We start from the raw sequence: 72,089 nt of genomic DNA, 5'->3' as shown, positions 1-72,089 counted from the left end.
ACACACAAGAACAGCTGGTTCTGGAAACCACAATCCTGATAATCTACTCTTCAGAAAATTCTGGTCAGCTTTTTGGTTGATAGTAGGCCATATTCAAATGATGAAGCTGCCAACTAGGTAAGCCAAAGTCATGAAACAAGTAAGGAAAATATCTTTAAATCTTTTTTTGGCTGCAGTAAGTTATCATTAATTTTGTTCTCAGTTTTAAGAAGACATTTTTTTTTCCTTACTACAAATTGAAATGTATGTATTTAAAGTCAGACTCTTGCCTTAAGATTTTAGTGAATATCCCAGAAATGGAAAACTTTCACTTAAAATCGGAAAGAAGTCTTCTAACCATCATTCTACATAAAACTCATTTCCCCCCTGCTATGGTTCTTATGGCCAAGACTTCTTCTGTTTATCTCTCCCTTATTTGGATCTGAATATGAGAGAAATCACAGCAGAAATAGAATTATTGCAATTCTAAATTATGTTGAAATGAGCAATGCCATTTGTTTCACTACAGACAACTTAATGGACCTACCAGAAAAATTATATAAAACTTGAAAAGAGATTATTCAGTGTTCTTTATTGTCATATTGGGCTTAATATGTTTGATTGTCTGGGACATATTATAATTTCATAGAAGCGAAGGTTAATTTACAGAGTTTTGTTCATCAGAGTTTATAAATAGTTTTTGTCTAGTGGAACAGATAACCACGAAAGTTAATAACTGTAAAATAATAACCAGTTTAGTATCTAATCTATTAATTTTATTCTAACATTTCAAATTTATTTGTTTAGTTAGTTATTAGTTCATTTATTTTGAGAGAGAGAGAGCGCACACAAGCAAGAGAGGAGCAGAGAGAGAGAAAGAGAGAGAGAGAGAGAGAGAGAGAGAGAGAGAATCCCCTGTGTTGTCAGTGTAGAGCCTGATGCAGGGCTCAAACTCCCAAACTGTGAGATCATGGCCTGAGCCAAAAGCAAGAGTAAGATGCTCCACCTACTGAGCCACTTAGGTGCTCTCTAAAATTTCTGTTTTAAATTTCAAAAAGATATTTCTAAAATGTCCTTTGCCCCAGTTATAACTCTGTATTGGTCCTTCATTTATTAATGAGTTAAATAATATATTTGAAATATGTTCATTTTATGTTTGCCTGATAGCATAATTGTAAACTGTTTGATAATTATATTTAACATGCCCTAAATTTTCAGTTTAAAATGATAATAATAACCAGAAATAACATAGCTATCAGTGTGTAAACTTAACATTACAAAAGTAAGACATCCGGAACTAAAGACCTCAAGGATCGCCTATTCCATTTTTCCTAATTTCAGTTGATACTCTTGAGGCAAGATAACTGAAAAAAAAAACAAAACAAAACATTTTTTATATCTCCTACCCCCATCCTCACATCAACTAAATCCCTAAATTCTGGGTATCTTACCCTGTAAATACTTCTTTCCTTCCCTCTTCATATTTTTTAATTTTTTAAAGTTTGTTTATTTAAGTAATCTCTACATCCAATGTTGGGCTTGCCCTCATGACCCCGAGATCAAGAGTCCCATGCTGCTCCAACTGAGCTAGCCAGGAGCCCCTCCCTCCCTTTGAATATTGAAATATGGTCTACGTACAAGGTTACCATTAGTTTCAGGTGTACAATGCCAAGTGAATGGACAAGTCTATACATTATACAATGATCACCATGATAAGACTGGTTATGATTTGTCATCATGCAACATTATTACAATATTATTAACTGCATTCCCTGTGCTGTATATTTCATCTCATGACATTTATTTTATAACCGGAAGTTTGTACCTCTTAATCCCATTTACCTATTTCACCCATCTTCCCATCCTCCTCCTATCTGGCATCTGCCAATTTGTTCTCTGTATTTATGAGTTGCCTTAGTATTTCTTAGATTACATTTCACTACCCCAGCCCAAAGTACCATAGTCTCTTTGCATTACTATGATGGCCTCCTAGCTAGTCTCCTCATTTCCATTTCTATCTGTGTCTACCTATCCTGAACATAGAAGTCAGTGTGCCCTTTTGAAAATATTTACCTGGTTATGGCACTCTGTTTAAACCACTTCAGTGGCTTTCCATGGTCCATAACATAAAATCAAAATAGGTTAGTTCAAGCCTGCATGATTCAGGTTCTATTCACCAGCCATGTCTCTGGCTACTGCCTGCCCACTCTCTATGTCAACAGCCAGTACACCTTTTATTCAAAGGGCCAGATAATAAATATTTTAAACTTTTCAAGCCATATAGTCTCTTTTGCAATTGCTCACTCTGTAGTCATAGCACAAACTTTGTATTTTTGTTCTAGTGGTTTCTTGAGCTCCTGCATTTTCTAAATCACCTACAGTCTCTAGGTCCACTTCAAATTCTCAAATTGTGGTTGCCCAATACCTTCATCCACCACCTCCTCCCCTAGTTATTGTACTTATGTTATGTATAGTCTTTTATCAATTTTCACAATTTCTGTAGGACAGTTGGATCACAATGTTTGTCTCTTTCATGGCAATATTTTTTGAAGAATTTTCATTATATATGGGAAAAAATGAGCCTCTTCGTTTCAGTTTCCCTTATAGTATAATTCATAATATTCTGTGCTTCTATTTTTTTTAATATTTGAATTTATTTGATTTTCCTGGACCATTAGCAGGAAGTTCCAGTGGAGGAAGAGGTGAGCCAAGGTATCATTCTAAAACTCACAACTCAAGGGCTCCCTTTTCTGTTATTAGAGTAAAGTTTTTCAACCTTGGAACTATTTTTTTTTTTTAGGTTTATTTATTTATTTTGAAAGAGACAGAGACAGCATAAGCAGGGTAGGGGAAGAGAGAGGGAGGAGTGAGAGAGAATCCCAAGTAGATTCTGTGCTGCCAGCACAGAGCCTAGTGGGGGGCTCAAACCATGAAGCCGTGAGATCATGACCTGAGCTGAAACCAAAAGTCAGACCCTTAACCCATATAGCCACCCAGATACCCCCACTTTTTTAAAAAAGTTTATTAATTTTTTCTGAGAGAGACAGATACAGCATGAGTTGGGGAGGGGCAGAGAGAGAGAGAGACAGAAAGAGAGAGAGAGAGAGAGAGAGAGAGAGAGAATCCTAAGACAGGCTCGGGACTGTCAATGTGGAGCCCTGACGCGGTGCTCAAACTCACAAACCTTGAGTTTATGACCTGAGCCGAAACCAAGAGATGGATGCCTAACTGACTGAATCCTCCAAGCACCCCAACCTTGGAACTATTGACATTTGGGGCTGTCCTGTGCATCGCAGGATGTTCTCCAGTGTGACAACCAGAAAGGCTCCTGATATTGTCCAAGTTACCCTGGGTTGAAAATCACTGTGCTAGATTGAAAGACTTTCTTTTTCATCTGTGTAATCACACTTCCTCTGACAGCCAGCGTCCCATCTGGTTTAGGAGGGCTTTTGCCACCAGTCCATGGTTTTCTCAATCTTCCTTCTCCCCATCCAGAGTCCTCCTTTTGACTGTCATTAAGAGGTAGCACTGCCTTCTGAGAATGCGCACACTCTCAGATCTGTATTTTGCTAGATCTTTGAAAGGTCTGCCACCTATAGGCTCCCTTGGCTAGAGTCCTTACCTTTTTATTTTCTCTGCCTCTTGCCCCATTCTTAGGCTGAAGGTGAGCCTAATTCATCCTTGAGCCCTGTTTAATCTCTACACTGATCTGTGCAGCTCCCTCTCATGACAATGTTGTGGATATTTTCTAGAGATTTCTGGAATCTACCACCACTAGCTTCCTAGTGCTCCGTTCTTTAGCCTTGCAGTTTTCCTGTGTCTCCTGTGGCACACTTCTTACACATAATCTGTGGTTTGGGGGTTTTCCACATTTTGTAGTTTTATAGAAAATGCATTATGTGGGAATGTTTTGGTTTCTTTTCCCCTATTTTTCTCCGTTATTTCTCTGTATAGGTTTTGGGGAAAGTGGGAAGTCTCAGAACTAAATTGCCCGTGTTCTTAGTAGAACCAGAAGTCCTGAAAATGTATTTTAACTATTTTTTTTTTATAGAACATTTTTTTTTGTGGTGGATACAGTGGATTGGCACTTAGCCACCCATTTGACCTTCTAATGTTCAAGAGTAATTAGGAGTCTGGCTTGAGGTGCTGGCTATCAGAAATAGTAATGCAGGGCTTTGAAGGCCATACATACAGAGGCCATGTGCCTGCTGCTTTTCTGCTAAGCAAAGGTCCTTGAAACCTTGGGAGTTTTCTTCATCAGGGATCAGTATCCAGTCACATCCTTGGCTAGTGGCAAGATGCAGTTATGGCAGTAACAGTGTCAAACCTCATCCCTGGGTCTTAGCTAAGGCAATCTGCTTTCTAAAATATTTTTATTTTTAATTGTTATAATATATACGTAACAAAATTTACCATCTTAACCATTTCTAGGCATACACTTCAGTAGTAATAAACATATTGAAATTGTCTTATAACCAATCTCTAGAACTTTTTCGTCTTGCAAATCTGAAACTCTACACTCATTAAATGACAATGCTATACTTCTCCTGCCCCAGAGCCCCTACCGACCACCCATTCCATTTTCTGTTTCTGTGACTTGAATTATTCTGGATAGCTCTCACAGATTTATACAGTATTTGTCTTTTCCTGACGGGTTTATTTCACTTAGAGTGATGTCCTCAGGATTCATCTGTGTAGCATTGTCAGAATTCCCTTCCTTTTTAATGCTAATATTCCATTATATGTATATGCCACATTTTCTTTAGCCATTCATCTGTTGATGGGCATTTGGGTTGCTTCTATCTCTTGCCTGTTGTGAATAGTGCTGCCCTGAACCTGGGGCAGGCGGTGTGCTTTTGACAGTGTGCTTTTGATGTCAACAGTTCTGCTAACAGCCCCTGATTCCAGTCTAGCCGATGATGAGAGGAGAGGTGGAAGGCCAGATCAGCAGGATTGCTCTCAAGAGTGTTTATTTATCAGGCCCTTCCTAAGTTTCATTTTAGATTTTTAAACAACTAAAGCCCTTTCTCTTTGTGAGTGCTAGAGTAGTTTTAATTTCCTGCAGTTGGACCTCGTCTTTTTCAGTTGTTAGTTTCAAAATAGTTGCAGGCCACTCCACCTCAAATATGGGAAACTAAGTGTGGTTATCTGACATATTTGGGTTTGGTTACACACAATCCAGTTATCACTGGAAAATGGGAAGTGGCGATTGAAAAATAGTTATTTAAATTATCCCCTGGAATAAAGGCTCTTGAAGGTAAGGCTGGGATGAGCTGGGGGCTGCTATGATGGCCCATTACATAGAGAGTACAAGGACTTGAAGGCAATGTGGTTTCTTCTTATTTCTACAGAGATTTATGGAAAGAAGTGAAAAGCTCAGGGTTTTAAATGCTTGTTAATTGGAGGGCAGAAAACCAGGGAACTTCTATGAGTGATTTGAAAAATGTATTATCTCTTGGCATTTCAGAGCTGGCATACCTGTAAATCAGATACAAAGTCCAGTCTTACAAGGTAGTCAAATTCATAGGCTTTCTTGGTCTATTATATGAAATTTGAAATATTGATTGGCAGAGAGGGGAGCTGAAAATTGGGGGGATTTAGATTAATCATAGCACCGAGAGCCCAAGCTTTACTGCACCGTGCTTATCAAAAGAAGAGGTGACTCCCCTTTTTTCCCCTAAGGATGAAAATATTACTATTGAAATGGGCTTATGGCTGAATGGCAACTCTAGTCATTACAGCAAAGACAGATGTGGTCATCATAGTAGGCAGGAAGTTAGGAGTGGTAATCAGAAAGGTCTGATTTTTTTCCTCTAGAGACCCTCGGTGATAGCTCCTAGATAAATGGAAATCCTTAAACTGGAAAAGAAAGGCAACTGAGTAAATGTTCTAGAATACCCTACATTTAGCAAACACAACAGCCTGACCTGAGTTAATCACAGTAGAGAGATACAGCTTCTCATGCAATTTCCAGAGGTCCATTACTGAAGAGTGTATTTAAGGAAGGGCACTGTGATAAGGCCTAAAGCTTGGTTTGTAGTTTGGTCCCTAAAGGGATCAGTGACCATTTACTGAAGTTACTGTGTACCTAGACTTTTTCAGGGATTACTGGGCTCTGCTCTGATGCTAAGGTTTGTCACTTAAATAGCACTGTGTTCTACCAATGACAGTTGATTGCAAATCAGTGTATGAAGCTTGGGTGATAAAAGGAATTTTGGCTTGAGGCTGTCTCATAGGTGGGCATAATAGTTCCACAAACATACCTTGGTTATTTCCTTCATTTATTAATGTAGATTTTAAATAGGAATACTTGGCAATTAGCAGAATATACACATTGGCTCACCAACTTATGAAGTAAATAAAGGCTGTTCTGATGAACATGCCCAGAGGAAGCATTCGTAACCATCCTTCCTTATCAAATTGTTAGCCAAAAGCAGTATCGCTTTTCTGGAAGAATTACAGATGTTAGTGTCATCTTTAAACATTTGAAATAAGTAGAGGTGGTGTTTTCTAACAAATGCCCTTTTAACTTGGTTTTTGGTTTTGGAGAATAAAAAGGGATTTTCCTGAAATTAATAAGGTGGTGACTCAAATTATAATTGCTATTCCAGATGTGCTCTATTTACAACACCACTCCTAGCATATGGTATGCAGCCATTGATTTTGAGAATGCTTACACTGAACCAGCTGGAAAGACTTCTCATGCCCAGGGCCAATTAAAGCTGGCAGCTTTATGACTTATCTGGTAGAGAGAAACATGTATATTTTTATGTATATGTATACATATATATATTGAAAGGGCGGGCCTACGCCGGCCGACTCCATCTTGTTCTGTGTCCTTCACCTTGACCACGCCTCCTCCCCTTGAGTAACCTCCCGCTCACCTGCCTAACAGGACTCAGACCCTTCCCCAGCCAATCGGCTGCGGCCACAGCCATTACCTCACCAACTGCCCCTAGGCCCCAATAAAACCTTTGTCCTTTTGAAACTCGCTCTCTCTCCGGTATCTCACTGCTGCGTCGGTGCAGGCAGGGGATTGAGCTCCAGCTAGCTCGAATAAAGGCTGTTTTGCTTTTACATCGGACTCGGCTCCCTGGCGGTCTTTGGGGATCACGAATTCTGGGCATAACATATATGTATATATATACACACACACAGAGTCATCACAAATGTGATATATGCTCCTTTCAAAATCCATATTCTTTCTAAAGGCCCTTCAAGCCTTATGCCTCTTCCTATTGGTGGCAGTGGAGATACAGTAAGCTGCACCAATTTATATTTCATACCTTCATTTTGGAGATCAGGTTCTGATATGTCTCAGACTCCAAAAAAAAATCACTAAGGTAGAAAGACTTTGCACTTTCCCAGGTTATATATCTTTCTGTCACATAGCTATTTCACTAAGATGTTTCAAATGTTTGCAACATCATGCCTATCATAATAATATCATCCATCTAGTTGACCAGAAGGATGTCCTTGGAAGTTGGTGATTGTACAAAAACATGATTACTTTTTTAATGTGGGACACAGACTTTTATCTGTTTTATTTTGTTTGTTTTATTTTTAACTTTTTACAGAGATTAAAAAACATTACATAAAATTTACCATTTTGATCTTTTTGGGGTACATTCAGTAGTATTAAGTATATTCATATTGTTTTGCAACAGATCTCTAGAATGTCTTCATCTTGCAAAACAGAATCTTTATATCCACTAAGCATTAAGTTCCCCCAGCAGTTCTTGGCAACCATTTTTCTACTTTTTTGTTAATATGAACGATTGCTTTAAATGTTTCATATGAGTGGAATCATATAGTGTTTGCCCTTTTGTGACTAGCTTTTATTTCCTTAGCATAATTTCCTAAAAATTTGTCCATGAAGTAACATGTGATAGGATTTCCTTCTTTTTCAAGGTTGCATAATATTCCATAGTGTGTATATTACCACATTTTCTTCATCTATTTTTCTGTGGACCTTTGGGTTGCTTCCACACCTTGGCTATTGTGATTAATACTGCAATAAACATATGTGTATAAATATCTCTTCAAAACTCTGTTTTCAGTTCTTTTGGATATATACTCAGGAGTAAAATTGCTAGATCATAAGGTAATTCTATTTTTAAATATTAGGAAACAACCTCCATACCGTTTTCCACAATGGCTGCACCATTTTACATTCCCACCAACTGTTCACAAAAGTTCTGATTTCTCTTATCCTCACCAATACTTGTTATTCTCTGTTCTTCTGATAGTGATGATCCTGATGTATGTGAGGTGATATATGACTGTGGTCTTGATTGCATTTCCTTATGATTCCTGAACATCTTTTCATATGCTTATTGGTCATTTGTATATCTGCTCAGGAGGATTATCTATTCAAGTCCTTTGTTTATTTTTTTAAAGCTTATTAATCTATTTTGAGAGAGACAGAGGCAGCACACATGGGGGAGGGGCAAAGAGAGGGAGACAGAGAATCCCAAGTGGACTCTGTGCTACCAGTGCAGATCCCCATATGGGGCTCGAACCCATGAAACCATGAGATCATGACTTGAGCCAAAACCAAGAGTCAGTCGCTTGACTGTCTGAGCCACCCAGGCATCCCCTTTTGTTTATTTTTTAATTAGGTTTTTTTCGTTGTTGTTGTTGAATTGTAGAAGATTCTTATATATTCTGAATATTAACCCCTTATCAGAAATGATTTGCAAATATTTTCTCACATTCTGTACATTGTCTTTTCATTTTGATGATTGTTTCCTTTGATACACATAATTAATTAATTAATTATGTTTTTAAATTAATCCCTTTTTGCTTTAGTTAGTTGTACTTGTGATGTCACGGCCATGAAATTGTTGCCAAATCCAAGGTCCTGAAGCTCATCTCCCATGTTTTCTTCTAGGAGTTTTATACTTTTAGGTCTTACATTTAGGCCTTTATTCGATTTTGAGATAATTTTTGTATACACTGTAGGTAAAGAGTCCAAATTCATTCCTTTGCATAAGGATATCCAGTTTTCCCAGCACCATTTGTTAAAGAGACTAACCTTTCCTCATTATGTAATGTTGGCAGCCATGTCCATAATCATTTGGTCATATACACAAGTCCTTATATCTGAGTTCTGTTCTGTTCCATTGGTCTATATGTACCAGTACCATACCATTGTTTTTCTTTAATTTTTTTTAATGTTTATTTATTTTTGAGAGAGAGAGAGAGACAGAGAGTGATCAGGGGAGGAGCAGAGAGAAAGGGAGACACAGAATCTGAAGCAGGCTCCAGGCTTTGAGCTGTCAGCACAGCACACAGCTCAACACGGGGCTTGAACTCAAAACCATGAGATGGTGACCTGAGCCCAAATCAGATGCTTAACCACCTGAGCCACCCAGGTGCCCCCACACCATCTTAATTACTGTTCCTTTGTAGTATGTTTTGAAATCAGGAAGTGTGTGGCCTCCAACATTGTTCTTTTTTAAGATTGTTTTAGCTGTTTGGCCCTTGAGATTCTATATGAATTTTAGGATGTTTTTTCTATTTCTTTTTTTTTTTAATTGCTTAAATGTTTATTTATTTTTGAGAGAGAGACAGGGTGCAAGTGGAGGGGGGGGGAGGGAGAGAGGGAGACACAGAATCCAAAGCAAGTTCCAGGCTCTGAGCTGTCAGCACAGACCCCAAAACAGGGCTCAAACATACAAACTGTGAGATCATGACCTGGGCCGAAGTTGGATACTTAACTGACTGAGCCACCCAGGCGCCCCTGGTTTTTCTATTTCTACAAAAAATGCCATTGGAATTTTGGTGAGGATTGCACTGATGCTATCGATTGCTCTGGGTAGGATGAACATTTCAACAATAGTAAATTTTCCAATCCACAACATGTACTATCTTTCCACTTATTTGTATTTTTTAATTTTTTAAGCAATATTTTGTAGTTTTCAGTGCATAAGTCTTTTACCTCCATGGTTAAGTTTATTCCTAGGTATTTTATGCTTTTGGATGTTATAGTAAGTACAATTGTTTCCTTAAATTCCTTTTTGTATTAGTCATCATTAGTGTATAGAAATGCAACTGATTTTTGTGAGTTGATTGTGTGTGCTGCACTTTTGCTGAAATTATTTATTAATTATAACAGGGGTTTTAGGGTTTTCTATATATAAGATCATGTAATATACAGAGATCATTTTCTAATTTGGATGACTTTTATTTATTTTTCCTATCTGATTCCAGAATATGTTGAATACTAGTAGTGAAATTAGGCATTCTTGCCTTGTTCGTCATTTTGGAAAAGCTTTCAGTCTTTCAGCATTGAGTATGATGTTGGCTATGGACTCTTCATATATGGCTTTATGATTTTGAGGTAGTTTCTTCTGTTCCTAGTTTTTTAAATGTTCTTAGCATGAAATTAGTCTGTTTTATTTTTGATGAATATCCCAAGTGCTTAGAACTGTGCTGGCACATAACAGGCACTTGATAAATATGTGTGGGAACAAAATAGAAGAAGAAAATTAATTGTGAAAGGACCAAAGTCTCTATATACTAAATCATTACAAATATCCGGAGAGTAGACTTAGCCCTTGAGATAAGATAGTGGAGGTACACTGTCGTCACTTTTGGGAAAGCGAAGTTCTTCTAGTGTTCTTTACTTATTTGGACAGAGAAAAAGCACGCTCTACATCAATACTCTGAAGTAGACTATAGTAGCATTATCTTGCCTTAAGAGCTGGCTCAAGAAAAATGGTGGGAAAGAGAGATGCTCACAGTGATAAGAGAAAAAAAGGGATGGGAGAGTGATCTAGTCTCCAAAGTTGCGAATCATTACTTTTACTTTATTCTGTTAATGAGAAGTAAATCAACTACAATTACAGCCCAAACTCAAAAGGAGATGGTTAAGCTCCATCTCTTGAAGGAAGGAGTATTGAAGAATTTGGAAATATATTTTAAAGATACCATTAAGAATATGGATATGCAAGGTACATGCTGAGAGAAAATATTCAAAATACTTATATTTGTCCAATTATATATCTATATCTATGTCTTTATACTATTTATATAAAATATCTTTTTATAATAAAATATAAATAAAAATACGATCTTACAATTCTTTCTTAGGTCTTTATTGAGGAAGAATAAAGATATATGCCTACAAAACATCTTAAATGTGAATATTCATAGTGGCTTTATTCATAATAACCATAAACTGGAAACAATCCACATTTCTATCAACAGGTGAATGAAACTGTGATATATTCATACACTCGATTACTATTCAGCAATAACAAAGGGACAATGCACTGATTTATACCATAACATGGATGGATCTCAAAAATATGATCCTGAGCAAAAAGAGCAAAAGGCACAACAGAGTACATCATATATGGTTTCGTTTATATGTACCCCTAGGAATAAGAAATCTAATCTAAGGGCACCTGGGTGGCTCAGTCAGTTAAGCGTCCAACTCTTGATTTCGGCTCAGGTCGTGGTCTCATGGTTCCTGAGATTGAGCCCTGTTTCGGACTCTGCACTGACAGTATGGAGCCTGCTTAGGATTCTCTCTCCCTCCCTCTGTCTCTCTCTTTCTCACTCTCTCTCTGCTCCTTGCCCACGCACTCATGCACACTCTCTCTCCCTCAAAATAAATAAATAATCTTAAAAAAAAAAAAAGGAATCTAATCTATATTGAAAAAAGCAACCAGTGGTCGCCTGAGCCTGGGGAACAAGAAAAAGGGAAGTTCCTAGAATGATGGAAATATTCTACATTTTGATTAAGGTGATAGTTACACAGGGGTATATAGCTTTGCTGACACTTGCAGAACTGAATGTTTTAAATGGGTGCATTTTATAATATAGTAATGATTCCTTAATAAAGTTGATCCAAAAAGGGGAAAATAGTATTTTGCAGCTGGATAAAAGACCTAATATAAAAGGAAAAATTTTTAAAGATTTTCAAAGTAAGAGATTATCATTATGATCTCAGGGTAAAAAAAGGATTTCTCAAATCATATACCATAAAGAGAAAACAACACCACTTTATATACCATAAAGTTTGTCATTTATGTTCTCATCTGTGTTCTTTGCATCTGTTGAAGTTATTATTAATGTATCTTCATATATAAGGAAACTTTTCTGAGTTTTCTTGACAAACACACTGAAAGGTCCACATTTTCAAATATACTTTCTTTTCCCTCCTTTCATTATTATAGATAGGCTTTGCATTTTTAAATTCCCTGATATCAAAGAGGCTTACCTGTCTGGGGACCCTCTAAACCATTGTGGTGTAGTGGAAATCTCACAATATCAAACTAATTTTTCACTACTACTTCCTTTCATGTGACAAAAAGCCTCAATACATTCTAAGAAGAAGCAAATAATGACCAGAAGATACTTATTGCGCATTTGTGGGGGTGATGAGGGCTGGAGGTATACAAGGGAGCTGTAGGCATTGATTCCTGTCCATGTCCCATCTTTAGTCTTGCCAGGATTATGTTTTTGGTAAGTAAGACATATAATGGAAACATCCTTGGCAATATTCTTTTAAAAATGACATATTTTTATAACCCGAAACAGGTCATTTTGTATGACCCAACAACAGTTTTGTGAACACCACAATTATCCTTAAACAATGTGTATTCTGATTTTTGCCAATGTTTTTTTGCCTGAACCAGCAGCTTACTTTGGCAATGGATGACTTCTTTGAATATTTTTTGAATTTCTTTTTGAAGGGTATGGTTGCAATAATTTTCGTTATTTCTGAAGAGTTCTGGAAGCCTCTTTGATTCTGAAGCATTACCTACATCATGGCCCATCCTACAAGTTTACCTACTGTTGGTATAAATATTTGCTTTTTAACTTATATGACTTGTGTATCTCAGAGGAGGGTGATCAATTCAGCCATCTGGTGGACTTAACTTTTGGTGGAAACTCATACTCTAATGGTGAAGTTTGATCTGTGAGAATATAACTTGTGTAACATTTTCCATTTTTTATTTTTAGGTACAAACAAAATTAAATCAGGATTATCTAAGGGTGTTTCCAAAAAATTATCCTACAAAAGTCAAAGGGTTATGTGATTTTCCTTCTTAGGTAGAGAAAGGAGTGTTGCTATGTTTCAGGGACTATAGGAATGGCTAGAGATATTTAAAAGGGAAATAAACAATATTTCCCTGAATATTAGTAAGGTATCTAGCTGAGAAGGGCTGATGTCTGCACATAATGGGGAGTCATCATGTTTGAGGAGACACTAGAACTAGATCAGCGGAAGCTTTCCCAAGCTCTGCTACTAGACCTTCTATGGGAGATGCACACGCGTTGGCCAATGGACTGAAATAAGCAATGGGTTCCTGGTTGTTTTCCTTGCAGCTGAGTCAATACCCCAATTCCTGCCCAGGACATGCATGGTACAAAAGAGTACAGAGTTTGTAATAATTGCATATATACAGATATAAGATTGGGGATTGTTGGAGAGCCTCCTTTAGTTTAAAAAAGGTGTTTGTTTTCCCAAAGAAAATGTTGAGCGATCTCAGCAGAATTTAGCATTCTGTGCTTGCAATGTCCACCTAGCCTTAAAGGTCCCACACAGCTTTTGGTATCTGATATGGAAAGTTGCTAAATTATATAGTTGACTTTTTTTCTTTTTGGTAATGGTCACATAAGTCCATTTGTATGAATATTTCACTTTATTTATTTATTTATTTAGTTATTTATTTATTTTACTTGTTGGTAGACGTTTGGCCTGTTTCTGGTCTTTTGCTATTAAGATAATGAAGCAATAAATAGCCTTGAATACTTTACGCATGTACCAGCCTATTTAGATGTGGCAACGTCTTCAGAAATAGCTACATCTGGGGAAAGCTAATGTTGGCAGAGCCAACTTCTCATCCATCTCTGGCATTCCTTCTTGGGTTTGCTCAGGCAGGCCTCTCCCACGTTGCCTGGAGTGGGCTCTGTAGTCACACTACCGAAGTAAAAATCCTGGCTCTCCCATTTACCAGTTGTGTGATTTGTGGAAGTTGCTATGTTTCTCTACTTCAATTTTCTCATTTCAAAACTGGAAGCAGAAACAATTAGTATTTTACAGGATTATTTGGAGGATTAAATGAGATTATACATGCAAATTATTAATACATGTCTTATTAGGGTTCCTGGAACATAGTAAACACCGAATAATCATTAGCTATTGTTAATGTTTTTATTCTAAATGATTATTGAACCAAGCACCACGACTAAAGTTAAATGCCCTGAAGGAAAAAAAAATTCAACCCATCTGAGCTATATGGATTAAGAACAGTGAAATTTCTCAAAAGAGGTGCTGGAAAGAATAAAACAGTTATATATATATATATATATATATATATATATATATATGCATATATGCATACATATATATGCCTAATACATACTATCACAAAATACAACATAAAAGTAAAATCCGAATAAAGGTGCGTAGAGAATGAAATAAATTTGTCAGAAAGGTAAGAGTGATTGTGTTTGAATAGTTGAATATTGGTATTTTTTTTAACTTCTATGTTTTCAAAAATGGCCATGACAAATCTGTACTGGGTTTATAATAATAAAATCACCAATCACCCATTCAACAAGATCTGGTGTAGTTCCTATCAGTGAGGCTCTCATCTGTTAGGAATAGGAGAGTGGGCAAGAGAAGAAACTGCTTGCCTGGGACAGCTCACTTTCTAAAGACAATAGCACTCTATTACTAATTAAAGGAAAAGAAAGCCTGGATTTGATGACAGAATTGTTGGCACAGTCTTAGCTCTGCTACTTCCAGCTGTGTGAGCCTCAGGAAGTCACTTAACATCTCTGAGCCTAAGTATCTTCAACTAAAAGGGGTAAAAGACCTACCTAACCAGATTACTTCCAGGACTAAGCAGAGTAATGGGCATGTGAGTGCTCTAAGGTGTACAAATATATAAGGTGTTATTATTTGGGATCTTCTAAGTTAAAAATAATATTGTCAGTTATTTTTATGACACACTGTGTCTATAGAAGCACTAAATGATGCAATATTTAGATCCTTTTTATTGGACTTGTTTAGTAGTGTGAAAAGTTATCTGAACATAAAGTTGCGTCTTTGGTTGTACTAGATGTAGGACCTGGATTTTAAACTATCCAAGATCTCTTTTATTACTTAAGACTGGAAACATGAAAGAATCTCTGGATAGAACTCCCACTCCAAGTTTTTATTATCTAGGAAAGTTGTCAGCTTTCTACCTCTCCTGAAATGCATTTCCTAATTCTGCCTAATTTGCTAAAGGTTTGAATGAATTGAAGCTATAATGAAATCTTCTTCATTGAAATATTGCTGCATACATAAAGTGTCGTTTTGTTCTGCCATTTCATTTTCTGCAAATATTATTTTCAGTTATTTCATGCAAGTAAAGCGTGCATAGAATTATTTATATTGTGAGTCAGAATTTTGTTATTAAAAAGAACATTAGGGATTCTCTAATTTAATCCCCCACTTTATAGTTGAAAAAGCGGAGCTCCTGAGAAGCTAAATGGCTTCTGCCCACAGCCGGTGAGGCTGCCATCTGGACAGGGCCCCTGGGATCTGACTCTCAGTACAGCTTAACCAGGTTAGGGCTCCTTCAGGCCAGCCAGCGGGCCCAACAGCCTCTGCCCTCTTGGTTAAGTTTCCATTGGGTCCCTGGGCTAAAGCACCCAGGGCTATAACAAATGAAACCTCAAGTTACACTGTTAGAGGACATCAGCCTTCTTTCTCCATAGAAATAGTTACTATCAGGGCACCTGGGTGGCTCAGTCAGTTAGGCTTCTGACTTCAGCTCAGGTCATGATCTCATGGTTCCTGCATTTGAGCCCTGCCTCTAGCCCTGCCTCGAGCTCTGTGCCCTCAGCGTGGAGACTGCTTCTGATCCTCTGCCCCCCCCCACCCCGTCCCTCCTCCACTCGCTCTCTCTTTCAAAAATAAACATTAAAAAAAAAATTTAAAAGACATAGTTACTATTTCTATGGATGAATTTCCTTAAAGTTTGCTTAATTGATTTTGTCTTTTCTTTCTCTTGGTCCCAGATGTGTTGTCACCCAAACGCTTCCCTTCTAATATTTAAGCTCTGGAATTCAAGAGCAGAGCAATAAAACATTTCCCTCTCAATTTGTCCTTTCAGGTTAGATTTATATCTTCATTTCAAAGGAAACAAGAGGATATCTTCTGTAGTGTAAACCCTTACACTTAACTTTTAAAGCAGCCCCTGCCATTAGCTTATTGCTAAGATTCTGATTTTGCCCACTATTCTTTTTTAAAAAAATTTTTAATGTTTATTTATTTTTGAGAGACAGAGAGTGTGTGAGTGCGGAGGTGAGCAGCGAGACAGGGAGACACAGAATCCCAAGCAGGCTCCAGGCTCTGAGTTGTGAGTACAAAGATGCTGGGGGCAGGGGCGGGGGGGGGGGGGGGGGGGGGGGTGCTGGAACTGACAAATCGCAAGATCATGACCTGAGCCCAAGTCGGAGTCTTAACCAACTTAGCCACCCAGGCGCTCCCCACCCACTATTCTTACTTGACCCCCTAAATCTTTATCTTAGAGACAGAAAAAACAAAGCAAACAAGAGCTTCCAGCGGTGCTCCTGACGGTTTACAATGGCGTAGGAAACAAGTTCTGCTCTGCTAACACTACTGTAGCAGGAGAGACTCCGAAGGCCCCAGAGAACCCCGTGCTCCCGCTCTTTAAGGGCTGGCCTCTTCGGAAGGCCCCTTCATTATTCCACATGCGAGGAAACCCAGCAGCAGCATCCTGTCCTCCCCGCTGAGGTCACCCTTTTCCTTTGGTGCTGTTTATGGCTCCTTCTTGCTTTAAAGGATGGAGGATGTAGATTTCTGTTTCTGTACCAGCTCTGGCATTTATTGGACCTCATTGCCTTTGGCTCTGGCTGGCAGTGGTTTTAATTCTACCCAGAGGCCTGCAAACAACTAGTGACTTCGTAAGGTTCACACAGTTGTTCTTCATGGTTACTGCTTCTCAGCACCTCAGGAAGGAGTGGGTCAGGACTAGTTTCCTGAGAGAGAACAGACTTTTTGATTAGGCACAGAATGCAGCTGAAGTGTGGCTAAAAGGAGAACTGACTTACAGGCCAGTCTCTCATTGTAATATTTTTATTGAAAATTGTTAAATGCTATTTCTAAAGGAAAGCTCCAATGTAAGTATTTTTAATGATCAATGTTATTACAGGTTGGAAACAGGTAGAGGAATAGATGTATGTATTCCTGACCATCACTTTTACCACTTAACTCTGAAGTTTATATTTGCATGTTGTTTAGATCACTAACAATACTTCTGAAAAATAATTTTGACTATCAGGTTAACGTTCTGCTAACTAATTTTGAAATCGTGCCACTGAATGAAGGAGCCCAACAAAGGAAATATTGTAGGAAAAAAAAAAACAAAACACTTTTGAATAGGAAGCCTCTGTAACTTGCTGTGTGACCCTGGGCAACCTGCTAATCCCTCAGAGATCATTTCTTTGACTTTAAACGGGGGATGTTGTACTGGATTAGCTGAGAGAGCTCTTCCAGGATCAATTACCTATGTATTCTCTATCTCTGTGGTTTTTTGACTTGCTACAAATTATTTTGTGTGGATGGGTGAGGTTGTTTCCATTCTGTTTCCAAGTCGTTGACAAGGTATATTGTTCATTTCTCCTCGTTTTAGCCAGTTTCATAACACTGCAGATTTACAGCCCTTGTTTCGGGGCACCTACATTATCTGTATTGCAAATGTGGAGGGTCACAGAATGTTTTTAATAAGTTAGGACTGAAACAGCAAGACCATTACATAAGCTTCTCAGAACAGGGATGTGTTAAAGAAACTAATCACAGAAGCTCAAGCCATAACATTAAGCAGTCCCAGAAGAGGGGCATTTACCCTCTATTGCAAACAGTCAATTTTAGGTGGTCCTTGGTAAAGTGTAATTTTAGATAGTACATTTAAATGGTAGGGTTTGCCAGTTCCCCATGCACATGTTATTATTAAGACACACTTTTTCTTTTTTTATCGAAGGAATACATTTTCCATAGTTGTTTTGTGATGTGAGCAATAGGAAGTCATTGGATTTTACCACTTTCAAAATGCAAGTGTTTTCCAAGACTCCATTAGCTGAGTTTTCCAGGGACTCCATTCTAGTTTTTAAGTGGGCGAAGGAAGTGTGAGAGGAAACTTTAGTAACACTAATGTCAACACAAAGCAAAAATTGGAAGGCTAAGGTTTTCTTATCTGAAATCAGGTTTAGTTTCAATGCAGTTTTCTCTTTTGATCTTGATGTCTGCAATGGTGTCAGCAACCTTGAGTTTATTTATGGCTCCTTGGTATAATCTAGCTATGTGTGAAAGCCTGGTACCAGGCTTCCCTAAATACCTTGGTGATAAAGGTCAGTCCAGAGCAGAAGTATGAGGAGAAGCAACTATCTTCACTCTGTTCTAGCAATAACATATCTGACCAAAGTTAGAAGTGGGCTTCTACAATAGATGAAAATTTAGAGGTGGATATGTAGATGTTTCTCTTATAGATATGTAAGATATATCTGCCTAAATAGGTATTCAAATAGGCCCTGGTAAGTTGAATTTGGGAAGAGATGGCTGAGGTCAAGACTAATAAAATTTAAAAGAAATGCAATGCTCCAAAGCAGCAATTTTTAATTATATCTTTGGGTCTGCACTCAAGGCTAATGTTCATAACCAAGAGAAGAAAGTCAACAACAGAGGGAGTTTCCACATTCATGAGTTTCTGGCACGTAGATTCTATACCTTTCTGAAAACTCAACTGACTCCCTTAACATTTTGACTTAACATTTGTAAAATTTCCTTAAACAATACAGTCTCTACCTAAACTTGAAGATCAAGTATTAAATACAGCTGAAATAACAGCCCTAAAGGTTGTTTTGTTTAGTAGCATCTTTCTTTTATCAATTGAAAATGATGAAGAGATATTTGTTTGGGTTTCTAAATTCCATTTGCTCTGTTAAAACAACACTTCAGCCAAAAGACCCTAATGAAAGTTTCCCTGTGACAAGCCTAAACAGTGATCCAAGAGGAGTGAAAAACCAAACTAATGAGAAAATGATGTAAAAGGCCAGCTCTCTGCTCTCCCCACGAGGATTTTAATTACAGAGAAATCAACAGCTGTGCCAGGGGTAACACAGGAGTGCTGGCCATGCAAAATAACACCTTGGAGTGGAATGAATTTGAAGTAAATGGGCTGGAAATATTGGCTTTCCAAGCAATCAACAACAACACATGAGGGGAAACATGGAGCCTTTAATTGGGTTAAGTGTGCTGATCCCAGACTTCTCTGTAGCCTCTGATTCTGGTGAGTGTGCAGGTACTCGTGATTCCTGACTAAATGGCAAAATAATCTTTCACTTAAACTGTCCATCATAGATCTGGGAGAGTAAGATGATATTCGGGATGTTATAAGCTGTTGTATACTTTCTCCACCTATGAATGTTCTCCACAAGTGAATGTTCCCTTGACTTTATGACTTACTGTGGACATTTATTCTTTATTGTCATTGACTTTGTGTGCAGCTTTGTATGCTGAATATTTTAAATAAAATTTTTTTCTCAGTCTAGAGGGGCTTATATCCTGGTGCCTGGGTGGCTCAGTCAGTTGAGCGTCTGACTCTTGATTTTGGCTGGGATCATGGTCCCGAGGTCTTGGGATTAAGCCCCATGTCGGGCTGAGCTTGGAGCCCACTTGAGATTCTCTCTCTGTCCCTCTGCCCCTCTCCCCTGCTCTCTCTCTCTCTCTCTCTAAAATAAGAAGAAAAAAACATATATTTTTTTTAACCTTCTTGTTTCTTTCTATGTGAATGTTACAGTGAGCTTAGATAAATTACCTAAAACATGTTCTTATTAATCAGCCCACTAATGAGAAGTCCAGATATGCCAATGAGTACCTGAAATACTGTTGTGTCAACCAAAAATGTCACGGGATTTCTCAAATGGGTTCAACATAGTAATATCATGCATCATCCAAAAGAAAAGAGAAACTGTTTTCAGCTTTTTTGACTAGAGAGTAACCCAGAGCTTTTATTATTACTTTAATTTTTTACATGAGTATTGTAATACCCCTCATTTCCTTGAAGGTTCTGTTACACATTGCAAAAGGAGAATCACTCCTGTTGAGGAATTAAATCCGCACTTTAGTTCACCAATAAGGAGTGTGGCAAGGTATGGTCCTATTCCCTCACTCAGACCTTCTCACTCTGGCCCAGGATAACAATACAGAGGCAGAGAACTTCTACATTTTAACATATATGCACATATCAGAGTCAGGGTCACAGTCTCTCAATCCCTGAAAAACAGGGCTACAATCTTTCAGTTCCTTTTACTTCCTTTTCTTATTTTATTTAAATTACATCTTAATGATTGAAACTGCTTCTAAAGAATTGGATGCTTTCTTTTCCCTTTCCTCCCCAAGCTAAAATATTTAGGATTCAGAAAATATTTGGGCTAGACTTTGGCTCTCTTGGCTGTACATTGCTACTGTTGGAGCCGGGAGTAACCTCAGTAGGTATCTGCCTCAGCTAGGATGTCAGGAAGAATAGCTGAGTGTTGGCTAGACTACCCTTTCTGGAAAGGCAGCGATGGTATCTGGTTTTATTATTATTATATACCAAATATAGTATATGTCAAATATTATATACCAAATACCTAGCATAGTGTCTGGTCCATAGACAACACTTAGTAAGTATTTGATGAGTGAATGAATGAATAAAAACAAAAACAGAGGTGCCTGGATGGCTCAGTCAGTTGGGCATCTGACTTCAGCTCAGGTCATGATCTCACGGCTGTGAGTTTGAGCCCCGCATTGGGCTCTGTGCTGGCAACTCAGACCTTGCAGCCTGTTTCAGATTCTGTGTCCCCCTCTCTCTCTGCCCCTCCCCTGCTCAGGCTCTGTCTCTCTCTCTCCGTCAAAAACAAATAAACATTAAAAAAATTTTTTTTATATAAAAAGCAAAAGCAAAACAAAGCAAATACAGTGACTTTAGTTTTATAATGGTTTGTATATTCATTTATTCATTCAGCAAATATTCAGTAACCTCATACAGTGGATATATCAATTAAGGTACTTAGGGATATATGTATACCTAGACCATTCTGGTGGATTCACTAGGAAACTATATTTTTATAGTTCAATACTAGGCCATGCTGGAATCATTTTTAAGCTTTTTCTAAGGTCATGAGGCAACATCTGCTTCTTTTAATATATTCTATTTTTTAGAACAATTTCCAATTTACTGAAAAATTGTGAAGATAGTACAGAGGTTCCTATATACCCTATACCCAATTCTTTTATTATTAGACTCATATATTACTATGGTACATTTGTTGCAATTAATGAAACAATATTTGTGCATTATTAACCAAAGCCCATATTTACTGATATTCTCTTAGTTTTTACTTAATGTCCTTTTTCTTTTCCAGAATCCCATCCAGGATACCACATTATATTTAGTCATCACTCCTAAGGCTCCCCTTAGCTATGACACTTTCTCAGGTTTTTCTTGTTTTTGATGATCTTGACAGTTTTGAGGAGTACTGGTCAGGCATTTTGTAGAATGTCCCTCAGTTGGAATTTCTCTGATGATTTTCTCATGATTAGGTTGGGGCTATGGATTTGGGGGACCTGGGAAGGCAATGGAAGATCATGTCAGAGTACTTGCTATCAAGATCACTTATCACTGTTGATGTCGACCTTAATAACTTGAACCCAAAATTCATATATTGAAAACCTAATACTTAAGGTAATGGTATTAGGAGGTAGGGTCTTTGGGAGGTGATTAGTTTGTGAGGGCAGAGCCCACATGAATGGAATTAGTGTCCTTATAAAAGAGACCCAGAAGGCTATCTCATCACTTCTGCCACATAAGGACACACTGAGAAATTGGCAGTCTGCAACCCTTCATGGGGCCTTCACCAGAATCTGACCAGAATCGTGCCCTGATCTTGTGCTTTCAGCCTTCAAAACTGTGAGAATTAAATTTCTGTTGTTTATAAGCTGCTTAGTATGGTATTTTGTTATAGTAGTCCACATAGACTAAGACAGAAACCAACATCTGGGTGTTAGCTGTGCTCATTGCTACTGGGGTATCATTGCTTCTGGACCCTCTCAGCTGAAAGAGCATGGAAACATAAGCGTATATGTCAATCCATGTTATTAATTTACTTTATATAATATATATCATATATTATATATGTTAATGTTAATATTAATATAATATTAAGTATTAATATATTAATTATTAATATTATATAATTATATATAATTCAGTATATATTTTTCAGTATATACTGAATATATAATATATAAAATATTATATATTATTATTAATATAATATTAATGATTATATTAATCATTATTAATATAATATTAATTATTATTTATTAATTAGTATATAATTATATATAATTCAGTATATATAAAATATATATAATTCAGTGTATATTATATTAATATTATATTATAATATATAATATATAATAATATTAATTATTATTTAATTATTATAATTAATTATTAATATTAATTATAATAGCATCTCCAACTCTGTTCCATTACCACATGAATCACTCTAGCCTCCTCTTCTCCTGGCTTATTTGTAAACTCCCATTCTGACAGCAAGAAACCCATCTTTTTCCATCTGCCATACATTTAATCTAATTGTACAATTCCAGTATACATGCTTAACAGTATCAGAATTAACACTTACTCCACTGAGAAATAACTTTATCAACTGGACCACAGTGCTCATGTAGTTTCTTTTGCTTTTAGTCTTACACGTATTTTCAAAGGCACTTAGGTCAGAAACTTCCCCACCCCCATCCCCTACAGTGGGATTGTTTCATACATTTGTAATACAATTAGATTCTCTGGTCAAAATTTGTATTCCATTCTGGGATTCCCTGGCCTCTTAAATGATTTCTGAAAATTTGCATATGTTAAGGTATACTGTTAGAATATAACAAAATAAAAATAAAGTGTTCGACTCATGTGATTTAAAAAACAGGATTAAAGCAAAGAAAGCAGAAGGAAAAAAGAAATAGAGTTAACATTAGAAATTCACATAACGTAAAAGCCAGAGGAGGTGGTTCAAGATAATGGCATAGGAAGATACTGAACTCACCTCCTCCCACAGGCACACCGAATGAATAGCTACATATGAAAGAATTCCCTGAAAAAGACCTGAAAACTAGTTGAACAGCTCCTTCACAACAAATGGTAAAAGACCCACATCAAGAGATTAAGAGAGGCAGAGAAGCTGTCTTGCAAAAAACTCCACCCCAGTGCTGTGACCTGGAGTTTCTTCCTGAGGAGCAAGGGGTTTGTGCCTTACCTCAGGCACCCAATCCTTGGGTCTTGCAATGGAGCGATGAGCCCCAAAATATCTGACTCTGAAAACCAATGGGAATTAAAGCCAACAGACCCAAAGAGAAACAGGGCTGTTGGGAGCTGAGATCCTTCTCAGTTAGAGCCAGGGGGAGGGGTGTGGGAGGGTGTAGGCAAAATTGGTGAAGGGGGTCAAGAGGTACAAACTTCCAGTTATACAATACATAAGTCATGGGGATGTAATATACCAAAAGGAATAATAAGAAAGAAAGAAAAAATTAGAAGATTAATGACAGCAGAAGATGCTTTCTTTGAGAAACATAAACAATAGATAAGTTCTTGGGCAGCTCTTAAGAAAATAACAAGATACAAATAATTTGAGAAATAATAAAGAAAATAAAACTATATATATGGAGAATAAAGACTATAACATAACACTATGAATAACTTTGGAGCAATGCATTTGAAAATGTAATGGCAAGTTATAAAGGAAAACATGAGTTAAATTTTGATTGAAGAGAAAATAGGAAAACTGAGTAGAATATGATCAGTAAATAAATAGAATAAGTAGTCATAAGTCTCCAAAGGATAATAGAACCGGATGGTTCCCAGGTGTGTTTTATCAAATATTTAAGAAACTAATAACCCTTAATATTATACAAATTGTTGCAGAGCTTAAAGAGAAAAGGAAAGCTCCCCAATTAATTTTGTGGAGCAAAGATAACTTTTGTAAGAAAAGCAGACAAAGGCAGTAGGAGAAAGAAAAATTAGAATGCATTCTCATTCTGAAACATGAGAGCATAAATCTAAGACAAACATTTTATGGTTATTATATTCTATACATGCTTTTTGTAAATAACTTTATATCCTCTGTGTATTTACATAAAATACATATAATTTTTTTTGTAAATACATATAAATCAGAACTTGTACAACAAACCAGATGTTGGCATAAACTGAGTATTTTATCTTACCCAAAATGCAGATGCAGTAATAATTTTTATTATATACTCTTTAAAAATACTTTTCAATTCTTAGTTTAGTCCACTATAGGTCCCTTGAGAGTAGTTTCATTTTACTTTTTTATGGTCGCTTTGTTTAATCAGAATTTGGAATGAGCATGAAATGGTAATATTAAAGCTATCTGCTCAAGCTCTTTTTTGAGAAATGTGTGTTATCCTAAGTGAAGAGGTAACGGAGGCAAGCTCGAAGGACCAAAAATTGAGCTTATTTGAGAAGAGCAGAGGAATTGCAATTTGGGAAATGCAAAATGAAGCAAACCACCGGGAAGCCGTTGATGATCTGGCGTTGGGTGGGGGCTTGTCTTATGGGCAAGGAGTGCAAGAGCAGGAAGTCCAGCCAAGGTCCAGTCAGTAAGTTCATTGGCTTGAGGATGGGGAGAGATTCTTGTCAGATATTCACTGGCCCAGGAGATAAGCTTTGGTTTTCTAGAAGTCAGGCATTTATGGGAAATTGGTCTCCCACTTCTTATTTTCCTGAGGGCACATGTGAGAGGTTCTCCATTTCATATCCTCTGGTTCCATTTTAGATTGAGATCCTTTCACAGGTGTCTGTCTCTACATTTACCTCCCAGGTGATGGAGATACTAAGCCCTGAACCTGGGTCTTGGCTGTCTTTTGTCAGCCCCCTCCCTGAATGCTCCAAAGGCAGCACACACTGGAGAAAGCCTTAAGGGGACTTGACTGTGTCGGTCATTTCCCCCTCAGGACAGAATTGTTTGGGAGTAATGGTAAAAATATAAGAGACTATTCTTTTCCCAAACAGGAAACTGATTACAGCTCAAGCCACATGCAGAATGGAGAATCCTTTGAAAGGACTCCATTTCTTGCTCTTATTGGATTAAGTGAGTGTCTGTGTGTGTGTTGGGGGGGGGGTGTGTGTGGTAGGGGTTTGTGAGTTGATAGTAAAAGAGAAACCGGGGGGGTAACCTGCTTTTAGCCCAACCTCTATGTCACATGGGCTCATGGACAATTTCTATGTAGACGGTCAGCTTCACTTGCCAAATGTCAGCTTGATTAGTGTGGAACAGAAACACGGATCATCCCAAATGATGTTTAATAGAAATGTTAACATAAAAGTCTCTTACACTGGGCTTTCGAATGTTTCCTTTGAACTTACATTTGACTATATTTGTTTGTTTCTTAGAATTCTGTATGCATTAACCCCTAAGCAATGTTGCATATTGTGGGAGGGAATACTCCCACAAAGATACGGATGAAATAGGAGATGAAGACAAGGTCTGACCATGTGTTGCTTTTGTTGAAGAGAAAATTATTCTGACATTTGTGAAAAGGGTAAGTCACACTTTATTCAAGACTGATATTATAGGTCCAGAGACCACTGCAATGGGGTTTGCAATAGGGGAGAGAGATCATTTTGGATCCAGATGTAACAAAGAGAAGTAGGGATATACAGTCAAGTAGCAGGGTGGGGAAGGGGTCTGTTGATGGAAAATGACTATGGGAGTATGGTCATTCTGGTTAAACTGCCCTAACAGGATTCTGGCTGAAGGCAAGCCAGGATGAAAAGATATTATCTTTGGGGTGGTGAGGGATGAGAAGTTTGGTCAGATATTAAAACCTACCAAATATTCAGGGTGGGGGATTCTGTCTAAACTGAGCAGAATTCTTGCAAAAATTGGCCTACGCAGGGGACACCTGGGTGGCTCAGTCGGTTAAGCATCTGACTTCGGCTCAGGTTATGATCCTGCAGTTTGTGGCCTCAAGCCCCGCATCGGGCTCTGTGCTGACAGCTCAGAGCCTGGAGCTGCTTCAGATTCTATGTCTCCCTCTCTCTCTGCCCCTCCCCCTCTCATGCTCTGTCTCTCTCAAAAATAAACATTAAAAAAAAAAAAAAATCGGCCTATGCAGGACCTACCAGGACACTGGTTGTTTGGGGTTTTTTTTTTTTTTTTTGTCTTTGTTTTATTGTTTTGTTGTTGTTGTTGTTGTTGTTGTTGTTTGGGGTTTTTTTGACACTGAAAGTCCAGGTTTTAACAGCTTAAATGACAAGCCTCTTGAGAGAGGTCCAAGAGAATCTTTGTCACTGACTGGGAGAGAAAGTTCACATGCAACCACGAATGCAAGAGAGGTAGGTGCTGGTTCGGCACTGACTTTGAGGATGGGGGTCACCACCATGTGTTTATGCTGATACACACTTCGCACATCTGAGGAGAATGTCTGGGAAGAAGCGATGTTTTTTAAAAAAGAATGAGATCAAGCTGACACGGAAGGTGGGCCAAAATATCAAGTTCAGTAATACAAGTCAGTTATGAAACTAGTGTATTGAGTATAATTCCATATTTGATGAAAATGAGTGATTATAATAAATATTAGTTTATGTACAGGGAAGTAAAAAGCATTCAAATGGGAACAGAATTGCTAAAAATAGTTTTCTTTGGAGACTGAAATTATAGTGAAGATTCAAGTTTCATGTTATGTGTTTTTTAATACCAAATGTTGCCTTAGCAATTAGGAGAAAATATTTTCAAAGTGGTGGGGAAGGAGGCCGAGGTGCAGAAGGGCACTCATCCCTCCTTAGCATTGTCTAAGAAAGAGCACTACTAAGGAAGCCACATCAACTAACTTACTAGCCCCAAAGGCAACAACTGAATCTCCCTCCTTCTCCATGCAGGGCACAAAGTTTACCCAACGTGGGATTCAGGCAATAGCTATGGGGGCTTTGTAAGTGCCAAATACATAGGAAGAATTTGTATGGGAACAAAGATATAAGAAGGTGAATCAGAAGAATATTAATAGCGGGGCACCTGGATGGCTCGGTTGGTTTGGTGTCCGACTTCGGCTCAGGTCATGATCTCATGGTTCAAGGGTTCAAGCCCCGCACTGGGCTCTGTGCTGACAGGTCAGAGTCTGGAGCTGCTTCGGATTCTGTGTCTCCCTCTCTCTCTGTCCTTCCTCTGTTTGCACTCTGTCTGTCTGTCTCTCAAAATAAATAAACATTAAAAAATTTAAACAAAAGAATGTTAATAGCAAGTACCTAATGTGAAACAATGCAAGTCCTTTAAAAAAATTTTTTTTTAACATTTATTTATTTTTGAGACAGAGAGAGAGCATGAATGGGGCAGGGTCAGAGAGAGGGAGACACAGAATCCGAAACAGGCTTCAGGCTCTGAGCTGTCAGCACAGAGCCCGACGCGGGGCTTGTACTCACGGACCGCGAGATCATGACCTGAGCCGAAGTCAGACGTCCAACCAACTGAGCCACCCAGGCGCCCCAGTCCTCTTTAGAATGAACACTAGTCACCATCCTTTAAAAGTAAGCTTGTTCCAATGGACTTCATGGAAACCAACAAGCAAGGGATAAGAGTCATCCCTTCCAGCATTGGCTTATCTATAACCTTGGATTTGACACTGTGCTGTATCTTTTATTAGCCATATGACGTTGGGGAAGCAACCTAATTAACCTCTCTGATCTTTGGTTTGTTTCTTCATCAGTAAAGTGTGGAAAATAGTAGTCTCTACCTCATTAGACTGTTGTGTGAATTAATGCCATAATGCCTCAGCTCAGGGCTTTACATATAATGAAGGCCTAGTAAATATCTGCCATTAAAAAAAAAAACAAACAAAACTATAACAAGTATAAGGACAAAACTGAAACAAAACTAAAAACAACCACAGACAACTCTTTATATGCTAAAACACAAAGGCATTAAATAAAGGTTTATTGGCATCATATTACAGACACATATTATATCATATGTGAGCATTACAGCAAATTCTATACAATAAGATATATGTATAAGGAAACCGCCAAGCAAGGTTGTTGTGGTGTAGTATAGGACACCGTTAAAATGGAAACATTTCGCCCAGTTAAGAGGAATTTAGCAATACTTTGTGAATTATTTCTCGTCTGTCTCTAGCTCTCCGTATTTATCTGTCTGTCTCTAGCTCTCCGTATTTATCTGTGTCAAAGATAATTTGTTTACAAATGTCCAGGCCAAGCTTTAAGTGTATTTTAACTTTTCCCCATTTTTATCCATCTACTCTTACTGTATTTTATTCTGATGAAATTCTGGTTCACTAACTAATAAGCAGCAGAGCTCACTACCACACAAGTGGAAGGAGAAAGATGCATGAATTTGGAGCCAGATGTATCCACTTTGTATTCACTTTGTGACCTTGAGCACATTATGTAATTCCTTTGTTCTTTGGGTTACTTGTCTGTTCAGTGAGACTACAATAGTGTCTTCATCTCAGAGTTGTTAGGATTACATAACTGTATTTCATATGCCTGGCACTCGGCATGTGCTTAAAGGTTGTTAGTTTCCCTGCTTTTCCAAAAGGAATCTTACAGATCATCACTTCTCATTTTACAAATGAGAAAGTTCGAGTCCACAGAAGTTAAAAAAAAAAAATCTGCACACCCGAAGTCCCATTTCTAATGCACTCTTTCCACTGCGGTCCTTTCCCCTAGAGCTTTGTTTAACTTCAACAGAGAAGAGAAAACTCGGTGGAATCAAAAGTATTCTTTTCCTCTTTTTAATATAGGTAAGTCACCAAGAGATTTTAAAAGTGGGAGTGAGTTTTATGAAAGGTAATAAGTAGTCTAAGAACTGTCTTAAATCCTCAGAAACATTAAAAACAGAAGTTCTGTTCTTCCAAGATTTCCATAGCAGAGCATAAGTATTCTGTATGCTTTGGCTCCAAAAACTCCAGAACTGAGTATTTATCTGCACATTTCAACTCAGGCCTCCCGGAATGCTTGCCCGTGCAATTGGCAAAGGAGCCGGCTTTCAGAATGTAGAGCAGTCAAGTTTGCTCAGCACACAGCTGTATTTGAAGCACAGTGCTCTGCCATCAGTCCACGGAACTTGCACAAAACACAAGCAATTTAAATGTAAATGCTGTGCTCTTACCCTGCTTTCGATATCTTTGTCATCTATTCCCATACCTGAAGATCACCATGGATAACTCAGGAGAAGCCGTTATCATGTACATGATGAAAACAGGCAAAAATTCAGCAACCTGCAATTTAGATCTTGGACTCTTTGAGAAAGAATGGCAAGCTTTATTCAGCAGGAGGGAGATATTCAACACTGCCATTTAAAAATAGCCAGCCAAAGAGTCTGTTGTTTCTTTAAAAGCTGTTCTTAAGATGGCATTTTACCGTAATAAAACTAATTGAATTTTACTTGGTTATTCATAAACAAATATATGTATACTTGTGCCTCTCACTTGTCTCCCTTGCCTCTTGTCTCAGGTAAAGTTCTTACTCCATCCAGAAAGAGCAGGGCACAGTAAATGTGTCTAAGGCTACTTGTGGCTGCCGTGATACACGGACACTCGGTCTCTGGAAATGGGCCGTATTTGTGACGACACCAGCTGCTCTTAGAAATTGCTCATGTAGCAAACTCTATCTGTTGTTGTTACTATTACATGGTTAAGCCAAAATCTAGTTACTTTGCCATATGGATCTGCAGATGAGCATGAAATGGGTCAGACAAACACAGAGGCCTATGCAATATTTCTGTGGCTCTTGAGGGTAAAGCTGCTTCTAAAAACTGCTGTTGTTCTGGTGGTGTGGAAAATTTTCCAGCCTGAATGGGAAGAGCAGCTATCACATTAATCTTACTTAATACCTCTCCATTCATTTTATAGGAAGAGATGAGACTGAACAGTCTAACCTCTAATGCTGCTGTGTATTAATGTACTTTATTCTATTTATCATAAACAATTTTTCTCAGAAGGAAAACCCTTTCAGGGTTATGATGTAGGATGGACATTTGGGGTTTTGTCAAACATATCATAAAACAACTGCTTATATTATTCTGTGCTGCCTTACACAAGTTAGAAGGATTATACCAAGAGCAAACTACAGACAAGAAATACATTTGCTTATTTCCAAATTATGGCAACATTAATCTTGGCAAGTATTTATACAAGAAGAGAGAGACCCAAAACATTGTGAAATTGCTGCTTAAAACTCAGTTTCTGATGATAGTATCAGACTCAAAAACAAAGCAACATACTCATCACATCTCTTGCTGTAGGATGGCTCTTTTTTCCCAGACTGTTCTGTCTGGATCTCATCACCCACAATGAGAATTGGTCTGCTCTGACTTCTCTTTATTACACCTTTGTCTCAACTCAAATATTATTTCAAATTCTGAAGTCTTAGGACACATCCACATCCTTGGAGGGTGCTTGATGTGTCCTTGGCTCAAAGTCTTTAAATTTACCTTTCTGACAAGTTTCAAGAAAACCTGACGCTTTGCTGAAAGTTCTCTGTAGGATAATGGGATGGTGAATTACATTCCTCCTTATTTCTGTTTCTTAATGAGTCTTTTACTAGGACTCAGTGTCCCTCCTTGTACTACTTTCCTCCCCCTCTAACACTTGTGGGGTACCTGATGTCACCATATCTTTATTAGTATCTGAATAATGACAAAATGCCAATGTAACTATGCCTAAGGCCATGCACCCCTCAATCTAGGAGCCAATTATTTTTCTGTGATGGAAATCAATAGACTTCAATTTATTTTACACTTTGAAAAAATATTTAAAAAAATCTTTGAGGGGCACCTGGGTGGCTCAGTCGGTTAAGCGTCCGACCCTTGGTTTCGGCTCAGGTCATGATCTCAAGGTTCATGGGTTTGAGCTGGGATTCTTTCTCCCTCTCTCTGCCCCTACCCTGCTTGCTCTTCCTCTCTCTGTTCCTCTCTCTCTTAAAAATAAACAAATAAACTTTTAAAAAGTATCTTCGAAAGAGGTGTGAGGGTAGATATGAAAAGCCATTCTAAGCAACGTTATCTCTGAACTCTGATTACTAAATTTCTCAAAGGCTGAGAAGGAGGAATGTGAATAAACAGAAGCAAAAATCTTATCCGAATAACATGATCGACCATTCCTAGGAAGTGAGAATATCAATCAGTGGATAAAATGTTAATAGGGTGGATGGTGATCTAGATCAAATTTTCCAATACAATATTTCACATCAAACAGAATCCAAAACCTTAATAAGGTTAAGCTATAGTAGATATCTCACTGCCCTTATTCTCTCAGGCCTCTTAAGAAAGAAATTAGCTAAAACTATACTTTTCTCCACACTCCATTTCATCTCCCTGCCCTCCTCTCTCTCACTTTCCACCTTTCAAGCAACAGACAAGGCTCAAATCCCAAACCACTGCATATTTATCTGGCCAAAATTCTCTGGGGGAAAACACAACAGTGAGTGTGCCCTGATGCCTCCCAGGTCCTGCGGACAACCAAGAGCAGAGGACAGCTGAAGTCTGGCAGTGGTCACTTCTCTTGGTGCTGGTGACAACCCAAAGTCATGTTCCCAGACGATTTTGTCTCCATCACACCATATCAAAGTGGGGAAGGAAGTGGTTGGAGATGCTCCAAATGACCTTGTTTTTCAAGTTAGATGCTAGTTCTTGTTTTGTTTTGCTTTGAAACCAGCCAAGGAAGAGAGACAAAGAAATATACTCTGGATGAGCCACTGCATGCTTTCTGGAGTAAAGAAAAGCTTACAATGAAATCCTAGAGTGAACATTTACTGGGAGGGCAGGAATCTGGGTTCTCATCTTAGTTGGGCCTCAATTTCCTCATCTATAAAATGAGTTAGTAGAAATAGATGATCTCTAAGAGGGGTTGGTAAAGTATTGGAAGAGATCCTGATTGGTTTGGGGTCCATCAAATCCATTGAGTTGTGTATAAAACTGAGTGTGTATGTGTGTGTGTGTGTGTGTGTGTGTGTGTGTGTGTGTTTTCATTGAATACATCTAGACCTCTAATCTATTAAGAATCATTAAACTGATTTCAAACTGGAGAGTTCACCTAAGTGATTTTTTTAATTGAATTCATTTCATTTGGCTTTTCAAGACACCAAAATCATGATCTTTTCAAATGTACTCTGAGTAATGAAAATAAGGAATGAATATATCCTTTCCAGTACATACCCTTTAATGCTTCACACTTAAAAATTTAAGCTAGACATTGATTACAAAATAATTTAACCAAGAAAATCATCTGCTATAATTTTTTTATAGATTCTGAATAGTTTTCGATTCAAAAAATACAGGGCTTATCATTACAATAGTTGATTAATGATCTTATAGCCTCAAGTTTGTATGTGCATGAAAGCCTAAAATACTTCATGTCTCTGAAAATAACTAATTTTTTTTTCTTACAAGTTTGAAGTCAGTCATAGGTTATACACATTCTTAAGAAAATCTGAAATGGCCTTTAAGAATAAGTTCCTTTGAAGTAATAAATAAGACAAAAAAAATTATTTACTTTTGGAAAATGATCCACAAGTCACATTTCCCCCTCAAGAATTAGTGATTTACATTCCGGTAAATATTTTGGAATCTGGGCAACTCCACTCTCTGTTTCGACCATGAGAATTTTATTTTTATTTCTCTGGTCTTTAATTTCTTCTGCACCTGAAAAATAAAGAGAGTGACCTTGAACTAAGTGTCCTCAAAGATTCTTCCCTCCTCAATGATACTATGGCTATCCTTGGGATTCTAAAAGCCCTGTTCTCAAAACAGCTATTCTGGAGTTTAAAGAAGATAAGGTGGTGCTTTTGTATTAGCTACTTTCTAGTTCTTTGTTAATTAAGAACAATTTTTTCTTTCTTGTCTCCAGCTCACCTGAGTGCTGCTAAAATTCTAACACATTTGTAAATGAGATCTTTATTTTTAATAGGTTTTACCCTTTCTTTGTGACTGATAAAAGTTTCACAATGTGTATTTAATTTCCCTACAAGTTCTAAAAGGCAAATTTCACTGGGGCCATGAAAGAATTCTCAAATTTATCCAAACTATGTAGTAACCAGCATCACAGCTGGCTGAAAAGCAAAAACTTGGTTAAATTGAGTTGGCCCTGTTCCCAGGGGTTCCCAGGCATTAAGCAATATCTGAGAGTTAAGTCCATTGCCTTCAGAAGCTGCAATAACTCTTTGATCCACTGTGGCTCCATTTAGCACTTTGGTCTGTAATAACATATTAGTGAGTAATACGAGAAAGTTGGTTCTCCCTCCAAATGCACCACGTTTATAGCTTAGGATGTTAATATCTCTGAGATATTGTCAATTTTAAAGTTCTCCTTCCAGTCTGATAGGCTACCTGGCTTTGGTACGTGTTCTTTTTTTCTTTTTAAAAATTCTTTCAGGTGTCATTACTGTTTTATCTGGATGTGATCAATATCCTTTTAATATCATAACCTAGAGGAGTGGGAGGATAGATTTTTAGTGGAAATATTTTATCCTAAAGTGATCAGAGCACCTTTCCTATTGGCCACCACTTATACTTATCTTAGCCAAAGCAATTCTGTGCTCCATAGAAATGCGACGGATGCATGCCCACAGTATGAAAGGTGGTGCCTGCATGTAGGGGACAGTGTAGAAGTTAAGAGATTATATCTGTCCCCACTTGTAGTTACAGGAGTACCTTGCAATTTAAGACTCACAGAATTCTACAAAAGACAATGTCTTATAAAGAAGGCATCTTATAATGTCTCCTTATCTGAATCTGTCACCACCTAATTTATAAATGGAAAAGGGGGGCAATGGGAGTTACTAGATTTTCTTAAGGTTATGTGGCTTTGGTGATGACAGACTTTACACTCCCTGAATCCTGAGCTAATGTTCTCATGACATCTCATGTATAGAACTGTGGAGAATGAAACCATCTAAAGCGGCTCTTTGTGCAGTCTTTGCTAAATGGTTTCTGTTATTGTTTGCCTATATTTTATCTTACACCTAAATTACTTTGTAAAAATTTGTGACAAATCAAAGTACCAGACTGTTAATGTTACAAAACAGTAGCTTCTGTCGTTTCCTCATTACTAGCTCCAGTCCTAACTGGTGGTTGCTAGACTGCTTCAGGTAGAAATTAAAATAATTATTTTGCTAATATTCAAGAAGATGGAAAATACTTGCAATGTCCCAATTTTGTATTTAAAACAGATGCTTATGTTTAAAATAAATGAAATACATTTTAGGTCATTAAGAACGATTTGTTGAACACTTACCAAGCTACAGTGTTTGGCTTATCCCATTCTTTTAAAACAAATCTATTAGAGCTCCCTCAACCCTGCTGATACCTGGCTCCGGCTCCAATTCAGTGTCAAAATACAAATTGTAGCAACTCTCTCTAATGTCACAGAAACTTTAGAGAGATGCAACATGCTTTCTTAACTGTTAAAAAGGGGTCAATTCTGATGTCAAATTCTATAAAGACGCAGTTTTGTGAACAGAATAGAAATCGAATACACCGTGGTAGCTGCTTGGGAAAATGAACAGTATATAATCTAATATCTTTAATTTTATGTACATGAATATATTGTATGTCAACTTTGTACATGAGATACATATAGTATTTAAACATTTTACTCAACAGATAAGAATTTACAATAGCAATATAACTGACTAGAGGGCTGTCCACTTAATATACTTAGATTAGATCTGTACTTTAACAGGAAAAGAATTTAATAGTTTACAATCATAGAAACACTGACATTTAAAACGACTTTATAAAATAATTTATATATATCCTAGCATCTATAGAGAGGAATGATTTGCATTTTGTGGATGTGTGCAATGAATGGCATTATCTTAGATTTTTAGGTAATAAAATAATTTAGAAGCAGTTCATGCAGTGGTCAAAGCAAGAGATGGCAGTTCCTTCAAGATGTCCTCTATCTTTGACATCCACGGGCAGCAGACACACACTAGGTGCCATCGGGGCACACTAGAACAAGGCTCCTCAACAGTTACTCATATAAACATCCATGTACACAAGTTGATATCCTTCCTTCCCCAGTACCAGCACCAGTCACAACTTCTCTCAGCTGTGGGAGTAGTCAGTTTATCCTGAAAGTGATTTCGTGTCTCTCCTGCAGTTCTATGTAATAGTATCTCTCTCTGTGAGGTAACTAACAGAACTTCCTGGTTTTCACGACTTTACTCTGATACTTCACCGAGTGCCCCCCATGTCCTATGACATAAACATCCAGCAGGTAAGATTTTCCAGGCAGAAGTCCTTTAATTGTTTCTGTGGTCACTGCTTTCTGTAGGTTTTGACTGTGGAAATATTTACAGAGGACCTTTTCTGATTTCTTCCTTGTATCTGGTCCGAGGCATTGGTTTTGCTCTCTTTTCTTCTGGTCTTCATTGTAGTTATCATCCACTTCCTTTTTGTAGATGCAGAACTTGTTCCTCTCCTGAGTGCCCAGCCAAGCCACCGTGGCCGAAGAACAGGTGCGGAGCTTGTCGAAGGCTTTGATTCTTGTGTCTTCGGGAAGAGAGGGAAATGGCTGCTTACTCGGCCTTGTGGTCGCTAGTATTTTCAACATAGATGCTCCTTTCTTGTGTCCTTTCAGGCGAATGAGATACTTGGCTTTAGGTTTTCCTCTGAGCTGAAACTGCCGAATGCCTTCCACATTCTGCGACAGAAGAAGCTTCCCATCCCTTCTCACTTGGATCTGGATAGCGTCCAGACAAGAGTGAATGAAGAAAGTGACTTTTTGGTGTGAAGAGACCGGGGCAAACCGCAAAAACTTGGCTCCCTTCCGTTTGACAAATACGTCTGTCACTTTTCCATCTTTGAGCTCGACCGTCTTCTGTTTTGCCTCTTCCTTGGTCCTGGCGAAGGTGCCCACGTAAGCCGTACTCATGTTGCTGTTGCTGTTGGCCACGAAGACGTCAAAGTAATACTGCGTGTCGGGTTTCAGGTCTGAGACGGTGAAGATGTTCTTATTTCCTATGCAGATTTTCTGAATGTCAACCTTGGGCCTCGAGTAGACATGCCGCCCCAGTTTGGGGGAAGGCTTGGTTAGGAAGCTGCGTTCTTTACCCAAATTATCTGAAGGAAATCCAAAGTGGGCAAAGTCAAAGGGGCTGAAGTCCAGCCCGGGTTTTGGAGCCATCATAAAAGCATCATCTGCACTCAGTTTTGCTTCAACGGCACAGAGACTTTTGAAATTGTGCTCTTTGTTGATGACCACACAGTACTGAATGGGTTGTTTCAGCAGAGACGCTGTAGGGCTCGGTTTCCAGGCCAAGGTGACTGTGGTGCGTCCCAGGGACGTGACATCTACTCTTGGGTCGTAAGGTAATTCGGGGTAGGGCTGATCAGACTCTGGGGTTGTGGTGGCATAGACTTTGAAATGTGTGTCTTTCTCTGTTGAAAGAAGCTCCAACTGATACAAACCAGATGGAGAACTAGAAGATATAAAATACTCCACATCATTGCCTTTGTAGGAGAATAATTCTGTGCCTTCCACATTAATGATCTGCTGCCTCTGTTCCTCCAGAGGCTCTGGGTCACCTAGAAGACACGAGAGAAATACAAGCTACATGTCAGGGTGTGTACTGTGGCTTGCTGACCTTAAATTGTGTTTTTAGACTCTTCTTTTTTCTCTGTTATAAAACTAATAATGTTCCCAGTAGATAATTGGGAAACAGAGACAAAGAATAAGATAAAAAAATCATTAACTTTTTATCCTGAGACAGTCCTTTATTAATATTTTTTGATCCTGAGACAGTCCTTTACTAATATTTTCATTCATTTCCATCTATGCAATTGATTTATTTCTTCTTTCTCTATAACCTAATAACATTTATTCTCATACATATATGTTCCCAGGCAAACCTTCATTTTTGAATCTAGTCTTTCTCAATGTTATTATTATATTAATATTATATCATAAAAATAATATTGTTGGTCAATTTTTGATCATTTAAAATAGTGCTCTTATATATATGTTAGGCTTTTCTGAATTTAAATTTAGGCTTGAGGATAGGCTCCAATTAGTGGAATTTTTAGGTCAAAGACTGTAAACGTTTTAAATTTTTTTTTCAACGTTTATTTATTTTTGGGACAGAGAGAGACAGAGCATGAACAGGGGAGGGTCAGAGAGAGAGAGAGGGAGACACAGAATCGGAAACAGGCTCCAGGCTCTGAGCCATCATGAGCCATCAGCCCAGAGCCTGACGCGGGGCTCGAACTCACGGACCGTGAGATCGTGACCTGGCTGAAGTCGGACGCTTAACCGACTGCGCCACCCAGGCGCCCCTAAAGACTGTAAACGTTTTAGAGACTAATCCCTACTGTCAATCTGCTTATCAAAAGGATTCAACCTGATTGCATTTTGATGGCCAGCCATTTCACAGATTTTGCTCTTGTATCTAGGACTGGACAATCTCTCATTAAAATATAGAATATAAAGGACCAGTAGGAGTACCTAATTTTCAGTGTAGAGAACACATGCACAGAAATAATAGGAGGAAAGTATTGAAACTAAACTAATTTTTTCTTTTTATTGTTAACATCAGATATCACACGAATGCCAGATAAGCTGACAGGAACTGGTGAAGGACTGGGTTGCCAGGGTGGGAATGAACCTTGTTCAGCTTATTACTGCAGCTTGAGTGAGGTATGTAGACTTTCATATTCCCAAACCATGAGATTAACACAATCTCGTGTGGCTCTTTATTCTCTATCTCCTCTGCTGTACTTCCCATATTTTCCTAGTTACAACGTCCTCTTATCACTGTGAGTGGAGCAGCCTGCTGGCATCCTTCGCCTGGCACCAGTCACCAAGCCTTCATCTTTAAGCTATGATGCCTCCACCCCTTAAAAGGAGATCACACCAGGTTCGTATATGGACTCTTCTCATTTCCCTGTGTCTCGGTATTTGCTTTCCACCATCTGCATTTTCTTTAAATGCCTCACGCACACCTTATACTGACTGTCTTGTCATCCTGGACTTGCACTGGTGCTAAATGCCTTCTTCCTCCTCTTTTTGGTGCCATTCTTTATTCCCCAGAGATCTTGGCTGCATATTGGAATCACAGAGGGGGAAATTTAAACAGTCCCAATGTCCAGTCCACACTCCAGGACAATTAAAACAGGACCTTTAAGGGTGGGATCCAGGCATCAATAGTTTTTAAAGCCCCCAGTACTGATTCCAATGTTTGGTAAGATTGCAAACCACAGCTAGAGAGCCTAGTCCAAACCTCTCCATTTTCCTCACGCGTTCAGTCTCCACATCTGTCTCCCTTAGCCATTTAACTAAGATCACCATCATTTGATGCCACCTTCCATTTCCCTCATCTCCATTGCAAAGTCTCCAGCTTCTTCACATATGCATTCATGCTGTTTTTTCTTTCTTCTTACTAACAGAAGGATGCATATTTCATAAGCCTTTTAGCTATCCATTCAGAGGTCTGGGGCCAGATTCATCCTGCTGCTTACCTGAACCTTCCCCGCTTGCCTCTTCTGGCAGCTCTTGGAGACTCAGCTTCCACTCTAAAGGTGCATCGCAGGGAGTCACTGTGACCGATAGTGGAGTGTTGTCTTCTTCAACCACAAAGAAATACCTATGGGGAAGTGGACCAGTTCACACTGAGATCATTCATTCTAAGACTTACAATCAAGAGTCACTGGAAAAATCACTGGCTGCTTTAGTTTTCATTCATTTAACAGATCTACCCTGACCCCTTATGTAACATATCACCTTCCTTCCCAAGAAGCTTTCTTTCACACTTCTTCATTTGCCTTCAAAGCAGCTATCACTACCTGACATATTATATTTCTTTGTTTACCTCTTTATTTTTCTATCTCCCCCAACTAGAATGAAAGCTACAAGAGGGCAAGGTTCATTGATGAAGACTGAGAGACTAAAATAATTCTTAATCAGTATTTGTTGAATGAATTGATGAATAAGCTTAGACTTTAGGCTTTTGGGGAAAAGTCCTTAATTGTTTGCAGAGTCTAAAACTTCTTCAGTGGGGGTGGGGTGGGGGGGGTTCTGCCTGCCTCATTGGCTTCTCGTCTTCTGTGCTCAAACCACGTGGGATCCCCTAGTTTTCCAGGATCCACTCTATCTTAGAACTTCTGGGATGTTTCTCGTATGCCTGAAATACACCCCTTTGCCCTTACACATACTTAAGTGTCACAATATGCCTTTTCTGACTCCTCATTCTGGATCAGGTTCTCTTATATACTCTCAGAGTGTCCTCCTGTACTTTTCAGTTGGGGCACTTATTGAAATTTGTGACTGTATATTTGTATTATTTGATTGTCAATTTCCCCACACAGGCCCATTTAAGGTTCATTTGCCATGCCATTGTATTCCCAGAATTTAGCCCTGATGTCTGCACGTAGTAGGTACCTGTTAAATATTTTTGAATGAATGAATTACTAAATTAATGAACAGAACCCAAGAAACCTAGCACTAACCCTATTGTTCCAGACCCAGGATACTTACACCTAGAGTCTATTCTGTTGAAAGATACAGAATCTGAATGGCATTGGAAGTACTTCGTCCCCCCTCAAATATGAATTAAAAGAAGGAAGGTGGGGGTAGGGCAGTGGGAGGACAAATAAAGTGAAGACTCTATAAAAGCAAAAACAACCTGTTCATGAAATAGCAAAGCTAGATGTCATCCTGAAAAAACAACCAGATGACTGAAGTATTTACTGTGTGGAAAGTTATATGTACCATAAGCATCCTTCAAGACATATGTCAGGTGGCTGAGTTTTCAATTCAGTCTACTTTTTGGAGAGTAGAATTTTCTTCCTTTGGCCAGGTTGCATGGCATGTGTTAACACTATACACACACTATGAACTCATCTATATTACAAAGAAAAGATACAACAAAACAATTTGGCATCACGTAAGTGAAAAAATGTTCAAAACGACTACGTTTTGATTTTTGTGAGGGTAGCAGCACTAGCTGTAGAAGCAGAAATCAATGTCAGTTCATCCACTACCTTCTGTTCTCACTTCAAACAAGAAAGTAGCTTATTTCCCAAAGTAACTGTCTTAGTAACTTAAATACGGGCCATAGGCAACCAATGACAAATAAAACAATTCTTGCATTCCACAAGGTACTCATTATACATATAAAACAGCAGGGAGTCCCTCTAATTCAACATTTTCATATGGAAGTACTTATGATTTGGGATAAAAGATAATATGAATAAACTTTAACAATTTGAGAAACATTTGTTGGCTACCATGCGCAGAGCACTTGTGGAAGGGAACAGCAATCAGGGAAAACAGGGCATGATCTATGTGCTCCAACTATTTACTGGCTAGTGAGGGAGACAGAAATGTAATGAATAACTAAGAAAACATGGTCCCAAATTATAATGCCAAAACTGAGGGATAAACACTCCATGAACCATTTAGCCTTTGGAATTTATGTGTAAACTTAAGAATAATTAATGAAAAAAGCTATCCACTGCTGCTAAATTATATCTGGAATTTCATCTTTAGTTGTAATATCAACAATGTCTATGAATGCCTCCCATTGCATATTTCACACCTAGAAATGATGTTTCTATTGTTTCTGCACCTCTCCACTTAGTGTAAGATAACATTTCATCCAAATATCAAAGCCCCCAATCTTTATTTGTGGGGGGTGGAAGGGGAAAGACAAGAAAGAATAAACAAATATATATTGGAGAGCAGAATTTTCTTCCTCTGGTCAGGCTGCATGGCATGTGTTAACAATATACACTATATATATATATATATATATATATATATATATATATATATATAGTGTAATTTTTAAAGTTAAAATATTTATAACCATTGTATGAACCCAATCTGTTGATGGAGTAAAGGTAAATGAACAGTGATAGTTTTTACTATAGTTTGGTTTAATATTTTAAGAATGTAATCATATTGTTCAAAGAAATATTATCCTTATAATAATATCCTTATATTTATTGAGATATAATTAAAATGCAATATATTAATTTTGGATGTACATAATAATGATTTGATACATGTATGTATTGTGAAATGACCATCACAGCAAGTCTACTTTATCCCTTTAACCATGTGAAGTTACATAACATGCAATACAATATTATTGACTGTAGTCCCTATGCTGTACATTACAACCCTTCAGGTTTTTTGGCTACATACCTAGAAGTAGAATTCCTGGGTCATATGATAGTTCTATTTACAGATTTTTGAGGAACCTATATACTATTTTCCATAGTGGCTGCACCAATTTATAGTCCCACCAAAAGTGCACAAGGATTCCCTTTTCTCCACATCCGTGCCAGTATTTGTAATTTCTTGTCTTTTTGACAATAGTCATTCTGAGAGGTGTAAGGAGATATGTCATTATGGTCTTGACTTGCATTTCCCTGATGATGAATGATGTTGAGCATCTTTCCCTGTGCCTGTTGGCCATATGTATGCCTTCTTTGGAAAATGTCTATTCATATCCTTTGCCCATATTTTAATTAGGTTGGTTGTGTTTTTGTTGTTAAGTTGTATACACTCTTTATATATTTTGGATTTTAACCCTTTTTAGATACATGATTTGCAAATATCTTCTCCCATTCTGTAGGTTGCCTTTTTATTTTGTTAATGATTTCCTTCACTGTGCAGAAGCTTTTTAGTATGATATAATCTCACTTGCTTATTTTTGCTTTTGTTGCCCTAGCAGATCCAGGGGGAGGGGAGGAAACGTTGCTACGACTAATATCAAGGAGCTTACTCTTACTACCTATGTTTTCTTTCAGGAGTTTAGTGATCCAGTTTCACTCTTTAGCATGTGGCTGTCCAGTTTTCCCAACAACATTTACTAAACAACTGTCCTTTTTCCATTGTATATTCTTGGCAAATTGTATATTGTTGGTAAATTAATTGACCATAAGCTCATGCTTTATTTCTGGGCCATCTATTCTGTTCTGTCGATCTATGTATCAGTTTTTATGCCAATACCATACTGTCTTGATTACTATACCTTGCAGTACAGTAATATAGTTTGAAATCAGGAAACATAATACCTCCAGCTTTGTTCTTCTTTCTCAAGATTGGTTTGGTTTTCAGGATCTTTTTGGTTCCATACAAATTTTAGAACTATTTGTTCTACTTTTGTTAAAAATGCCATTGGAGTTTTGATAGGGATTGCATTGAATCTATGAATTGCCTTGGGTAGCATGGACATTTTGACAATATTAATTCTTTGAATTCATGAAAACAGAATATCTTCCTATTTATGTCTTCTTCAATTTCTTTCATCAATGTCAGTTTTCAGTGTACAGGTCTTTTACTTTCTTGGTTAAATTTTTTCCTAGGCATTTTAACCTTTTTGATGCAATTACAAATGGGATTATTTTATTATTTTCTCTTTCTGGTAGTTCATTTTCAGTGTATAAAAACAGAACAGATTTTTGTATATTGATTTTGTATCCTGAAACTTTAATGAATTTATTTATTAGTTTCAACAGTTTTTTGGTGGAATCTTCAGGGTTTTCTATATATAAAAAATCGTACCTGCAAACAGTGACAGTTTTATTTCTTCCTTTCCAATTTGGACACCTTTTATATTGTTTTCTTCTTAATTGCTTGGGCTAGGACTCCCAATACTGTGTTAAACATAAGTGGCAAGAGTTGGCATCCTTGTCTTGTCTTTGATCTTAGAGGACAAACTTTCATCTTTTTACCATTGAGTGTGATGTTAGCTATGGGCTTCTTATATATGGCTTTTATTATGTTGAGGTGCATTCCCTCTATACCTGTTTTGTGGAGAGTTTTTATCATAAATAGATGTTGAATTTTATCAAATGCTTTTTCTGCATCTATTGAGATGATTTTTATCCTTCATTTGGTTAATGTGGTGTCACACTGATTGATTCATAGATGTTGAATCATCCTTGCATCCCTGGAATAAATCCCACTTGATCATGGTGTATGATATGTTTAATGTATTGTTAAATTTGGTTTCTTAATATTTTGTTGAGGGTTTTTGCATCTATGTTTATTAGGGATATTGGCCTATAATTTTCTTTTATGTGTGTGTTGTCTTTATCTGGTTTCAGCATCACAGTAGTGTTGGACTCATAAAATGAATTTGGAACTGTTCCATCCTCTTCAATTTTTGAAATATTTTGAAAAGGATAAGTATTAGATCTTCTTTGAATGTTTGGTAGAATTCACCAATGAAGCTCTCTGGTCCTGGCCTTCTATTTGTTGAGATGCTTTTGACTACTGATTCAATCTCCTTGCTAGTAATTCATCTATTCAGATTTTCTATTTCCTTATGATTCAGTCTTAAAGATTGTATGTTTTGGGGGATTTATCCAATTTTCCTAGATTGTCCAAATTATTGGCATATAATTGTTCACAGTAGTCTCATAGTAGGTCCTTTGTATTTCTGTGTTATCAAGTGTAACTTACTCTTTTTCATTTCTGATTTTATTTGAGTCCACTCATTTTATCTTAGTGAGTGAAACTAAATAAAGGTTTATCGATTTTGTTTATCTTTTCAAAGAATAGCTCTTAGTTTCCTTGGTCTTTTCTATTGTCTCTTTAGTCTCTATTTTATTTGTTTCCACTCTGATGTTTATTATTTTCTTCCTTCTTCTAACTTTGGGCTTCATTTGTTCCTATTTTTCTAGTTCCTTTAGGTGTAAAATTAGACTATTTGAGATTTTTCTAATTTCTTGAGGTAGGCTGTATTGCTATGAACTTCCCTCTTATAACTGCTTTTGCTGCATCCCGTAAATTTTGGTATGTTACATTTCCATTTTCATTTGTCGCAAGGTATTTTTTGTTTTTCTTCTGTTGACCTATTGGTTGTTCAGTCACATGTTTTGAAATCTCCACGTATTTGTGATTTTTTCCAGTTTTCTTTTTGTGGATTGATTTCTGGTTTCATACAATTATAGTCTAAAAAGATGTTTGATATAATTTCAATCTTCTTAAATTTACTGAGACTTTTTTTGTGGCCTAACATATAATCTATCCTGTGTACTTGAGAAGAATGTGTATTCTGCTGCTTATAGATGGAATGTTTTATATATACCCAGTATATCTATCTGGTCTATTGTGTCATTTATGGCCAATGTTTCCCTATTGATTTTCTGTCTGGATGATGCATCCATTGATTAATATAGGGTACTAACTTTCCCTACTATAATTGTATTGTTGTCAGTTTCTCCCTTTGGTCTGTTATTTGTTTATATGTTTAGGTACTCCTATCTCTATTGGGTGTATAAATATTTACAAATGCTAAATCTTTATGCTGGATTGAACCCTGTATGTAATGCCCATCTTTGTCTTTCATTACAGTCTTTTGTTTTAAAGTTTATTTTGTCTGATATAAGCATATCTACCCCAGCTTTCTTTTGGTTTATATTTGTATGGAATTTCTTTTTCCATGCCTTTATTTTCACTCTGTGTGTGTCCTCATATCTAAAGTGAATCTCTTGTAAGGAGCATACAATATTTTAAAAAATCCATTCAGGCACTCTATTGTCTTTTGATTAGAGAACTTAGTCCATTTATGTTTAAATTTAGTCCATGTATGTTTAAAGTAATTATAAGTAGGTGTGTATTTACTGCCATTTTGTTAATTGTTTTCTGGCTGTTTTGCTCCTTTTGTCCTTTCTTCCTCCCTTGCTTTCTTCTCTTGTGGTTTGATGACTTGCTTTAGTGTTTAGATTCAATTTTCATTATCTTTTTTGTAATCTAGGTTTTTCTTTTGTGGTCATCATAAGATTTACAAATACCTATATATATATATATATATATATATATATATATATATATCAGTCTATTTTAAGTTGATAACAAGTTAAGTATGAATACATTCTGAAACTACATTTTTTACTCCCCAGTCCCCCAATTTATGCTTTTAATGTCACATTTTACATCATTTTATTGTGTGTGTACCTTCAGTAATTGCTGTAGTTTTAGTTATTTTTTACTTCTTTTGTCTTTTAGTCTTCATGTGAGGTTTCTAAGTGATTACTTCACTATATTTACCTTCACTAGGGAGACTTTTACGTTCATATGTTTTCTTAATACTAGTTAGTGCCTTTTCTTTCCATCTTAAAGAAGTCCCTTGAACATTTCTTATAAGGCTGGTTGAATGGTAGTGAACTCCTTTAGTTTTTGCTTGTCTGGAAAACTCTTTATCTCTCTTCTATTCTGAATGATAATCTTCCTGGTCTTGGAAGTTTTTGGCTTTCAGCACTTTGAATATATCATGCACTCCCTTCTGGCCTGAAATGTTTCTACTAAAAAAATCTGCCATTATCTTATGGGTATTCCCCTGTTTGCAACAAGTTTTTCTCTTGCTTTTAACATTGTCTATTTGTCTTTGACTTTTGACATTTTAAGGTAACATATCTTGGTGTGGATCTCTTCAGGTCCATCTTATTTTGAACTCTCTGGATTTTCTGGACATGGATGTGTGTTTTTTCTTCTAGGTTAGGGTAGTTTATAGCCATTATTTTTTTCAAATAAGTTTTATGTTCCTTTCTCTCTTCTCTTTCTGGGACCTCTATTATGCAAATGTTGTTCTACTTAATGTCCTACAGGTTCCTTAAACTGTCTTTACTTTTTAAAATTATTTTTTCTTTTTACTGCTCTTTTGGGTGAGTTCCACTGCCCTATCTTCTGGGTTACTGATTCTTTCTTCTGCTTTATGTAGTCTGTTATTGACCCCTCTAGTGTGTTTTTCAGTTAGGTTATTGGGGTTTGGTACTTTCTTATATTTTCTATCTCTTTGTTGAAATTTTCTGTGTTCACCTATTCTATTCCCAAGATTGGTGAGTGTCTTTATGACCACTACTTTGAACCCTTTTTCAGGTAAATAACTTATCTCTGTTTCATTAAGGTTCCCCCCACCCCTGCAGTTTCATCTTGTTCTTTCATTTGCAACATATTCCTCTGTTCCCCCCCACCACCCCCACCCATTTGCTCGACTGTGTTGGTTTCTATGCATTAAGTGAAAGAGCTGTCTCTCTCAGTTTTGAAGGATTGGTCACAGGGAGACTGGAGGTGTGTCAGTCTTAGTCTATGCAGTGCCCTGGTGGTGGTAACCTGCTAATGACAGTCTCTCTGATTGTTTCAGTCCCATGGCGCTCAGAAATGTAACCATCCTGGTCAGGAATTCAAGGGGCCATCCCCTTTGTGGCCCATGCACACCTGCTGGCTTTAGTCAGGGTGTGGTGCAGTGCCAGGCTGGGGCATGTCTGCCTGCCAGGTTTAGCAGGATGGAGCCATGGGAGGGCACAAATGTGGGCTAAGTGCTACTAGCAAGGTAGAAGGAGAGTGCAAAAATAGTACCTGCCAGCACCTCCATGCCTGGAAAGAGTTCTAAGAGACCCCTTTCCCTCTAGAAGACACTTTGAGATTAGCTAATGAGTCTCCTTTGCACGTGGTCCAGGAACTTTCAACTTACTGTGCTTTCACTGTGTCTTAGGGTGAGTAAATTTGTGCATATGCCCTTTAAGAGTGGAGTCTTAGTTTCTTACAGCCTTTTGGGTCTCCTAGAAATAAGCCCTCTTGGTTTTCAAAGCCAGATGTTTTGGCTTATCTCTCTGGTGCATGCAGATCCCAAGGTTGGGGTGCCTGATAGGGGGCTCAAACCCTTTGCTCCTCAGGAATATGCTATATATTTGTCAGAGCCTTCCTCTTTGTGAGTTACCACACTAGGGGTGGGGTTTTTGGCAAGACCATTTCTCTGCTTCTCTTACCCATCTCTAAGTGGCCTTTTTATCCTTTGTGTGAAGGAACTCTTCAGCTAGTTTTCAGGTCTTCTTCAGAGAGAATTATTCTACATGCAGCTATAGATTTGTTGTGTCAAAGGGAGAAAGAGAGTTCAGGGTCTTCCTATGCCCCTTTTTTGAACCTTATTTTAGATTAATTTCATCATAATCCTACAGAGTCCTTCTTAAAATTTTCCTGCTATCCTAAAGATAAGAAAATCATCATTCCAAAATGTAAGAACTGCAAAGATTGTCCTCTCCATCCCCAGAGAGATCACAATCAGTAAGGATCAAACAGACTCTACTTAATAATTAGAAGTTGCACTGTCATTTTCTTTTCTTAGAGAAAATAGGCAATGTTATTCAGAGGTTGATTGCAAGTTATCTAATCTAAGTCTAAAAAGTTACTTTTTTTTTAGTATCATTTATGAGCTTATTGATAAAGAGAGTACTGCAGGGAGAATACCTTTTAGGTGTGTCTCTAAAGAGATAACTGCTAATTTCAGCTCCATCTGGAATTACTGATGAATCATGAAAAAATGCTTTGTCCCGGATCTGCATCTGAAAAAGTTCCTCATCTCGAGTGGGTAACTTCTGAGTCCTTGAGCTGAGTGGTAGTAGCAACCACAGCAGACACCAATGGAGAGGCACCATCCTGGGGCAAAAGAAATGATTGTTTACATTAGTTCTGTGGATAGACACTTGGGCACATTGCAAATGTTCTAAAGGGATAAGAATATTTTAGTTTTGACAGACAGAGCCAAATTATGCATTTTGGATGTAACTTTCCTGTTGTTTTTTTTCCTATACTATTTCATAGAGTTGGTAACAAATTCACTAGGATTTATAAAAGATTTTGAAATAAAAGGACTCTTGATGCATTAACTTCCCTGGGTATTCAGAGAGAAAATCCCCACTTCAATATGGTCAGAAAAGCCAATGTGGTTATTGCAGAAATGTGTATACAAATGTCTCAATGACTGAACCATAACATAAATCACAGAGACTCACTGAGAGCCAGAAAATTACCATTGCACAATTATTTTTATTCTTTCTTGAAATTTGACTAAGATTATACATGTATAGTATTATTCTGATTCCCAAGATCAGATTTTCATAAATCAGAGATTTTTAGAGATGATAAAGTTTAATTTTCTCATAGGTTAAGCAATTTGTCCAAAATAAAGGTTATTTGCTGATGTCTAACTATCATTCATTACTAGATTCTTCAACAAAACATTAAAAAAAAAAAAACTTTTACTGTAATACAAATGGGCTTGGATTACCACTCTCAGGTTAAATGAGACCACTGAAAAGTTGTATCGTTGGTCATTTGTCTTAACCTCCCATAGAGTTATGTATTTACTACTCCAACAGAATATTTTCATGGAGTTACATTTTGGCATTCAAACTGTCTTTATCAAAGATCCTCTAGGTAATTATGGATCACTCTCTACTGCACATTGCTATAGGAACATTGTCAAGGACACTGTCTTCTACACATCTCAGTGTCCCTAACAGGAAGTCTAAGGTAGGCAAGTTCTTTTCATGTCAAGTGCTGGTGAAAGCTTTGCTTCTGTTGAGGATTTGGTAACTTTCTCTCTCACAGAAAGAACTCTGTAAGGAGTTGTTCTCCTTTATCTCTTTGACAACATACATCAGGGAATTCAAGCATTAGGGAAAGACAGTGTTTTTACACATAAGTGCTTCAAATAGTGAGAAAGTTGAATGGAAATATTTGCAATAATTTGAAATGAAATGAACACCAATTTTATTTATAAAGAGTCATTCCTATAGCTACGAGATCACCTCTACTTAAACCATCCTTTGACTTTAACTTTATCTTCCTTGGAGTGTTATCAAAAATAGATTCATACAACTAAAAATATTTTTTGAAGGGAATAAACTTTTCTTTTCTATGAGAATGTGAGAAGAAACTTTTTCACAGTGAGCTTACCCAAAAAGTAAATTTAACTTCCTTTTTCTTTTCTTTTTTTTTAACATTTATTTATTTTTGAGACAGGGAGAGACAGAGCATGAACAGGGGAGAGTCAGAGAGAGGGAGACACTTAAGTGAACAACTTAAGATGACAGGATTCTACAAAGTAAGTGGTGAGAGATGATTCTCCATGGGTCTCTGTGATTGGTTTTGCATGTCTTGGAAGCAGAAGAATTGACTGCTTTTGTGCCAGATTATATTTTCAAGGATGTTTGTGTAATGAAAAGCCTTGGAAGATAAAGCTTCTGGAGCAGGCATGATCACTATATCAGGGAAGATCTGAGTTCCCCAGGCTCAGGGCTTCTCTCTTGTAAAAAAAAAAAAAAACCTATTTGGGGGCTAGTGCTATCTGGCCCTCTTTTCATCCTGTGGGAATTGGAAGTCAGTGAGCCAGGGGGAGAAAATGATAATACTGTGGATTCTGCTATTGCTCTAAGTTGCTCTAAGTATTGCTTTTGTCTCCAGCCCAGTAGTCTGATGCCATCTAGTATCAATGAAACTATGTATAACAGGTTAACTTGTTAACTTACAAGTAGAGTAAAATCTTAGGTTCTTCATTCATATTTTTGACACTACATTTTTCTTACTGAATTATTTTACTGGATCACTACTAGCTCAGGTAGATGTTTTTATTTGGATTACCACCAACAGAGAGTAGACTCAACTCTATCTTTCTCTCTCTCTCTCTCTCTCCATATATATATATATGTGTGTGTATATGTATATATATATATATATATATATATATATATATATATATATATATATATAAAATTATTTCCCCAGATAAAATTCTATGAGGCCAACGTTTTGTTTCTGAAACAACTCTAACCATATTAATTGCTATATGTTATAGACAAGACAGACAATTTTTGGAAACGTGTTTAAAATTTTTATGATCCTGTTTTCTTTTCTTCTTTTTTTTTTTCATTGTATACATATAAGAAGATAGATGCTAGCTAAGCCTATGGTGGTAATCATTTTATAATATATATAGATCAAACTATTATGCCATGCATCTTACGTTTTTATAGTGATGTGTGACGACTGCTTTTCAATAAAACTGGAAAAAAGTAGTGTGATCCCAAAGCACAGATCTTTATATTTTACAGGATTATATTTTTCAGATGTTATCTAATAACACTCATCTACTGTTGGGAAAAAGCTTACTCTGTTATTAGGGAAAGTTAATCATTTGACCAATTTCATCAGGTTACAGGCAGAATTACTTTAAATAAACTGCACTTAAAGGAAGCATTGACGATAGCTGATCAAAAAACTATTGCGCAGACATGTTGTGTATATTTTTACAGTTTCTATTCACCAATTCAACTTTAAAGCTTTACTTAGATATTGTTTAAAGGATTGTTTTAAGATTATATAGATTTTTTCCCCTACCAATAAAATGTTCTCTCTCAGACACTCAGCTTAAGAATTAGTCACTTTAAATAAACAACGAAAAAAATACATTCCTCTCGTGAGTAAGACTTGGGTAAGCCAGTCTATAAGAACTGACTTTTCTTCTAAGATTACAAAAGTGCCCTCTAATGGCATAACTTTTCCTCTCATTTATTTTTGTTACTTCTAGGTATCCAGAGCTTATCTAGATTTAGAGTTTAAGTTAAATAGCATTCCTTAGAATTTCTCTTTCAGCATTATTTCTTTTGTCATGGGCATCTGGTAGTAATCTAGGCAACCTATCTGTATAGCAAGAAACCATGCTATCTTTTTATAATCAAGGGTCTAGTTCCAATAGAAGTAGGAAGTTGCTAGGATGATTCCAAATATTTTTATTTTTCTAGGCACAGCAGTCAACTCGGTTCCACAATTATTCACAGCCTAGGAAAACTAGATGGTGTTATCCTATTGAGAAGAGTGACTTTGTTTCAATTAAAATTGTTTCAATTAAAATTCTGATGAATTACATATATAAATGCTACACTTGATTTTAGATGCGAATTTAAAACTCTGACGCTGTTCATGTCATCAGAAGCATCTGCATATCTGGCACACACTTTCAGATCCTGCCAAGACTGAACTGAGAAAAGAAAAATGACCTAATGGTTTGATATACCTCAACCTTTAGTCTAGATTATGGATAATCTAGATTATTGGATAGTTATATTCTTTGGAAAACCCGTGTGTCCTAGATTAAAAGGAGAAATTGTTTTTGAAATCTAATTGTCCAAAGATTAACCATGCGTTCTATACTTACAAAGATTGAGAGAGGTCTGGGTACTGTAAAGTAAAAAATTTTAAATATAATTCATTTTTATGGCACGTGCGCACACACACACACACACTTAAGGTCAAACTATTTGGAAACGTTATATGAGTCCAGTTAGTTGATATTAGAGTAAAGGCAAATGAGCAGTGGTTGTAAAAGAAGAATCTTTTACATATAAAAATTTACTTCTATATTTGCTGCCCCCTCTCTGGAGAGTGGGTAAAAGCTACAGAGCAGTTTTCTTGGGGATGTTTTAGGAATGACTACCAGGGTCACTTCTCCCATTCCTCTCCGCCATCTTCTCTGTGGGGGTCTCTGTTCTCCCATCCCATAGAGGGAAAGGGGACACTAGGAAGCATAGGGGATGAAATGGAGATCAGTTTTAAAGAAAATGCCAATGAAGAGATACAAAGCATTTGTGTCGTTTCCTAAAGGGTAGAGAGTAGAGCATATGATGGATAACTGCAAACATACAACTCATTCTAAGATTTTATTTTCGGTATTAACTTAAACATTTTATTCTGTAGAGCCTTTAGTGTAGTTAAAATAAATAGTCAAACTGACCTGGCATATGCTTTTACCACAAACCTGCAGAAATGTTTGAGGATTGTAAAACAGTCTAATGGCAAGCAAGAAAAAAGGGAAGTTTAAATAATTTACCAATGTATCAACTAAACACCCAGGACGACCTCTATTACCACAAAAGCAGAGTATAGTAAAAGCAATAAAACTTGCCCTATGGTGTCTGTTACAACTTCACTAGTGTCATTTCGCAAAATTTATCTTTAATTACATATGACCGGCTAGTCAATTTATCATCTTGGTTAATCCACTGGCTCACTTAGTGAAAACAAAAATTTATTTTTGGAAATTGTGTAGACAATGATTATAAGTAAATAAATCTGGTTACTTTCTTACTTCTTTTAAAAATATATTAGATGTACTTGACCACAATCCCTATTGATAATCTTGTCTTAAGAGTAGGGAAATATTTCAAGCCACTAAAAAGCTTGCCTTTAGATTTATAGACTACGGTTTAGCTATATTATCCCATTAATGTAAGGGATTTGCAAATCTGGTAAATAAAACGCTGTTTCAGGTTTTCATGAACTGTCTAAGACTCTCTGAAATAGAAGCTGTCCTGTATATTAAAGACATGGTGACCTTTATCAGTGCTGTAGTTTCCTCAGAAACAGCAGCCAACAGTTCAGTCTACCTGTGAGTGAGATGACCAAATCAAATTTCTCCATTCCTCCACAACCAGCCACCAAGGGCTTGCAAGTTCCTTACAAAAACATGTGAATGTATTTACAAAATATATCATTCAGCTCTTACAGATATTACATGTTGTAAACCCAGTAAGATCAGATTCATCTCTATCAATAGGCCACACCAAGCAAATAATGAAAAAAAAAAATAATGTCATTAAGATTCACTTAAAAACTCTTCAATGAACCCAATCACATGTAGGCTAAAACCATGAAATAAATTTACAATCCCCAGAAAGAAGGACGGGAATTCTGAATTTACTTGAGGCAAATGCATCTGGAATAAATGAAATCTAATGTTTAATTACAGAGAGTGGAAAGTGCATGATTATAATTTAGTGAGGATAATTTCAAGGAATGGTCTGCCGCAGAGATTTCTGTTATTTTCTTTTCCTTTTTAAGTGCAAATATTTAGTCTCTCCACTTCTATTTTTAAACTCAAGGGCATTTGTTTTGTTTGAATCATCCATGCCACATCTGATAATAAATCTGAAGCATTTAACCTAGCTGTAAAGAAAAAAAAAATGTAGCCTTTGTTGGGGGAGCGGCCCCCGCGTCTGCCACAGCCTGCTCTGTGAGCAAAGGGGGTCTGTGTGCACACTTTAATAGCAGAATGCCCAGCGTGGGCATGCACATTCTCTCAAGGCTGAAATTTAGTGATAAAAAAAGCTGGATTCCCCAGAATCGTTCTGTTCTGTTGTCTTTTGCAAACAACGAAAATGTTAACTGAAATTAGTTGGTCGTTCTCATACATACAGAAGTATCCTCTGCTATGGCTGAAAATTTGAGGGATACAGAGCATATTGTGGTTTGGTGTGTTTACATATTTGCAAAGGGTGAAATGAAGCAGGTGGAAGTGGAAGGCCCAGGGTTGGCCCTAAGGAGTGGTCTGTGGCACGTGCCAGGTGAGCTCTTGTTCCGCAGTGTCTATACAGCACAGCTGCAGTAAGCCTCCCTCAACAAGGCAGAGCCAGAGTCAGGCACAGAACCCACAGGCGAAAGCTCTCCAAATGCGGGCTGTCATTACAGAGGGGAAAGATTATTAACAGTTTTAGAGTTCATTATGTCAATGATCTATGGATTAGGGACCTTCACATGCATTTCAGCTGCAGTGATTCCAACCTCCTCTACCACTTCTCTACATGATTGCCAACTTTCATTCTGGAAGGAAATTAAATTAGCATGAAAAAGCAATGTGAAATTAAAACATGCCAAGGATCTGAATACAGTTTCCATTCTGTCATCTCCTCCCCTCTGATCCTCATGGTGTGTAGTTCATAGTGGGGCCAAGACTAGGGCACTCTAATTTTAAAGATGGTCATGCCTACAGAATAAGCTTGAAAGAGGATCAGATTTTAAAGTAAGTTACCCTGTATTCCCACCATCACTACTGCCAATAATAAGAATACTGAACCATAGAAATGGCCAACAATGTGTACTACAGATAAGAGTAGTCTTTGATTCAGGAAGCCAGGCCCATTTTACTAAAGGAAGGAGTGGATCTCCTAAAATGCATCTGATAGGTGATTAGAAGATATGATAAATTCAAAAGCAATACAGAAGACAATGCAAAGTAAAACTGGAACAAAAGAGTGAACATCTTCCTCCTATCAAAATTTCCTCTGCATGTGCAACTGAGATGGCTGGGATAATTTCCACGATCTTAGGCGCAGCTAATGATTCCTAGAATAATGAAAGCCCCTAAGGGAGAAATAATATGCTTGGTTGCTTTTCTTACTTTAGTTTGGCAACTAAGCCTTGTTTCCTGTTGGTCTGCAACAAAATGAAAATGACTTCCTGTGCAATGTTCCCCAAAGCAGTTAACAAACTGTATACCCCATCCTCTACTGAAATTTAGCTAAGATGTAATATGGCAACATGCCAGGAGCATCTAGCAACAGCACATATCAGCCTAGAAGATAAGACATGAATTGTCATGGTCAACAAATACTGAGCCCCTGTTGTGTGTAACACACCAAAAGTACACTGAAAGTACAAAGATGTTTAATGTAGATTCAGACTGTTCTGCTGCTTACAATCGAGTTGAGTGGCCATTAATTATGGGTAGAAGTAACCTGCAATGTAAGATAGCACAATGCCAAGAGGAAACGGGGGGCTCATATGATAAATGCCTTCAGAGTTGGAGCGAAAACTCACCAAGAGTTGGTGAAGACAGAACAAGACTCAGAGAGAAAGTAGGATAAGGGGAGAAGAGCCAGATGCCGGGAAGGGAGATGGAGGTGTGAAGTGAGGGGCTGAGTCACAGACGTAGAACTACAGCAGTAAAAGTTAACAAACAAATGTTAACTAAGCACTTCCTTTGTGCCAAACACTGAACAAGGTGCCAGGTACATAAGACATCCTTTCTTCTTGAGTTATTTATGGTCTGGAAAGAAGTGAGGAAGAAAATATTTTTATACAGAGAGATCAGTAAGGAAGTAATTGTGAAGGTTCATAATTTTTATAGAGAAAACTTAGGAAAGCTAAAAGATAAGTATCTCATGATTTACAACCTATGCTTTTTATCAACTGCTGGAATTCCTGGGAAGAATTCTGAAGAGGGCCCTACAGCCCCACATCGTGTCCTAGGACCACAGGGAAAGACTACGGAGGCAAGAACAAGTACTTCCTCAGGACAGGCTGCTTTCTCAAAGAGCCCTATTTGCAAAACTTCTCTTTTCCACACAGAGTTTCCCTCTCCTACACCCCCAAGGTTAGGAGTCACGGTTCAGTGGAAAAATCACAGTTTGAGTCAGGACACTTTCACCACAGGCAGGAGAACTATCCACGTTGAAGGTTTGTTGGCCCAGATGGTCTCCTCCGTGCCCTACACGGAGGGCAGTCCAGGTGAGTGCATCAGACCTCACAGGAAAGATGGCAACATAAGAAAGAAACTAAGTTTTACAAAGTTTACAAAGATGCAAACTACTACTGAGATTCCGCTCAGGTCATGATCTCACAGTTCGTGTGTTTGAGCCCTGCATTGGGCTTTGTGCTGACAGCATGGAGCCTGCTTGGGATTCCCTCTCTCCTCGCCTCCTTTCTCTCTCTCAAAATAAACAAACTTAAAAAAAAAAAAAAAGTTCTGGTAACGGGTTGTTCATGCTCAGTGAGCAGGAAACTAAGAGAGACAGAAGTTATGAAGGGAGTGCCTGGGTGGCTCAGTTGGTTGGGTGTCCGACTTTGGCTTGGGTCATGACATTGCTGTTTGTTGGTTCGAGCCTTGCATAGGGCTCTGTGCTGATAGCTCAGAGCCTGGAGCCTGTTTCAGATTCTGGGTCTCCCCCTCTCTCTGCCCTTCCCCTGCTCATCTCTGTCTCTCAAAAATAAATAAACATCAAAACATTAAAAAAAGAAAAAGAAGTTATGAAGAAAATTTGACAAGAAAACCCTGCAGTTTGGCATGTGACCAGACTTCTTCATAAGCTGTGTCCAAATGGATAGGCTAAAATACAACTTACAAACCCTCCTATAAGCCCACATCTGCCAAATGTCATCTAACTGATGCTCCTGGGCACTTTTCTGCAGACTGCCACCATCCGCGGAGGAATCCTAAGGCAGCAGGCTTCATATGAGAATGAAGGCAAGGGCACAGGCATGGGCAAGGATGAGGCAGGTAGTAAGCTCAGTGACAGGCAGGGAAAAGCAGGCTAGAGAGAGCAAAGAGATCGCTGGCAGGGTCATTAGAGCAGACACCAAAGAGTGTAGAATACTCTAAAGGAGAAAGGTCAACAATCTTGTCAGATATTTTGTCACATATATAGCAACGATTTACTAAATACCAATTGACTGGTGGACCAAACTGAGTAATCACCATGTCTTCTGAATGGAGATCATTACTAATTTTGTTTGTTAGTGATAGCAAGGATAAAATAAAATACTGTAGAAGGAACAAAAGATTCTAAAAATAATCAGTCTCTTCACCCACCCATCAGCAACAACCTTACCTTCTTTACATATTTTCCATTTATCTCAGGTAATATATACTACCTTCTCAAAGAAACTTCAAAATTTTAAAGGCCTTTTTAGTTCAACTTACCATACTAAAAAAACCAGGTACTTAAATTATTCTGGTTCAAAGATATTCCCGTTCTTATAACAAACCTGGTTTCAAAAATTGCTTTGGTAATTCTGCCAGCTATGTCTGCTGAACACATGGGCTGAATCTTCCATAAAGTTTTGATCAAAGAAATCTTTATAACCCAGATTCTAGTGATGTAATAAAAAGCGATACTCATCAACAAGGCAGTGACAACAGGAACTTTTTCTAAAAGAGCAAGCGTGATGGGATTGCAGAGTTCATTGGCTGATTCAACAAATGTTTACTGGGCACTTACTCTGTGCCGGGCACTGGGAACACAGCAGTGAACAAGATGTGTGATGTTCCTGTGTTTGCAGGGCTTGTGCTTCGGTAGGTAAGGGAGATGATGACCAAGTCAACAACTACACATAACCGTTCCAGACAGCAGTAGCATTGTGAAGAAAGTGAAACAGGCAAAGAGGTTGGAGGGGAGAATAGGGAGTAGGTTGGGGGGAAGGAGCCCTCCTAGGCTGAGTGGTCATGGATGGCCTCTCTGAGGAAGTGACATTTTAGCAGGGGATTGAATGGAGAGGAGTAGTAAGCCATGGAGACTGAGGGGAAGGACCTATTTGGTCTACTGGATTTTATGTCCAGGAATCTGCCTCATCTGTGCCTTAACTGTCACCCTCAGCCACTAAGAGGGACGCAATCACAATCCACAGGGACCAGAAGACAGCACTGACTCAGTGAGGCGGCCACAGTCACATGAGGCGAGGAAGGACTGGCAGTGTTAAATCCAGGCATGCTGGGATGGGCGGTGACACCAGATGTTTTAAGGTCTGTTATCAGATGAAAGAGGGATTAGAAGCACTCTGCCTGGCCCAGCTAGTACCAGCTCCCCGCATGGCACTATAGGGACGGAGATTGGGGCTCAATAAAATAAAGACTTATCTGACAAAGCTGTTAAACTGAACAGAGAGGTTTAAAGAGTAGGTGTTCTGACAGAGGAAGGATGCTTCCTGACTTTCTGGACTGAGACACTGAAAACAAAACAAAACAAAACAAAACAAAACAAAACAAAACAAAAAAAGCAAAAGAAAAACAAAGGGCTATAAAACCTGTAGGAAGATTCTTAATAGGATTGTAGGGGCATAGTGTTTACTTAGATGGTTTGTTATCTGAGCTCTCCCTGTAAACTGTCAGTGAGTGAACTAGTGTTTATTAAGTGCCTGTTGCAAGATCCCTGGAGACATAAGAGGAGGATAAGGCAGAATTAAGGTCTTCCAGTGAAGCCAGAGACTTTGATTCTTATGGCACTTTCTTATCTTCCTTGAATTATAGCTATTTTAATATTTTTTCCTGTCCTTAAAAAAAAAAAAAAAAAGCTCTCTATGAAGCAACATGAGTTTACTCAAGTACGTGTTCCCTGGAAACTATTACTTTTTACTCATCCTTGTATCTCCTATATAGACTTTTTTAATTCTTATACAAAGTAGGCACTAAATAAGTATTTGCTTAATTATACTGATTTCAAGGAGTTTATTGCAAAGAAGAGGGTATTCTGAAATCTCTCCCATCAGATTCTGGACTATGCAAGGAAGTTGGGGGTGGTTGTTTGCCAAGGCCTCGAGGCTGATTCTTAGCTCCAGGCTGTTTTCCTTCTGATGCCCAGGATCTAACATTCAAAGGTGTGAAGTGGCTCAGCACTGGCCTCACCAAGCCAGACTCAGGCTGGTGAGGAGTTTGAATTTGGGCTCTATGCTTTCCTCTGCCAAGCACTTCTGTACCACTGAGTCCATGGGCGGATTAAGTCCCCACAACTTCTTGATTCACCCTGGTTTCCGTGTTGACTCAAATGGAATAGTGCTCCTGACCAGGCTGCTCAAGAGTTACCTGAGATGCCGCAGGAAAACAAGTACACGCTGGTGTTAATTAGCTCAGCAGCACAGTCCTGCCACGTACCAAATGAAGAACCTCAACATTATCCACTTTTTTGGATCTCCATCCGCTGTTCACCAACAAATCCTGCCAATCTACCTGCTGCATATTCTCTCAAATTTGTTCTCTTCTCTATCCAAACTGCCAATGCCTCAGATTATCCACTTATTGCTTCTCACACCCATTTCCCACAGCTCTCCTCGACCATTTTGCACAGTACTGACACTATTATCTTTATGAACAAGAATGTTTCATTCTTCTGCTAACCAAAATAAGTCAGATGTTTCCCCCGAACTGGAGGATGAAGTCCGTGCACATGAGGTCCTTTACCTCACTGCTCACTCCCCCAGATTTATTCCCGACAACTGTCTGTACTTGGCTTGTCATTCCCGTGTGTTCTTCAGGACTCAGTGGCCTCCTTCACCTAGGACACCTTTGCTGCTTCTCTCGGTGGCCAACTCCTACTCATTCTTCACGACTCAAACATTTATGACCACAGGGAATTTAGTTGTGTGCTTTTCTATGTGCATACTTCTGCACACCGTTTTAATTTGTTTGTGCATATTCTTGACATGCCCAGGGTCTGTAGAAAGGAAATGCTATGTTTATGACAGTTATAATGGTGGTCATAGAACAACACCAAGCACATGTACGTGACATTTTGTGTGTAACAAATAAATGAAATTGAAAGTAATAAAATTAACTATTATTGCTGATTTATGGGATTTTGTTTCATAAGAGATAATAAGCTAAATAGGAAACAAGTTATGGATGCTTTTGACGACTTTATGGGTATAAAATAGGTTGTTTTGTAAAACTTAAAGACTTGGGAAGTATTTCTTTAATCTTTTGAGGTGGGCCTCATGGAAACTTGTTGGCTGGCTGCTATAGAGGGGTGGTATGTGCCGGATGGTCCAGAGGCCTGGTATAGGGAAGCATTTTTTTCTGTTGTTACCAGGACATGTAAGAATAACACAGTGCATTACTCAAGAGAACCTTTTTCCTTGAAAATAGGTGAAATATGGTTTGGTTGGGATACTTTCTGATCAGAGAATAGGAATGCTATAGACCAGTGCTTCTCAAATCTTAATGTGGATTCACATCACTCAACTTTCCTGTGAAGATGCAGATTCTAATTCAAAAAGTCACTCGTCCTTTCTAACAAGCTCCCCAGAGATACGATGCTGATGGTTCATGGGCTGCACTTTGAGTAGATCTGTGTCTTTCAATTCCATGACCGATTATCTGGTTATGGTGGCACGATGATTTTCTTCTCCAGGATTTTCATTGCTTGAAATTTTTTTTTAATATTTTAAGTGATCTCTACACCCAATGTTGGGTTTGAACTTACAACCCCGAGATCAAGAGTCGCACATTCTACCAACTGACCAAGCCATGTGCCCCTCATTGTGCCTCCCTCACTTTCTGATTTCTAATTTTCACTCATTCCAAATGTTAATGTTTTAAACATATATTTACCATGGACGACATGGAGATTATACATATCCTTTCTTCCTTTTACTTTGAGAACTATTATTACAGCCACACAATTTCACAGCTTTCTCTTTTCTTTACCTTCTTTAGATTAAAAAATAAGAAGACATGCAGGTTTATTCTCTCTGGGGAATACATCTGTGTTTAACTTAAAGCCCAGTAACTAGTGGAATTTTTTAGGAGATTGTGACAAGATCCTAATCTATTCATATACCTAATGAAGTTGGCAAATATACTACTAAGAAATAAGATGCTATCAAGAAGAAATAATTATTACCGTAGAATAGTAAATACCGTAGCTAAGAATTGGCATTTGATTCCATGGACCTAATCCCATATTCTCCCAAATACCTGATGGTCCTGAAGCTTTGCTTCTTTCCTCCCCACTGGCAGTTATTTTGATATGACAGCATTAAAGCCTGTCTGCTATCAAAGAGTTTTGGAAGTGGCCTCAAGTGCCAAAGCAAGCACAAAATCAAAGTAGTCATTAAACATACTGTAATCAAGATAATATACTTCAAATATAGAAGAGTGAGACAGATGTACCAGGAACCTTAAATAGTTCAAATGATTAAACCCTAAGTTATTATTTCCAGATTAAAAAAAAAAAAAAAGAAAAAAAAAAAAAGCAAGGGGCACACAAGTATGTAGTTGTTGTGTTCTTGTAAAAAGAAATAAGTTCAAGTAACAGTTTTAAAATATGGATTTCTTCGGCGATCCCTCTTATAAAATCCAAGGCCAAAAACAAACTACAAATGTAGAGCCCTGTCTTTGGAGAGATGAGATAATATTCTCCAAGGACACTGGTTCGTGACAATCTCACAGTTGAGAGAACCTCAAAGAGAGGATAGTTAATGCATCACCTCTCTTTTCTTTCTGTATCTCACTCTCTGGTCTCATGTCTCCAAGCCTGGGGACGGTTAAAAGGCTGCCAAAGTAAAATAGAAAATGATCGCTAGACTTTGAGTAAGAAGATCTGAGTTGAAGGAGTTCTGACCAAACCATTATTGGCTTTTGTACTTTTAGCAAATCTCTTAATACTCTTTGAGTTTCCTCATCCATAAATGGAAAACATTTATTCTCAGGGTTGTTAATGAGGTTTAAAATGGTGGGTGTGAATGCTTTTTTTACAATGAAAAAAGGTCCTATTTATCTATAAATAGTATAAAACAGCTTCTCAAACTAGTTGCAAAATTTTATTCAACAACAAAAGATACATGTTTTGACTTGCTCTTCAAACAGGTATCAGAAAGAGTTTCAGCATCAGGTTATTCTATCTGAATTTACCTAATCTATCAGGTAACAGATTAGGTTCCTATTTAAAGACTGACTAGAAACACAGAGGAAAGGCCAAGATGTTGGGTTTTAAAAAAGAATCACATAAACAGGAGGAAATTCTTAATATTCTTTTTGTTAGCCTTGATAGACCATATCTGAGGGCATCAATATTGTTTAATAAACAAAGATGGATTAAGCGGATTCAAAGGTGAGTGTTCTCAGGCTTTTTAGGCACTAGATCTAGCAAGGGATTTCAGATGCACGTGTCGAGATTAGAGAGCTGAGGATCAGGCTCAGTTCCTGGGATGTTCTGCATTATTATTTCTGGATTAAGAGATGATTAAAGAACAGGGCACTCAAAAGGCAGATAGTGCGGGCAGACCCCAAGGTCACTTTTAATGAAGAGTTTATAGTAAATTATGATGAAATAACACAAGCTCGTAAGTCTACAACAGAGAGATGACAAACCAAAAGACACTGACCACAATTATTTCATCCCTCCCCTCCTCCAAAAGTAAAATCTACCGTTAGGTGTGGTTTTCCTTTAAAAAAAATTTTTTTTTAAGCATTGGGGAAAGGCTGCTGCTGGTGAGTGTCAAGGGTCAACAATGTTCATTGGTCGTTACACAAGATAGAGCCTGCCAAGAAAAAAAAATGTTTCAAAACTGCCTCTTTATTGTCATTGTTTTGTAAATGTGAATAAAACTTTAAATATAGAGATTGTTTTCAATTACAGATTGACCTTGCTGGCTGAAATGTTAATATGAGTGTGCGTATAAATATCTTCACTGTTTGAACTTACTTATTCCTCATTATGTTTTAAAGGGCTTTAAATGTTTAGAATATTTGGAATATCCTATCATATGTGTCTACAATAACTTTCATTCCACTGAAATGTGTAATTTCATCCAACTTGGGAGGGGGAGGAATCATTTATTTAAATAATTTTAAAAGAGACGTAACTTCAAATCTTATCTCTCAAAAGTGCCATATTATTAGTGGAATAATGGAATGAGTCTAGAGGTGAATTATTATTATGAAATACCACTATTTTAAAAAGGGATTCTGCAGATTATTAATTTTTCAGTGTTGTACCTTAACACATATTGATTATAAGTCAAAAATTGTAATCATTTTTCTGTAAAAACTTCTCTAGTAAGTTAGTTACCAAAACCAGCAAACAAACATCTAGCACATAAACTGTCTGTGATTAAGGTCTTATCAATTTAGACTAAATTAATGATCTTTTTTTTTTTTTTTTTTAATTTTTGTTTTTCAACGTTTATTTATTTTTGGGACAGAGAGAGACAGAGCATGAACCGGGGAGGGGCAGAGAGAGAGGGAGACACAGAATCGGAAACAGGCTCCAGGCTCCGAGCCATCAGCCCAGAGCCTGATGTGGGGCTCGAACTCACGGACCGCGAGATCGTGACCTGGCTGAAGTCGGACGCTTAACCGACTGCGCCACCCAGGCGCCCCTTAATGATCTTTTTTAATCATTAAATTGTAAAAGAAAAATTTTCCAAGCAAATGCATCCTTGCAAATTAATTTGGGAATTAATCTCAATTAAAAATTTTTAGACATTTCCATAAATTTTGCTTATGAAACCAAGAGTCCCTACTTTATTTTAGAAGTGTGTGAATGAGTGTAGGGAAGTCTCTTAACTGAGTCTCAGATTTCTCAGCAGGAGGAGGGTTACTATCTTCCTCACTGGGTTCCTGTGAAGATTAAGGTAAATGATGAATGTGGAAGTACCTTGTAAACAATCAATGGGTTTTACAAAGTTATAATATTGTTAATAAGTAGAATAATTTCCATTCACTTGTTGTGAAATTCAAAACACAGAAGCAACTTTAACATAAGTTAGTAACTAGCAACTTTACAATAAACAATAAAATTTCAAATAAAAATTTCCAAATGTAGCACTTTATATATTTTTACTAGAGAGATTAGACAACTTTTTTTTAACTCTTAGAATACTGAAAATTTTCAGAGCATAATGGAATGTATTATCTATTTACTTGTAACAGAGGAATTATCAAATGCGTATCCATATAACTAAGAATACTTTTGAAGACAGTGGTGACTAATTTATTTGAGGGCTCTTTCAGCTTTCTGTTTAAGACCTCTGGCTCTCTAATGTGTTGTTCCCAAATCTTTTGGAATTGTGATTAAAAAATATATACCTGTATTTCATATATATAAAATAACAAGGCATTCTATGCCACGGTGAGTATCCTAGTTGATTATATTGGATGTAATCCTATACTTCATGTCATTTTTTCAGGTAGGGTTGACTTCTTGTCAGAGAATTGGAGATTGGAATGCCACTATTTTCACCTGACATTATTTTTACTTCATAGAAGATGTGACCTCTGCCATTATTTCTTTTTCATTGACCATCTGATACACTGAATAAGAGTGCTTTTGACATTAGATCTATTACATAATGTTAACAGAACTTCTTTTCCCTCTTTATACATAAAAGTCAGTATAGATAAGGTTTCTGATATTTTCTCATTTCATCATAATGAGGCATCTTGTGAGGGAAAGAGGACACCCTTTTTTAGAGACCTCTGCTTTACAAGATCAACACTAGATATCTGTTCAGTGCCTCAATTATTTAAAAGAGTATCCTGTTTCCTTCATTTTACTGAAAAGATATGTTTTTAAATACAAATACTCAGTAGACCTAACCTTATAATCTCAAGTGTCCTCACCAATTCCTCAACATCAAGATTCCATATCTTAAATTTACATCAAGGAAGAAAGAAGGTGAATTCTATATTTTGTGGGCCCCGTGTAAAATGGAAAGTGCAAGACCTCTTGTTCAAAAAGTAAGAATTTCAAGATGGTGACAGAAGGGCATTCGACTAAGCACAAGAGACCTTCCAAGTGTGGCCCCTGAGGCTGGCCCCGGGGATAAGTTACACTAGAGTATAAGAAACTGAGAGTCAGTTACCGGTGGGAAGGGAAGGGAAGAGGAAGGGAAAAAAGCAGATACACACTACGGGTAGGCTGTCCAAAGGAGAAGCTAAGAGATCCAAAGAGAAGTATCTCCCTTCTCGAAAATTCTTTCCAATCTGGCTTTATCTAGCTATTAACATCTCTGTAAGATGTTAGCAATGACCTTCCCCTGTTTTCCTTCCCAGGGGTATTTTCATATTTATAGGGGACACTGACACATAAAATTACTTTAAAAAGGAAAAAAAAAAATCATCTTTTGAAGGTAGCATTTTAGTACCATGAGAGGCCTTGGTAACATTTGGGGGCAGGACGGCTTCCCCAGTACCTCAGGGGACCTGCCCTTTTGTCCATCTACTAATATGGTTGTACTTGCTACTGTGATCGTTGGAGTATCAAATCCTTGTCTTCTATTTGAGAGGCAGTTTCATTTTCCATAAAAAAAAAAGTCCTATGTGTTCATAGCACACTTTAGCAAACTTCGAAGGATCACCCCTCAAACTGAAATATTTGAGACTTGGGAAGGCCAAAAGATAAATGATTGCCGTCTTTTCTCAGTTTGCCAGGTGTTTTAGCTACCAGTGCTGTTTCTGATCTCTGTCACCACTGTTGGCAACAAATATCTCTTCAGCTATAGGATCCAGTTACTTCTGAAACAATCCCAACTTGAAGCTTTGGATGGTATCAGTGAATTTTAGTGAATGCTGTGACTTAATATGAATTACAACATTTATTGAGTGCTATCAACATATGAATAATATTTAGATTTAAATCATGACATATATACTAGTGTATTCTTACGGGTAACATGTATTTATTACCTGTCTTTAAATGTATTTTAAACAAGATAACTAAAAAGGATCAAGTATGTGTATTTTTATGTGAGGTTATTTTGGTATGACTCTGATAATTTAATCAGAGACATATTTTATTACAGAAATAAAACGCATAATGTGACATTTGGCAATGCCCATGAGCTTAGAGTACACATGGCCTGAACAAAAGGGAGTAATCAAAGCCATTTCTTAGGTTCACATGGATTGCTGAGGTTTAACTTTTCACTACCATGTGCTATAAATTGTAACCACCTATACCCCAGGATGCACCTAAGTTGGAGAAACTAACCCTAAATAAATCAAGCCCTTTACACAAGCTTTTCTCTTGTAAACATAATATTTTCAAGTATCACAATGTCACCCCTCATTTTGTTTGTCAACTATCCAGATATGGTATTCTCTATCTTTGCAAATAAACACTTGCTCATAGTTTCTGTATTGAACAACAGTCATGGTGATTTCAAAAACAAGATATCACCCTTCACAAATCTTTCTAATGATCAGTTCAGGTTTTACTCTTTCTTTTAGAAAATGATAAATTTCAGGGGTTCCCGGGGTGGCTCAGTCGGTTAAGCATCTGACTTCAGCTCAGGTCATGATCTCATGGTTCCTAGGTTTGAGCCCCGCCTCTGGCTCTGAGCCTGGAGCCTGCTTCAGATTCTGTGTCTCCCTCTGGCTCCCTGCCCCTTCCCCACTTGTGTGCTTGTGCACTCTCTCTCTTTCGAAAATAATAAATAAATCAACATTTTTTAAAAATGATAAATTTCAGTCTCATTTTGTCTAGATCTGTGTACACAAGGACAATTGCCTCAGAGAACAAGATGTAGTTACGATGACTTTTAGTTATGGATAAAATGCCCATATGAATAGAGTCCATATTTTTCGGCTATGTCTTTAGATCGTGGAGTACATGTCCTCTGAGCACACAGCTGGAATACGAGAGTGTTTGCCTTACTTTCATGTTAGGGAGAAGACAGAAACTTGTACGGTCACTGTAGACTACAGTCAGGACCACTATTTGTGATACTGGCTGTAAGCATTCCAATTAGAAAACAGACATGAGTGCATGTTGCTAAGTCGATTTTTGTTATTTGGTTATTAAATGTAAAATGTCCACACTGTGTCCAAGAGTTTCCTTCATTTGAGCTGATTTCTAGTCATGTGTAATCACGTTTTTATTGAGTTCTTTCCAAACTTTATATAACCTGTTGTTTCTTTCTTTTTTATTTTTTTAATGTTTATTTACTTCTGAGAGAGAGAGAAAGACAGAGTGTGAACAGGGGCCAGGAGGGGTAGAGAGAGAGTGGGAGACACAGAACTTGCAGCAGGCTCCAGGCTCTGTGCACAAGCCTGACATGGGCCTTGAATTCACCAACTGTGAGATCAAGACCTGAGCAGAAGTCGGAGGCTTGACAGACTGAGCCACCCAGGTGCCCCTATTTCCTGTTGTTTCTAAAAAAGTTTTTTTTTTCTTTTCTAATAACTATATAGAAGGCAGCAAATTCTTTCAAAAGAACAATTAAAAGAGCCATTGGAAAAGTTAACTATATACATTCTGTCATATTTTTCTTTTTTAAAGATCCAGAGTTTTCACAAGTGAAACTAAAAATAAATATTTCAGAGAAATATATAAGATATTAAATATATGTCCTTTTCAAATTTGATACAGGAAAAATTAACAAATCAAAACCCCAAACTATCCACCAACTTACTAAAATATATCAGTTTCCAAGGGATATGGATAATTGCGGAAGGAATAATGAGATATAATCTTGGATGTTTCTATATTTAAAGACTTGAGGTCTGTGGACTTTAAAGTTTAAGTCAATTTTAGCTTAGTGAGTGCTTAAAAAAAATTGACATTGTAACAGGACCCAATATCCAGCTGTTCTGTGGTCAAATCTGTCTCTTCATCCCAAAGGGAAAGATCTGCAGAAACATATCGCTAGTTCACTTTTGTTCCATTACTGATCAACTACCTTACCCTTAATTTTTAAAATGCAAAACTAACAATACCTTTCTTATTTGAGGTGAATTAATATTATATAGTTTATAATTTCCGAATATTTCAGAATACTAAAATACACAGATTAGGTGGCTTGCAGTTCTAGTAAGATACCCAAAGAAAGGGGGAAGGTGTGAATATAGCATCTTCGGGTTCAGGGAATGTGTTTCGGAAGTAAGCAGCTGAGAACACACCTGCTTTTGTCACTGGTTTGGGCACTGGTGGGCTACAGAAATCAAATGTCAGGTGTCATCTGAGGAGTGGCAAGAGATCTCTATGCACAGGTCCAAACACAGACTCATCATAACATGCTTTGTTTTTTTCCCAGAAATACAACCGAATTTAAGATCAGCATACCACTATACGATGCGATAAAGTATTAGTTTTGTTTTTCTATGTCATACTATGTGATTCTTTTTTTTTTTTTTTTCCTTTTTAACAACAGTGGCACAGTATTTCCTTTTCTTTCTAGGTGAAAAATAACATGCGGAAGCATGATTATGTGTGTCGTAGGTGTCAATGCGCACTGTAATATAACGGGAAACAAGGCAAAATTTATCCTAACTTTGGGGTTTAAGTGGCCAGGCATTTTTACATGGAATATTTAAATATTTGAGGACTTTAATTTTGAAATCAGTTTGAAAGCAAAGATTTGGTGCGATTTACTGTTTACTACTCAACTACATAACTTGTTTAATTGGTGCTTCTATGAATGACTGAGCCAACTAGAAAAGAAAAAAAATTATATTCTTCAGAATATTTGTTCCAAAATAAACATTTACAGGTTCTAGACATTGTTTCAAGGTCAAGTGAATAATCTGAATTAGTTTTGTAGATTACACTTGCCTTTGACCCAGTATAGATGACTATGGGATATGCTTTCTTCCTGGTGCCTAAGCTGATGGGAACTGACCCTGGCAAGTTCCATTTATTACTTGGATAGTACTATGGGTGCAGGGCTCCCCAAAGCAAGACCTAACAAGAAAAGAGGGAGCAAAACAGTGTGAGAACACTGCTTGGTCACTAGACTCAACCACTTTATCACTGGAATAACTTAGGAAAAAAAGACTAAAATAATTTTAATCCATGCACATTATGTGGAATTTTTACTATTTCTTGCTATCTGTTAACTCAGGCATAGTCGTCACAATTCCAATATCTACTCATTCATCGCTGCAAAATGAAAAATAAGTTCTGTCCTAACAATGACAACAAAAACACAATCAGTTTTAAAATAAAAGTTCTGACCTCTTCATAGACTGACTAGAAATACTACAGAAATGAACATGGGAAGATAACAATGGACAGATACATTTTATTTCTACCTTTCCCTCCCTCCTTCCAAATAATTATAGTTTAACAACACAAAATTTCCCGTATTATACACGGAGAGTATGGTCAATAAATCCAAGTGAGAAAACTAAAATCTGAATCACCAGGTTCATGAAGCTGATTGAAACATTCGCTACATTAAGTTATCCGAAGACTGATCCACTGTGGCTACATTGAATGTAAGCATTCCCTCAGCATGGTGTTGCCAAGGTTATGACATCACTCTTTGCTTTTTTACCATTCATATGTTGCCACATGAATGCTCAATAGACCCAGGACAAATAAACGGAGGGTGAGGGCTTCCCTCATTCTTAGAAGGGTATTTTTCAATTATATATTTTGTTACATCTTAGGAGATAAAAGCTGTGTCTGCAAGTGATTAAAAGATGTTTTATATTCATGGTTTCATTTCTGCTGAAATAAATGCGTAATTTAAACCACACATAATTCCTAGCAATTTAGGCCCATTACAGAGTTCTAGCTTCTTTTTTATGATAGTTACTAATTAAAACGGAGTGTTACTGCCACGTGGAGCCTGTGACTTCCACATACAGGTTTAATGAATCAAACGTCCTGACATAAAAATGAAAACAATACAGACAAAGCTGCAAAAGCTGTTATGTTTCTAGTGTGTGGTAAGGATTAAGGATATTCACTGAAGTTAAGAATTATGCAGAGAAAACACTTGTAATTTCTTTCTTTAAAGGGAGAATTAAAGGGTTTTTTTTTTAGTGAAATCTGAAATAGTCACCAATTTTTCTAACTTCTGGACCCCTCATTCCCAGCGGACTCCCCCTCCTGAAGAATTCAAACTCATCAGAGTCACTTTTAAAGGATACATGATGGGATATTTTAATGTAATCCTGCATATAGGTTTAGATTGAAAATGGGAATTGGGACTATAATTAATTATGTTGCCATGTTTTTTGAACTTTAAGGAGACAGACTGAGGCAAAGGAGGGCATTTCATAAGACTGCAACCTTCTGAAAGTTCATAGGTCAAGACTTTGGTAAAATGACAGTATCTTTTTGACATTTAATTAATTCCACATGCAGAATGAGTGTGAGAAATTAATACCCCTTTGGTGTACTCACTTTCTGAAACCACTGTAATAAGAGACTGACACAAAATCAAAACCAAATATAAACACGGTCTTCAGCTAGGGTATGGCCTTACGATCACTGTTACTAAACAATAATTAATAATAATAACTACTGATCGCTCTCGGTACGCGTATTTGCTGTCGCGTCCATCCATCACATCTCTCAGGATAATAAAACAGTTCAATCCCATCAAATCCTCCAAAGCGCTCCCTCTGGAGGGATGTTTTATCTCTACTTCTGTGAGCCCAGGGAGGATTCTACTTGTTTGAAGGGGGCGGAGAATGGAGCTGGGTCCTATTTATTTCCATTGACGACTCCCCGGGTTCTCACAGGCGCTCAGAGCCCGGGTGGGAGGAAAAGGGGAGGAGGTGCGGAGATTCCCTCCTTCAGAAAAGAAAAAGGGTTCAGGAAGCGAGGCGAAAGAAGGGGTGGGTGAGGGAGTGGGGGAAAGGGGGTAGTGTGGTTGGAGAGGTCAGGGACTAAATGAAGAAATAAATTCTTCTTTGATATAGTAGGATCGAATGATGCGAAGTGGACGAATTTACCAGTCCAACTAAGTTGCTAAAAGGAACTATGTGAAAAAAACAAAACAAAACAAACAAAAAAAAAGAAAACAACAACAACAACAACAACAACAACAACCCAAAAAACAAACCCAGAGACATTTTCTCAGGTTCATTTCTCGCTCAAGGTCTTGGTTTCACTGAGCTACTTGTACCCTGAGCAGGAGATGGACAGCGCCCCGAAGGGGGCCGGGAGCACAACCGCGACCTGCCCGAAGGTCAGCTCAGCGCCCTTTGCAGAGGTGCCCGCAGCAAACTCCGAGGGCCTCCGTGACCCACGCGGACCCGGTGCGGAGGGCTAAGGGGAATTCTCCAGCTTCGGGCGGGGGCACGGGGGGGGGGAGGGGGCAGGAAGGGCGCAAAATGAAACGAAACCACACCCTAAATTTTGCAGTTTGCGAAGTGTCCCAGGGGAACAGCGGGGACCTGGAACCATTCGTTCATTCCTGAGTGTCGGGGCCGCCCCAAGTCTCACCTCAGTACTGAAGGTAGGGCGGACTGGAGCGAGCACCCACTGGTGCGCAGACAGGGCTAGGGCACTACGTACGCCCTATCGCTCGGTCTGGGGCGAGAAGGAGCGTCCCCTCGGTGGCTGCTCTGGTACCCCGGCAAAAGCAAGATCAGGTCCCAGGCCTCCCTGCTCAGCTCAAGGAAGTTTCTCTAACGATGCTCGCCTCCGAGGCAGAGCGCGAACGAGGTGCCAAAGCGGAGAGGTTCGGCTAGCCGAAGCGGACCGAGATCCCCGAGCCCCTGGCTGCGGCTGGGGGCCGCCCACCAGGACCCCGAGCCTGCTCTGCCCCAGCGCAAGCCGGGTGCGCAGTCCGGACTCCTTGCGTTTCGTCCCACACTCAACGCGCCGGCAAGACCCCAGTCTCACAGACTTTCTGTAGCCAAGGCTACAGGAGGTGAACCGGAGGGGGAGGCAGCAACCCTCCCGGCAGGCGGGCAAAGTAAGTGTCCAGGCCAAGTCGGGGATAAAGGCTCTGCGGCTCCCGGGACTCCGCCGCACCCTGGGCACCTGGAACCCCGTGTCCCCGGCCCGTGCACGGTCTCTCCACCTCCTAAGACCGCTGGGGCCGCCCAGCCACGAAGCCAGTGTGGAAAACCGAGGGAGATCTGCTCCACGCCCCTTAAGCCCTCAGCTCCTCGGGATCTGGCGCCCTCGTCCAGCGGCGACGGAGAACCTCGCTGGGCCCCTCTGAGTTAGGGGACGCGCGCCTCCACCCCCAACCCCAGAGGAGCCCTCGGGTGTGAACACTCCTTGTACCAGGTCTTGGGGTGGCGGTCTAAGGCGTCGGGACGTCACGAGTTGCTTTCCTCTCGTTACTTACCTTAAAAAAAAACCGGTTTGCTTTTCCTGGGAGGGGGAGAGGAAAAATCCCTCCACGAGGTGTGGTGTGCGAAACAGTCCACGTCCCCGGCACCGGCCAAGATGCTAAGCACCAGTACTCAGGAACCGAAGGGGCTGGGAGGCGGAGGAGGAGGCCGATAATAGAGAAAAATTAAATCGGCCGAAGTGTCCCAACTTTGCGGTGGGCGCTGCAAACTTCAAAGGCGGGCGAGGGCTGGCGGCGCGCGGCAGCCGAAGTTGCTTCGAAGTGGAGCGGGGAGCAGCGCGGGGCTGGGGGATCCCTGGGCAGAGTGGGGAAGTGGCGGGAGGTCCTTTTAAAAGGCCGGGGACGTGCGGGGGCTGGGCGCCGCGAGGATGCTGCCAGCCCCGCGGGGGCTGTCGCGGGCTCCGCGGGCGGCCGCTCGGGGCACCGGCGCCTGGCTGGAGTGCGGCGCAAGGAGAGCGGGGCGCGCGGGGCGACGGCGGCGGCGGGTGCGCGGCTCGGCTCGCTCCGCTCTCTCGCGGCTCCGAGCCGGGAGTGTGTGTTCGCTCCCGAGTGTCACTGCTGAAGCCCAGAGCCGCTCCCCCTCCCGCCCCACCGCTGCCCGCCCGCCCCCTCCCTCCTCTGCCCGCTGCCTCCCCCCTCGGTTCCTCCCTCCCTCCCGCTGCGCGCCACCGCGCGCGCGCGCGCGCGCACTTACACACACACACACACACACACACACACACACACACACACACGGAGACCCAGCGCTCCCCAAACGGGGACCTTCGCGGGCGGCATCTCAGGGGACGCACCGCAGTCCTTACCTCCCCGCCAGTCGTGGGGAAGAAGAGAGAGGCCCACCGAGACCCCCTCAAAGCCACAAAACCTAGGGAGAAGC

General features: G+C 38.4%; 1 protein-coding gene across 2 annotated transcripts; it reads right to left on the bottom strand.

The window, feature by feature from the left end:
- Positions 1-28,009: 28,009 nt before the first annotated feature.
- Positions 28,010-71,839, bottom strand: NDNF (neuron derived neurotrophic factor). Of its 2 annotated transcripts, XM_045468678.1 has the most exons (5): positions 71,207-71,752; positions 57,312-57,400; positions 47,312-47,500; positions 38,569-38,693; positions 28,010-36,639 (listed from the first exon to the last, which is right to left on the bottom strand). In XM_045468678.1, exons 3-5 carry the CDS (start codon positions 47,497-47,499, stop codon positions 35,246-35,248), a joined length of 1,707 nt encoding a protein of 568 aa, XP_045324634.1. In that variant the 5' UTR covers position 47,500; positions 57,312-57,400; positions 71,207-71,752; the 3' UTR covers positions 28,010-35,245. The 2 variants fall into 2 exon arrangements, with proteins under 2 accessions (XP_045324634.1, XP_045324628.1); XM_045468672.1 differs by lacking the exon at positions 57,312-57,400 and having other exon boundaries at positions 71,207-71,839.
- Between the last annotated feature and the right edge of the window lie 250 nt (positions 71,840-72,089).

This window comes from Leopardus geoffroyi, chromosome B1 (genome assembly GCF_018350155.1).
Source record: "Leopardus geoffroyi isolate Oge1 chromosome B1, O.geoffroyi_Oge1_pat1.0, whole genome shotgun sequence".
NCBI lineage: Eukaryota > Metazoa > Chordata > Mammalia > Carnivora > Felidae > Leopardus > Leopardus geoffroyi.
The sequence above is the reverse complement of the archived record's forward strand: the minus strand, read 5'-3'. Positions and strand labels throughout refer to the sequence as shown.

What these genes read in the sequence shown, in the direction of transcription:
- NDNF (XM_045468672.1), bottom strand. Translation starts at nt 47,499, where the DNA reads ATGGTGCCTCTCCATTGGTGTCTGCTGTGGTTGCTACTACCACTCAGC. An exon ending in TTTAGAGACACACCTAAAAG is followed by an intron (nt 38,694 to 47,311) that starts GTATTCTCCCTG and finishes ACTTCCCCATAG; the next exon opens with GTATTTCTTTGTGGTTGAAG. An exon ending in GGCAAGCGGGGAAGGTTCAG is followed by an intron (nt 36,640 to 38,568) that starts GTAAGCAGCAGG and finishes CGTGTCTTCTAG; the next exon opens with GTGACCCAGAGCCTCTGGAG.